General features: G+C 39.0%; 3 protein-coding genes and 3 pseudogenes across 3 annotated transcripts; 2 read left to right on the top strand and 4 right to left on the bottom strand.

Annotated features, from left to right (window-relative positions):
- Positions 1 to 11,487: 11,487 nt before the first annotated feature.
- On the bottom strand, positions 11,488 to 15,428 carry LOC104428448 (annotated as a pseudogene).
- A 1,104-nt stretch (positions 15,429 to 16,532) lies between these two features.
- LOC104446144 (wall-associated receptor kinase 5-like) lies at positions 16,533 to 21,588 on the bottom strand. Its single transcript, XM_010060048.3, is given in 4 exon segments — positions 16,533 to 16,999; positions 17,002 to 17,982; positions 20,422 to 20,595; positions 20,694 to 21,588. Coding segments are annotated over 4 exon segments (2,268 nt in total). The 3' UTR covers positions 16,533 to 16,781.
- A 15,133-nt stretch (positions 21,589 to 36,721) lies between these two features.
- On the top strand, positions 36,722 to 37,783 carry LOC104446143 (putative wall-associated receptor kinase-like 16; the record flags this gene model as incomplete). The annotated part of the gene is given in 1 exon segment (XM_039302526.1): positions 36,722 to 37,783. A coding segment is annotated over 1 exon segment (1,062 nt), but the record flags the coding sequence as incomplete, so codon positions are not given.
- On the top strand, positions 37,780 to 45,062 carry LOC104446146 (annotated as a pseudogene).
- Positions 45,063 to 48,743: 3,681 nt separating this feature from the next.
- LOC104446142 lies at positions 48,744 to 49,902 on the bottom strand (annotated as a pseudogene).
- Positions 49,903 to 50,405: 503 nt separating this feature from the next.
- On the bottom strand, positions 50,406 to 59,612 carry LOC120288503 (wall-associated receptor kinase 2-like). Its single transcript, XM_039302527.1, has 3 exons — positions 59,354 to 59,612; positions 58,705 to 59,280; positions 50,406 to 50,690 (listed from the first exon to the last, which is right to left on the bottom strand). The coding sequence occupies exons 1-3, from the start codon at positions 59,610 to 59,612 to the stop codon at positions 50,512 to 50,514; spliced, it is 1,014 nt and encodes a 337-aa protein (XP_039158461.1). The 3' UTR covers positions 50,406 to 50,511.
- Positions 59,613 to 72,089: the final 12,477 nt, after the last annotated feature.

Raw genomic sequence — 72,089 nt, forward strand, 5'->3', positions numbered from 1 at the left:
AATATCACTGAATATATCTTGGTTTCCAGCTGACGGAGCAATGAAAGAGAGAGAGTGGATGTCAATTGCATCCGATGCTTTGGACAAGGAATATCACTGAATATATCTTGGTTTCCAGCTGACGAAGCAACGAAAGTTGTTTTTCTTAAGAGTAAAAATCAAGAGCAATAGTGACAGGTATTTTACCTTAATTTTTCCTATTGTTATTTAGTTAAAATCAGGTATGGCTACTAAATGGAAAACGATAAGATCAAAGGATTCTTTTAGTTTTATTAATTGCTACAGCAAAGTATGCATTCCTTAATAAACTAAGCACACCAAATATGTAAGTGCTAACCTAATCAATTAGTGCTACCGTTAGCTGGATAACAAGGACTCCTTATTAGTTCATATGCTTTTGTTGTTTTTTTTCTTTTTGTTAGCCAAATGATTCAGATAATCACTCCCTGTAGACTAAGGAGTCCCCTTCATCAAGGACAGTAAGGGTGAAATGGATTCGAATGAATCTTTGGCAATTGTCTAACTGTGGATGAAAAAAGGAGTGGTGAGTTATATACCTTGTCACATGGATCAATTTCTTGTATCTGTTTAGAATTTCACAATCCACATGAACCAAAATTTGTAAAATAACCTAATTTTGAAAGGGATCATGTTGAATAGAAGCTTGAAATTACAGATTAAGATCACATAATAATAACAACAACAACAACAACAACAACAACAACATAGGTTCATAATGCAAATTTATGTTTCTACCCCAGTCCACATCATTGGTGGAATTTAGAAGAAGTGTCTTTAGTAAAAAGATATGCTATATGGCCCACCTTCGAGAGGCACACCAAAATTGACATATTTTTCATGAAAGTTCATACGAAATTGGTTGATATCTAACATATAGACAGCTTTTACAAAGTCTCTTGTCGATAAATTGCTACTTTATTTCTCTGATAACAGCTTCAATGATGACAGAACCATTAAGAAGAATTTCATTGCTTAATGTTCTCTTTGGAGGGGAGGAAATGTCTCGTTAAAGAGATAGTGTTTGTCCACCCTTTACCTTAATATATTCGGCAAAGAAAACTTTACCTATTTTGCTATATCCTTCAAGGAAGTTGAGAAATTAATATTAATCAAACTATGTTTTTTTTTTTTTTTTTTTTATCAAGAATCCTACTTTTACTTTTTTTCTTCGTTTTATTTCGAGTTAAGTTAGCTTCATTGCACACCAATAAATTGAATCCTTAGTACAAGCCTTTATTCACATTTCAAATCAATTTAGAAATTTCCAGGATTGATCGTAACAGCACAAAGTGAATTGCGTTCCTGATAAAAGCAAACCTCGAATTCGGAATCTCGGCGAAATCATTAAAGCTCACAGGCCTTCAGATCGTGGAGACATCAGCTGGCCACACCAGTGGCTGCTTGGCTTTTCAGGTCAAGGTCAACGTCGTGTCACATGGCGTTCGGATCGTAGTGATATGAGTTGGCTATGCAAGTCGTTGCTTTCCTTTTCAGGTCTAGGTCGTCGTCAATTGCATCTGATGCTTTGGACAAGGAACATCACTGAAGACATCTTTGTTTTAAGCTGAAGGAGCAAATAAAAAGTTGCTTTTCTTTAGAGAGTCAAAATCAAGAGCAACAGTGATCGATTTATCACTTTTAACTTTTCCTGTTGTTATCTTGTTAAAATCAGGTATGGCTACAAAACGAACTTTAAAAATAAAATAAAAAAATCAATGGATCTTTTTATTAACTGCTATGGCAAAGTATGTCTGGGTCACTAAACTATCACAGTACCTAATATATTGATGTTACCATTAGAAGGATAAGTTTCTTTTTCTAATCAAAGTATATAACAGTGAGAATAAAGCTATGTTGCCATGGGGTTATACAATTTCATTCTAGTCGTGATGCTACTTATATATTAGATCCTATCATTCCAATGTAACATTGAAGCTATAAAGTCCAAAGCATTCAAAATATTCTTTGCTCGCCCCAACAAAACAAAACAAACCTTTTTTTTTTTCCCTGTCATTGTACTCTATTTATGAATCTCGTCCGGAGAAAATAACTACCTATAGGAATCCAATATGGTAACATACATATCCTCCAATTGGATATGTGGTGTCTATCTCATTTCTTGCACATTTTATAATAACCACCAATTAAAGTCAATTTAGTAAGAGACCATCAAGTTAATGATATCTTATGGCTCTTGACAACATCCACTCTATTAAGTGGCCATTGAATTTCATCTAGTTTGATTCTTTCTTTTCACTTTAGATAAAATCACTCAACATTATAATTAATGCCTCAATACTATTATATATATATATATATATATATATATATATGTTAACATGATTAAATTTGATTTGATGTATGACAAATTCATTTTTTGGAATACATCAAAGTTTGATGCTATATGCTATGTTCGAGTTCTCAAAAAATATATAACTTTAGATTCAAGAAAAGCAAGAAATAATATGGATAACAACATGAGTTAAATAGAGGTAATCGGTTCTTGGTCCGATCCCATCCAAAAACTAGGAACAGGAACGAGAGGACCCGTTCCCAGCTTTTGGAATCCTAAAGCGGACCACCTAGTCCTAAAACCAATCCGGTCCAGATCCCGAGTGGTCCAACGAAACCGATGGAGAGAGAGAATTTATTATTTTTATTATTATTTTTATTATTATTATTATTATTATTATTATTTTTGCACAAAGTGTATGTGCTCTCCAAAATTTATCGTCCAACTGGACGAAACAGACGCTTATATATGGAGAGAGAGAAACGAGAGCGAGAGCGGATTCTGTTATGGCACTGTCTCCGCATGTATTTGATTCCCTCAATTTGCTTTTCCTTTACGTTTGCAGATGTGAGGGAAAGAGTCGGAGAGAGAGAGAGAGCTAGCTTTCTTTTTCAGTGGCATGGGCTTTCCTTTTATTGTGGGCTTTTACTCTTTCTAAGCTCACCTTATTTCTCTACAAAGTGGGTTATTATTCTTGTTGGGTTCATTTGGGCTTTGAGCTAATTGGGACTTTCAATATTGATCCGATTCCCATCCTAAAATCGGACTGCCATTCACCGGTCCCAATTTTATGGTACCGACAACCGAACTGGCACCCCCGAGAACCGAGACTAATTGGTTCTCACTCCGGTCCAGTTCCGAGGTGGAACAGAGAATTAGACCAGGAGAACCAGTTCTTAGATTATGGGACCGAGAATCGGACTAACAGGTCCTAGAACCGGGAACTAGACAGACCGATCGGTCCAGTCTCGTCCGGTTTGGTGGAATCGATAATTTGAAACATTTCAAGCAAAAAATAAATTGAAAAATGTTGCGTCTTGCTTCTTTGTATTTCGTTGGTTAGTTTGGGAATTTTCTTTAAAATTTATCTTCCGAATTGTTTAATTGGTAGGTGAGGACGGTTTATTTTGAAGGAAAAACCGCATTGAAGGGATTATTGCTTACTGGGGCGCAAGTGCAGTTACCATTTTTGGCCGATCACGGCAGCAGCGTTATAGTAAGCTTGCTGATTGGGACTACATATATCAGTGTGCTGCGAGAGCCCCTGATTCTCTCAAGTCCTGGGGAATGGGGACATCTTTTCTTATGTTGACTGGAACAAGCACAAGTCTTGGCTGCCCCAGCCTTTCTACGTGCATGATTGCTCGAGGGGTACCACTTAAGGTTTGAAACTCAAGCATGTTGTTATCTCTTTCTTTGCTTTCGATATTTATATTGTTAAGTTCATCATGCTTTCATAGTTTTATTATGCTAAGTTTAGACAGTGATGTTTGTAATCTTTTTCCAGCCTTGGTTATTCACTGAAATCAAGGACCAGACTGACCAGACCGACCAGCCATTGGTTCCAAGAATGGGAATCGGGAATCAAACCGCCCTCTCTAGGAACCACCCAGAACTAGCCGGTCCAGTTCGGTCTAGAAGGTTCCCGGTTCGGGCGGTTCCTAGTGGACACCCCTACTGAGAACTACTTAAAACCGACCGGTCTACTCTAGTTCAGACAATTCCCATTGCACACCCCTAGGGGATAAAGTACCAAGAAGAAGAAGAGTTAAGATCAATTTGTCATTACACTACATAGGCTCTTCCCTCAGCCATCAAAATAAGATTGACTTTTAGTCTGCAAATCTCATTATGATAGTCACCTTGAGACTCGAAAGGCTCAATATTAGTTTAGCTTTTTGATCACGAGATCACCTTGACTTGTAAATGGAGCGGTTACTTGCTTCGCCAAAAATCAGGGCATCACGTTAGCAAAGACTTATTCCTTTCCTTCAAATAACAATATGCCTAAAGAACGAGGAAGTTTACAAGAACATGATAGAAGATAATATGAAGGCTTTCCGGAAGTTCACCACCGTTTTATTAAAGTGACATTAGCACAATAAATTAGGAAGATTTTTGCATATAATTTCAAGGCATAAAGCTCGCCCATTGACAATCCGGCAAAATTCCTACACTCATAGTGCACAAAAGATTAGGGTTCTCGAAGGAGTCACTGTATTAATGATACGTGTCATCTGGATAAAATATACGCCTATCCAAAGTCTCAAGGGTTTTGGGAGAAATAAGTTGACGCTGGTTGATTATGCTTTTGTTCTTCTAAAGTTCATTAACAGAGATAGAGAAGCTGGGTTTTCCTGACTGCCTGTGCAGAAATGAGGCTTTGGCATGAGATATAGATAACGGATAGATGCTTTGGCACGAAGAGAGGTTAAATACTTGTAGAAAAGGATTCACGAGTTCCATTCAATTATTGGCCCGATCTTTCTTGTAGTTATCAAGCCAAATATATCCTAACTGCAAGATAGTCTTTGTAGATATATTGCCAAATCCGTGATTCTGGACACTGATTCTTCCTTTAATTTCTAATTATGTAGTAATGCTCAAAATTAACATTATGTAACTAGCATCCAAATCTGAGGTTATCTCAAGTATCTTACCCTCCTTTGAGTTGCAAGAATATGTGGACGTTGCATAAATTTACATAACAAGCTTGCCTGTTGCTACATAATTGATCAAATATGGTTGTGTAATGTATGGCAAGGTTACAATTAAACCTTTATACAAGGTTCCATTTAAACCTCTATGCATCTTTCCGTGAACCATCTTTTCAGTATCATCCTTCCTCAGCTTTTCATTCAAAAGCAGAGGAAATGACAACTGATTTTCCTTGATCCATCTTGAATATCCCTTCCCTTGCAGAAATTAACATAAATATATTTCTCAAGAGAACTATATTCCTTCATTGGATTGAGAAATTCCAATGCCCAGAAAGTAACTTATAAACCTGAGGGCGATTAATTAGGAGTTCTTCATGGTTCTTAGTGCGATAATCATTGCTGAAGCACTTCCGGCCACAGCTAGCAAAGTACCAACATACAGATACACCGTCAAAACTCAAGTTGTGTTTTCAGGTGAAAGTTTGGCCTCACTTCTCCTGAACTCGCACTTGATAGAATTGTGAGCAATCCGGCTGATCCAGGTTCAAGGAACTTTTTTGCTTCCCTGCAATGTTTCGCTCAGCTTGGGCACTATTTGCTCTTTGCATGCGACAGATCCCAGCTCCTAAAGTGGATAAGTCACAGCTAATTAGCCAATCCATACAAAATCCTCGTAATGGAATGGAATCCAGGCACAAACTTGCAGCTAGGCGATATCATTCTGACAATGGATTAATTGATCATTAGCCTAATACGACAGTCACGCATGTACAGTGTACGGAGAGTCATCGCTTACGTATGCTGTCACATTAGTGTCTATCGGTATCTGAGAGCATTACCGAACTCCTCAATTAGTACATTAAACAAGAGAGGGGAGAATTACCAAAAAAATCCTAAACATATTGCAATTGTGCCAATTTAGTTCTAAACATTTTACAATTGTGCCAATTTAGTTTATCCAACTAAAATTGGCCGGCCGGCGCTGACGTGGGCGCCGGCCGTCCGCGAACGTTGACATGGCATTTATATATATCGAATTTTTAATATTTTTTGAATTTTGTATTTCTTTTTATTCTTTTTTTCCATCATCTTCTTCGCCTCTTGGCCAGCCGGCGAGGTTAGCCTCGTCGGCCAATGGCGAGGCTTGCCCCATTGCCGAGGAAGCAAGGGCCGGGAAGGGCAAGGCCTTGCCAAATCTGGCGAGGTCAGCCTCGCTGGCCAGTGGCAAGGGTGAGGCCCCACCAAATTCGGCGAGCTCGGCCCTCGCCAGATCCGGCAGGGCCTTGCCTAGCCAAGGCGAGGGTCAACCTCGCTAGTGGCCGGTGAGGCTCCTTGCCCGCCGTCCACAATGCGGCGGCGATTGGAAGCCGCGAGCTCACTCGCACTCTAGAGGCGCAATCGCAAGGCACGGATTGAGGCGGGGAGAGAACGGTTTCGGCGGCGCCACAACTTCAAACGAGAGAGAGAGAGAGAGGGATAGCCAACCGTAAATCCTCCGATTGAGGAGGTCGCCTCGTCGGCCCCGGCAAGGTTGACCCTCGCCTTGGTGGGTGAGGTCTGCCGGATCTCGGCGAGGGCCGAGCTCGCCGGATCTGCGCGGGCCTCGCCCTCACCGGCCCTTGCCTCCTGCCGGCTTGGGCGAGCCTCGCCATTGGCCGGCAAGGCTGACCTCGCCGGCCCTCGCCTCTAGGCGGCGTCGGCCGGTTAGGAGGCGAAGAAGATGATGGGAAAAAAAAAAAAAAAAAAGAATTCAAAAATTCAAAAAATTCAAAAAATATATTAAAAATTCAAAAAAATAAAATAAAATATTTAAAAATGCCATATTAGCATTCGCCGGATGACCGGCGTCCACATCGGTGCCAGCCAGCCAATTTTGGCCGGATGGACTTAATTGACACAATTGTAAAAGATTTAGGACTAAATCGGCAAAAAAAAAAAAAAAAAGTTTAGGACTAAATTGGCACAATTGCAATAGGTTTAGGACTTTTTTGGTAATTCTCCCAACAAGAGAGATGCTCAACTAAAACCAGTGAATATTTTTATCTCCCTATCTACTCTTTATTCAGCAGAAAGGAAAAGAGAGTTCCATGGAACACCAGAAAAAAGTACATTTTCCTATTGGCTTATAATGCTACTGACTTATGGATAATGAATATTATGAATGTCAAAGGTATAATTTTGTACAATCTTCTCGTCTGCCCCTACTAACTTGTGGTATGACATGGTTTTCCATGCTATCAGTATACCCAGCGTCCATGATCTTACTACTGTCTGCATAACCAATGGATTCGGTCATCTCTTCGAGCAAATAAATCGTCTCTTCTGAATTCAAATCGATATTAACCCACAAATGATTAGCCATTGCCCTTTTTCTATCCGATTCAATTGCCACTACCTTCATGGTTGGCCTTTCATAAGCTTTTAATTTCAAGCACCTCTTTGCAAGATCGGCAACCCTTTTCACGTGCTCATTGTCTTTGTGTGCCTTCTTCCCCGTCAACAGCTCGACTAGCAAAAACTATAAACATCGCTTTTTTCCATGTGGGACTAATCGTGAAGTTCTGAAGTCGGAGACTTTCGTAGTGTAATTAACATTCAAGAGAATATTCATCGACTCGATGTCTTGATGGATTATAGGAATGGAAGCTGTAGAGTGTAAATACGATAGGACTCCTATAGTTTATGAGGCAATTCTCAGTCAGGTATCCCAGGACATCTTGGAGGATTTGTTTGGGCTATGGACATGATCGAAGAGAGTCTTATTGTTCACGAATTCATATACTAATAGAGGCACTATTATTTCCAAAAAACATCCCAAAAGCTTAAATAAATTTCAATGATTAATCTTGGAAAGCAATATGACTTCATCAGTGAATTGCTCGATTTGGCTTTTGTCCATGAGCATGGACTTCTTAATCGCAACTATAGTGCTATTAGGCAAGATCCCTTTGTAAACAGTGCCATATCCTCCTTGGCTGACTATTTTGCTCTCATCATAATAGTCGATGGCCTTCTCTAGCTCTTCTGCACTGAAGATTTTTGTGGCATCTGTGGTTCTGTAGCGTTCATGCAATTGTTGCTGCAAAAGCAAGCCACGATTTTGCTTGAAGTATTGTTCTTTGAGCCTAATGAGTTTCTTTTTCTTAAGTCCCAAATATAGAAAGCTTGCACTAAATAACAGCACTATTATGCCCATGCCAAGACCTGCGTGAAACACAAGTTTTATTAGAATACTTGACATCAATGTACAAGGAAAGAACTCACAGTAAACATCAGCCACAAGAGTCCGTAAACTTTTTGCAAACACTATACCATAATTTTCATTGTCAAGAATTGGGTAATTTAGGGACAATTTGACCCTAATTTAGCAAAAGAATATGGGTAAAAAGTTATGAACGTATAGTTTACTTTAAATCATGAAGCCAATATGCTTAAAAAGGAGAACTCAATAAATTCCCGTCAAGCAAACTGATGCTAGGGTGACTGCCTATAACAATGTTTGGAATTTTAACCTTCTATACCCTTCTCATTCTTAAAGAAAATCTATCCACTAATAGAAATCACTGATCTTCACCACAAAATTTCAATAGAATGTCATTTGTGAAATCTTGATTGATCTACACTAATGCCCAAAGCGAAAGCTGTAATGGTGATTATAACGAGTGTCGATGCAGTTTTTCAAGTCACGGCCAGTCTCTTGCCTCAATAAAAGCTGTTTTGAAGGGTCTTGTTCTGAACAAATGAATGTTGCATGATTGAGTCTAAACAATTCAATTAGAGGTGCTAGTTTCACCAATTCCAGCAAATAGATGTGGCTTTCAATGACATGGAAAATGGCAAGCAATAGCATCTTTGAATAACATTTCGCCACAACTTCTAAAGACAAAGCAGCAAGCTTGACTTTAGGACTCCGATAACAAATATTCCTACAGTGGGCTCAATGATAACGAATAGTGCAACATTTTTATTTATTTTTAATAATTAAAGTTATAAGCAAAAGAGACTGACCAAATCATTGACATGTTCCAAGTTGTCTGTGGTTATAGATTTCAATTATATAGAAACACCAATTTTGCTACATCTGTACTTTTTATGGTCATCTTGACAGATTCAATGATGCCTATTAGTAAGTCCACGTGAGAATAGTTTTCAATAACAAGTGTGGAATATCACGTAACTATGGCAAAGTCATAGGATCGCACTCACAATGTGAATACAATTCATGAAAAATGTTTTCACACTGACTCAAGATCATCGAGTCTTCCATGGCCAAAGATGTTCTAAACATTATCATGACTGAAATCTACCCGTTAAATTTTAAGATAGCTACTTGGAATTAGTAACCCCATCTGACACTTAATCTCCTCGCATAGAAATTTCAGTCAAAAGGATGGAGATAATTTTGTTGTAAACTTACTCCAAGAAAGGGAAATATACAGGAAAATCAGGCTAAATATATGAATAGTATTTTCTCGTAAAACACATTAAAATTGAAATCATCGGCAATAAAGCTATAAAGTCGAATGAACTTACCAACCAAAATGATCATCAAGTGTGATGATTTAGGATTAGTAATGCATCCCGATCCATCTCCACCCTTCTTGCCATTACCATGATAACCCTTTGGGAATGAGCTGTATAATTCCCCCACAGTGTTATGGCAAATTCCGTCACACGGTACTTCTCTAGATCATCATATTCATTAGTATCTGCAAAAATTAAAAGCACGTTAAATGTAAACTCCAAGAGGAAAAAAAAAACAATAGCATCAAAATATAATCATCAAGCACTCAGAATATATACCAACCTCCACAACCAAGGCATGGATTCCCCTCATACCCAGTAGAATAGTTACATCAGTAACCGATGTCGGCAAAATCAAAGCACTCGCTGTGCGCCTTACAAGTGAAGCTCGCCGGGTCCTTCATCGCCTCGTTGCAAGTCTCGTTCCAAACCGGCCCAGTCGAGCACCGAGGGGACCACCGTCCTCTTCCTCATGCCATTGAGATCCTCTCTACCGAAATTGAAGGAGTGCTCTTCGACTATGAATGCATAACTGCAAGGATTGAAGCTCCATACATCACTATGGTCGCTCCAGCTGAGCGCACTGGCATTGTGGAAGGATGGAGATTTGGTCTGGATCTGGCGAAATCTAAGGCGGAGACGGTGAGAGAGTAAAAGAGACGATGATGGATTAGCCGATTGTAATAACATCGAGATGCTTGACATTTCTGCGAAGGATCACGACGTGGGCGTCATCGTTTCGATCGGTCGAGACTGCTATAACTCTTTGGGGTGCGATGAGTCTTCAAGCGATTATCCGTGGCTCAGATCAGCTGAATTCCCCGTATTTAGCACGAAGAACAAAGTTCACTGTTGCCGGATGCGATTGCCGTGACCAACCGTTGGGAATTTGCCGAGAACAAGTTCACTGCGGCAGTCTCGGCGTATAGCTTAAGTGTTGCAGTCGACTGCGGTGAACATGTTCTTGGTACAGGACATGGGGAATTCAGCTGGTGCCGCTGATAATCACTTGAAGACTGATCGTACCCGGAAAAGTTCTCGACCAATCAAAATCGACAATGCAGTGCAGAGCACAGCTCTTTACGAAAGTTCGTGACTATTGCACAAACAGCTAAAATGGAGCCCCATAAATTTATAGCACTCCGTGGGTTGAGATTTTTTGCTTTTCATTGTCCACATTAATACATTTCTTGTTGTGGAGATTCGGTTGAATTTGCTTCCCGCTTATTAAATTATGAAACTTTGATGGATGCCTGCCATAAATGCCCTTATCTAGATATTCATCGATCCTATGCATTGTCCTTCCGGAGTGGTAGTTGATAGTCTGACGCGATGAGTACTATTTATGTTCAATTAAGTTTTGAATTGAGTTCTAAGTAGTTTATCCCAGAAGAAGTAAATACAGTTCAAAGCTTACTATATGAGATATACCCAACAAAAAATCCCTCTTGCCATCTTTAGCTCCTCAGTCTTCCAATCGCAAAGCGTTTATATGGAACACCGAGTCAAAGACGCGCGTATTGAGCACCAGTAAAGGAATCTTTGATAAATTCTTAGTACTTGATAACTCTCTCCGATGGAAACAATTCTATATCTTGCCATGTTTATGCTCTGCTATTTAAGGTGTGTGCTTTGGCCTGCGTTCATGCACGGTGCAGAGACGAAAGTTCGTAGCAATTGCAAAGAGGCTGTGCTTTCCAAATCCCATTCTGGCTTTTCATTATTCCTTTTGAAATGCCAAGTAAGCGTGTTTATCTCGGGCGGTGCAGGAGACGAAAGTTCAGATAAGCGCGTTCATGCAATTCTTCTTAACGTCTTTGCTGGGGCCTGTGGTCAGGCATGGTGCTTTCTTGAATTGCCATGTTTTTTTTACTGAAGAATTGCCAAGTTAAGATAATTTTTAGGGCAGCATAATAATCTTCTGTTGCTAGAAACTTCGGCCATTAGAGAGAGAGACTTAAAAAAGAATTGATATGTAATTACTTAGCAATAGCATTGATATTGAAGAGTTTTAACACACTTTAAGAAGCAATAGATCTATCATGCAAATCCGTGGATCGTTATATGCTAGAAGCCTAGATACTGGCTACTGCTCCACTAATTAGTAGAATCACTGTGTCCATCTGACCAAGGGAAACTGGAAATTGGAATTCAAATGCTGCCGCACATTCTTGATTACTTTCGGCTTTCACAATTATCATGAATATACTCCAACAGCGCTCCTTGAACTCGAGTACCATGCTTCGATCTTGAACAAGGACTCCAAGCTCCTTGTAGTTCCCTTACCTTTCAAGGACTCGAGGACATTGATAATGGCGCACGCTCAAGCATAGAGCGTCCTGCGCAGGGCGCACGATCAAATGAAAGCCCATTTCTTCAGCTTCTCGGCGGCGTGCAATGGTTTGACTCCACCTTCAATCATATTGCATCCTCTGTAGCCTTTCGTACACCGTCCTATCTCCTTGAGCTCGTCGTCATTCCTTGGTGCCTCCACAAAGCATGCATCAGCTCCTGCCTGCAAGTTTAATTACAATAAACAACGCGAGTTATGAAACCAAAAAATCATTTTCAATTATTCGTTTCAAACGAAATTCTATCAATGCTCTAGGAGGAAACACTACGCTCCATCTTGATGAGTCTTGAAAGAACCGATAAACATTGTCCAAACAGCTCGACCATCCAGCGAATGCTAAGAAACTACGAGCGGATTCACATAGTAAAATGAAAAATTGACAGAAATCATCATGCAAACATTTGAACGGTTAGGATATGTTGCTGATATTTACTTTCCTTTTCCTTCTTCAGACAGAGCATTAGACAGCAAATGTCTTCACAATTCTAGCCATCGGGTGAAGCAACTAAAAGATCTTTGACATGTGATTTTCGTGAAGAGCAATTGTATCCCTGCCTGTAGTAAACGACTGGGCTCAATCACCTCAGTTCCAACTGAAAAAGCTCTAATTTTGACTTCACAAGCCACATTTACGACCAGTCTAATAATGTATGACTTCCCCAGGATGGTTTCATCAATAAGCTTAATCGCTGATTTCCTTATGTTGCCAAGAACAGTACTGGACACAATGGTCATAATGGGAGGGGTGATAATGGGTGTCAAGAGCGCAAGGGTTAAAGGAGAGGCAAATGGAGCACAAACTAAGAAGTCATATGATATAATCTACGCTTGAGTTATGGCAGAAGCCGCCTGAGTTTCTGGATAAATGAAGTTATGAAATGAAAAAGTGGAGATCTCCCAATACATAAGATGCCAAACTATCTATGATGGTTTTATTAGTGATGGGCTTAAGGCCCGTCCGCCCATGTTGGGCCTAAAAGCCCTGCCCACAAGATTAGGCCCATGGATGAAGGGGTACATTCCTTTGTTGGAGGGAACGTATAAAAGGAGAAAGAGAGAGGGAGGAAGACCCCCGTTGGCATAACGCACGTACGTTCCTCTCCCTCTCTCCCTCCAAAAAGAAGAAAACGCTTAAGGTGACGCTGTCTTCCCTTCAAGGCCAATTGACGTCATCGGATCGAACGGGATCAGAATTTCTTCCTCGATTTTCAGCATTGGTGTCTAATCTGTGGCTAACAAGGTACGCTCGATTTCGTGGTGTGCTTTAGGATCGGTGATACATGTATTTCCCGGGCTTATCTTCCGCATTCGTTTTAAGGGTTCGATTTAGTGTCGAATCCGCTTTTCAGGGATCCGTTATTCCCAACAGTCTATTTCTCGTGATTAGCTTTGGGTTGAACATCTAGCCATCACTTGAATACTGTAATAATTTCAAGAAAGAGGTGGCATATGCACTGTAAACTTGTGTCTCAGCACAGGATGACCCTATGACTCCTTCTTAGATTAGTATTTCTGCTTCACAACAAACAGCAGCCTCACTCCACGATAGACCATGACAAGAAGCAGAGGATCAGTCAGCTGGTACCTCCATGTAAAGATTAACCCTTACAATGGCATCAGACAGGGCAGTTTTTGGCTGATGTTGCATGTGCATCAGTCCTAGCCATGAGGAAGAAGTCGGAATTCCCAATAGCATCCCTCACAGATGCTATTTTATCAGCATGCTTCTCAGCTGTTATGACCTATAAATGAGGCAGTCTCAGAGAAATCGCATTTTTACATGTTTCTATGTTCCTGAGTTTTGAAAGAGAAAATTGCAGCTCAAATTCATCAAGGGCAGACTTCTGTACCCGCTTACTGTGCATATGCCCTGAAATGACAATGATATGGATACTTATTAGCATGCTAAACATAAAGAAGGAAGAAAGGGCATGTGCCTGAGCTCCACGAGAAAGAGATATAATCTTACCACACTTCTTTGGCCATGCTTACTCCAGAAGAGGAAGTAATTTGAAATCAGTAGATGCAAAGTTGTCAGACAGAATTCAGGAACAACTAACTCGAAAAATGACAATTGACCCACATTTTGCTAAAAAGGTGTACGTGTAATAACTTCTTTCACAGAATGTTTGATTGAATAAAATTCAACATATCTGAAACTGAAAGATAGGCTCAAACTTGGCTAATTTACAATTTGGGACTTGGTAGTTCATACTAGAACTTTAGCACTCGTGTAGTGAGTAATTATAAGGTAAGGCTGAGAGCTTTGTAGAAGGAGCAGCATTATATCTCTCTCAGCCGATACCAGTACCTCTAGAAAACACCAGCAGCTCCTGCTGCTATCAAGTCTTTCAGAGTCCTCTGAACAATCAGAGCATTTCCACCTCCTGTATCTACAACAACGATAATCTTCTTTTATGGGTAAAACATTCAATAATAAGAACAGCCAAATACCAACAACATCTCTCATTCCACAAGTATGGACACAAAACAGAACTCGTAGCTTTCCTCTCACCTGCAACAGCGCAGCAGTACTAACCAGATTTTGATCTCTTTCTTCTCATTCACCACTTCATGCATTTGCAACTTAGAAATGAATGTGGGGTCTACACTTTCCAAAGTTCCAAGCTAATGATCGAACCCAGATATGACAATGAGCATAGTGTCATGCAAAATTGCAAATTGGGGGCAAATAATGGTTCGTATAAATGTTCCTGTGTTTTTAGAGGATTCAGGAGTCGATTTCCTGCTGAAATCAACCACAGAACCATGTCCGGTGATCCTGCTATATTTCTTGAACATGGAAAAGATGTCAAACCATAGGAAATGTCATTACACAGGTCGAGAGATGTCACTGCAAATTATTTCCTTTCTCTTGCTGACATTTACTTCCCTCTCATTCACAGCTGGACTCATCAGCCGCTGGCCAGCAGACAGACATCGAGTAAAGCACTTTGGCAGTTATTTGTCTTATGTTATTTCTTGGGATGTCCATGCTTCTTTAATGCTCAAGAACCATCTGGTCAAATACCAAATTGAAATTCTATTATGAAAGTATTCTACTACGCAGGTCAATTATCCGATTCCTCTTCTCTCCTGGTTCATATTTTTCGACCATCCTTTCACTCAGGCAGATCGCTTGGTTAGCGTGTGCTTAGGCTTTTTCACTGCATCGGCTTGCTCGAGAAGGAAAATGTCTGGAGAGAAAATGCAAATCATGCTCTTGAGCTGTCTCTCTTCTATTATGTTTTTACTGCATTTGTCTTGGTAGTTTGTCCTCTTCAACAGGTTCTTAACATCTACATCTAAATAAACAAAGTATCCTGGAAACATGCATTTCGCGATCAGCATTCCATGCTAAATGCAAATTAAGCGGCGCGGATCTCATTAACCCAACATCTGGGGAACCAACAAATTCTCTGAGTTCTGCCACAAATGAGCGTACAATTTCACCTGTGTCTGCAATTATGACAAGTGTAACCAAACCAAATCCAAGAGGCACGTCTACTAAACTCATCTTCGTAGCTTCACCAACAGAGTTCCACTTCCCTCCTGTCGAGATTCTGTAATCTGGCATGTCAATATGGCATATGTTGGTATGTCAATCAAAATTAGGTTGGTAATTTCGTATGAAAGTAAGTGAATTCAAAGGTCTTTCTAAGCACAGGAATCAAGGGAAAATTGTTCAGAAAGTATTAAATCTGTTACACTATTTCCAATTCAATCCTAAAAGTTTCAATTTTGTTAATTGAATCTATCCGATCAATTTTGGCTAAAAATTGCTAATATAGACACGGACCGTCTTACGTAGCATGACCGAGGCTGAAAATTAATAATAATAATTTAATGTTTTTTCAACTTTATTAATTTTTTCCTCTTTTTCTTTTCTTCTTTTTCCTTCTTTTTCTTTTTCCTCTTTCTTTTTCCTTTTTTCCCCTCCACCGGCCACCCCTTGCCATGGCCAGCAGAGGCGGATGGCCTCAGGCGAGGGATGGCTGGGTCAGGCCTGGTGAGTAGAGTAGCCAATTCAAGATGACCAGCCAGTGGATACCCAATCAGTTGCATTTGCTCTAATGTGATGATAACTATTATCTCCACATATATGCCACACCATCTTAATTACAAATAATTAGGAGGATCTCAGCACTAATTCTCGGTTTCTTTTTTCTGGTGAAAAGATCCACCTTAGGTAATTGAGTCCTGCGCCGGTGAAATATGAACTTCTATTGGACTTTATTTTCCTTCCTTACTAATCAGAAGGAAATGTGTTTGATTGGTTGATTATTAATATGGACATTAACTACGTACAATTTGACAACAAATGGACATGAATGATGTTCATAATTGTAATTCAATAAGTTAAATATGACCGTACCCCATTGAATGTATGGATGAGTGACACATGAGCAAAAGTCAAACGTGAAATTTAATTCAGTTGATGGTGTACGGAATCGAACATATCTCATACTTATAATCAATACACGAAAGTTTCATTGTATTAATGTAAGGGAAGACAATGGAATTGTCCGGGAAAAACCGATTCATCCTAGGTGGACAAACTACATCGACAAGCAAACAGAAATCTGCACTTCCATATCATTTTGGTACATTCAAAGACAATAATAGAGCTCCCAAATCTCAAGAGCACCGCCGAGAAACGGGGAAACTATATTTAGATCCCGTCACCGAGTTGGATCCAAAGCTTTCTTACGCCAAATTATCCTGCATTGACGGAAACACTTATTGAATCACTACACTGACTTTATTGTAAGGCTAGAATTTTCAAGAGTTCTCCTCCACGCATGGAAATCGTTTGATGGACTAGTTTCAACATGAAAGAACCGAATGACTAGTGCAGTCAATGGAGACCTATTGCAACCATAACATCCGTCACAACATACTTAAACTTATATAGATAACCTTATTATTGTCATCTCCCACTACTAACTAGTGGCATGACATGGTTTTTAATGCTATACGTGCACCCAGTGCTCGTGCTCGCAACACTATCCATGTACACATCAGTCTTTTCTCCCAATAAATGAATCGTCTCTTCTGGGTTCACATCGATGCCATTGACCCATGGATGGTTGGCCATTGCTCTAAGTCCCTCCAGTTCCATTGCTACTTCCTTCATGGTCGGCCTCCCTCGCCTTTTATTTCCAAGCATCTCTTGGCAAGATTGGCAACTTCCCTCACCTGTTCATTGTTTCCTTCATATGCAATAACTTCCTCAACAATTTGAAGCAATTTGTCATTTTTCAATGATGAAAGAAAATACGTTGCCAAGCTCCGCTCTTCTTCTGGTCGGTCAAAAGAAAGTGCCTTCTTCCCTGTCAATAACTCAGCTAGCACAACCCCAAAACTATAAACATCACTCTTTTCTGTCAATTGGCTAGTGTGAAAGTATTCGGGGTCTAAGTATCCCAAGGTCCCCTGAACCATAGTCGATAATTGTGTTTGATCAAGGGGGACTAATCTTGAAGCTCCAAAGTCAGAGACTTTCGCGGTGTAACTAGCATCCAAAAGGATGTTTGCCAACTTCACATCTCGATGAATAATAGGAGTGGAAGCTGCGGAGTGCAAGTACGAGAGGACTCCAGCAGTTTCCGAAGCAATTCTCAACCGAATCTCCCAAGATAGCTTTGATGATTTGTTTGGATTGTGGATGTGGTCGAAGAGGGTTCCATTGTTGATGAACTCATACACCAATAAAGGCACCTCTGTTTCCAAACAACATCCCAAAAGTTTGACCACATTACGGTGATTAATTTGAGAAAGCACAATGACTTCATTGATGAACTGTTCGATTTGGCCTTGATCCACAACTTTGGACTTCTTAATCGCAACTACCATGTTATTTGGCAACAACCCTTTATAAACGGTACCGTATCCTCCTTGGCCAACTATTTTGCTCTCATCATAATTGTCGGTAGCCTTTTCTAGCTCTTCAGCGCCGAAGATTTTTGCATCTTTTGTGGTTCTGTCATGTTCATGTAATCGTTGCTGTAAAAGCAAGCCACCATTTTGCTTGAAATATTGTTCTTTGAGCCTAATGAGCTCCCTTTTCTTGTATCCGAAATATAGAAGGCCTATACTTAATAGCAGCACTATTATGCCCACAGCAACACCTGTAAATAATACCGATTTTTTAGACTGATTAATCACATAATTTACAGCATAGCGAGTCATTGTACTTTGCAAAAGCAGCCACGCTTTGAAACTTTCTCTAGAATTATACCACGAAGTTTCCTTAAACACTTAGTAGTTTTGGGACAGTTTGAGTCTGAATTAGAACAATGAATTTGATTAAGCTAATCTACGGAAAAAAGAATAGCACAAGGACCAATGCATACTAAAAAATGTCATTAATTAACAGGTTTAATTCGACAAGGAAGAAGATATAAAGTATAAACTCGAACTAACCACAAAAATGCTTATTTTCTTTTCCCAGGGTACTACAGTATACCTGCTTAAAATTTTCTAGGTCTTATGCAACCAAATCCATGTCTTAAAGCATGCATATGTAGGACTCTTGGGTCGAAATATGCATCAGTTTAAATTACTCAATACAAGTCCTACCTCTATATCTAGCTATATCCCTTTTGATGACAAGAAAATGGCAAGGACTAGTAACTTTGAAGAAATCTTCACAAATGGATTAGTATATGGTACAGAGGCTGTGTATAACTTCCTTTTTGACTCATGTTATCACCTCGGATAAATTGTTATATTGCTGGTAATTGACTTTCTATCTAAATTATATCATGATAAATATGACTTGTGCAAAAAATGAAAAAGTTACATGGGTTGTGTACCACGCATATGAGAAAGACGAAACATCATTCAATCATTACTATCAGTCCTTAGATACTAATCAAAACATTAGAGAGAAAGGAACAAGTTTGACTTTTAGGAATTAAGACAAGGATTAGGATTCTTTAATTTTGTGGGTATGTTTACACTTATTTTACCTCTTAAAACGAGAATACAGTCCAACCTGATTAGATTAAAAGAGCATGTAAGTTCACAATCTAATCAATCATCTTCTTCACTTGCCACTTACTGCATATGGGAGGAAGACTCGGGAAAGAATGCAGTTTAAGCAAATACTTGGGGATGACAAAGAGGTAGGGCGAGGTGAGGGTGAGATGTACATCCCCCACCCCCACCTCAAAATTTAGTAAAGATGCTGCGTACCCACCGCATGCCTCAAGTGGAGCAAAGTTTTTTTTTTTTTTTTCAAGATTTCCTCACTATTGTATCCAGCCCCGCAATAATAGCAAGTTCAATAAACTCAATGAGCACAATTCATGGATGTAAGAAGATAGAAACGGCATAAAGAGGAAAGGAATAAAAGAATGTGCCGCAGGTATTAATTAGCTAATAAATGTGCCGCAGGTAGTAATAAGCTAATAACTGTGTGCTTGAATTGTGTAAATATTTAAAGCTTACGGCGTGCTAGATTTGGAGATAACTGTCAAAGTTAGTGCTTTATTTTGGCACGTTTGAGAATTTGGCTAAGAATTTGGTCAATCCCTACAGTTTGTTGGGAGTTAAGCTGTGTTTTCTATGTAAAGTTTTGACAGTTAAATGAGGAAAGTATATCCTAAATAACACTTAGGATTTATGATTTAGGATTTAAGGTTTAGGATTTCAACTATAAAATCTTTAGGAGGAAACGAAGGCTTGTCATATCCATTTCTACTGGGCTGGATGGGGAGCAGGAACACTTCAACACTAGCGCCGAAATCCATTGATCCAATTTCATAAAATGGCTAACCTTAGTTTTCTCTAAGTGTACATCTTCACCAGTTTTCGCCGACACAAGTTCTTACCAAAGGTAAGTGCATTATTTTAAGATCATGTTTTGGTGATCAATGATGACACATAGTTCTCTATCTAGTTCGAGCTTTACCATTCTCAACAATATAATTAACATTTATGATGCAGGAAGGCCGCTGACCAAATCATTGACACGTTCCAAGTCATCTATACTTATGTATAGAAATGGCGATTTTGTGACTTGTGAGATTATCCTAGTCATCATTTCGACAGATCCAATCCCCCGACCTTGCGTGTTCACGCTATAATTACACAATTAATAGCACAGAAGATGATGCGTTTCCAAGTCGTGCAGCAGAGATGTTAATATTCGCAAGGTGATCTCAATCGATGGAAAATGTACTCACATATAGCCAAAACCCAAGGTCACCAAGTCAAAAAATGAAAATTTTAAAAAAATAAAAAATGCTAGAGTACGGACATTGACATGAGTGAAATTAATATACTTCTGAATTTTAAGAAAGCTCAGTTGTGATGTAATTAGTAACGCGTGATGTAGGTAATGCGTTAGATAATTCCGCATAGAAACTTCAGTGAAATTGATATTGAAAAGTTTCATATTGAATTTTTCCAAGTGAGGGATATAGTGGAAGAAAAATCGATCGAACACGTCAATAGTTAATTTTTCTCATAAATCACAAAGAAATTTAGTTATTTATTCTCGGAATCAGCTAGGATAGTATGTTTCAAGCGGGAGGCACTTCAAGTAAGATTAAAGAACTTACCAACCGAAATCTTCATCAAGTATGATGGATTAGCAATGCATCCTTGTCCATCTTCACCGCGTTTCTTGCCATAACCATGATAACCCTTTGGGCATAAACATGTATAATTCCCCTCAATATTATTGCACTTTCCCTCACATGGGTACTTCTCTGGATCCGCACATTCATCAATATCTACATAAGTAACACTCACACACATCAAATGTATCTAATCTCATTGGATCATAATAATATGGAGGACAAGTTAAATAATGTTGATGTTATCAACGTACCATGACAACCATTCGCTAGGTAAGGATTGCCTCGGTAACCTTCTAAACAGGTGCACTTGTACCCGGAGCCGTCTTTGGCGTCGGTGCATTTGGTGTTGTCAGTGCACATGTAGCTTGCGGGGTTCTTCCTGGCGTCTTCGCAAGTTTGATCCCCTATTGCCCACTCGAGAAGTAGAGTGGACCTGTCAGATTTAATCTGCTTAAGGTCGCCAACTGAGAAGTTGTAGGATCCAATTTCGGCGACGAAGGCATAGCTACAAGGATTGAAATCCAGGACGTAGGTATGATTGTAAAAGCTCTGAAAGGAGATTTGGTAGTTTAAGGAGTCTGTAGGGATGCTCGTCTCGCAACATCCAATACCGGAACATGACCCGTTACTCACATTCGTAATGTTGCTGCACAAAGAGACACACCCAAAAGTGAATTTCTCACCGCCGTCTTGGAAGTAGGCCAACGTGTCGCAACCGACCACGGTGAACTTGTTCTTGGTGCTGGATATGGGGAATTTAGCTAGGGTGAGCCATGGATAAAAGCTTGAAGACTCATCGTATCCGGAAGAGTTAAAACAGTCTTGACCGACCCAATGTGATATTCGCATCTCATGATCCTCAACGGAAATCCCGCTTATTTGCAAGTTAGAACTTTTGTTCTCCATGTAAGGTGTAGGAGGGTCAGTGGAGTAGTCACAATCGACAATAAAGGATGGGAGATTGAAGTGGCAGTCAGAGGTGCTGTCGCTCAATCCAAAGGGGTATGGAATCAAGAGGTTTCCGCAGGAACTTTGGCATCCAGGCTTCGTGATTGAATAATCAGTTTCTGCTGCGTGACTGTGGTATGGACCCGATATGATGATCCCAAGCACCAAAACTTTTAATAGAAACTCATGGATGGCCATGGTTCTTCCTTCGACTCTCTCCATATTTTTTTTTTCTCGATGGATTAATCCGATGGGTCCATGGGTATATAAGGAGAAGTAAGATGGATTTTTTCATTTTTGTTTTTCTTTTGGGTCAAGTTAACTATAGTTATCGGCTTAGTTCAAGCTGCGGAGTTAACTTCAGCTGGACCTAGACACTTGGATGAGACATTTCAACGATAATCCCGCGTGTGACGAAGTCTTGTGCAGTGCGGTGCACGGTTACATTTTTCCAGATGCGTGATTCATTCGACATATTTTTCTTGAATCTTTTGTCGCTACTCATCATGAAGAACAAGCCATTGGGAGCCAGAGACTGGAATATTCTTGTCCAAAAATTGCTGCTCTGACTTTTCAAATATTCTCTGAAAGGATTCTCTGGATTCTGGAGTTTAAGGCAGTGCCTCTCCCTCCGTGGGAAAACGAAAGTCTGGTCTTCTCCTTTTCGAATCGATTTTTGATGGTTGGAATACTGGGGCAAAACTTAAAAGTCTTTTTTTTTACAAAGAAAGAGACTCCTTGGTAAACTTCAAAATACAACAATTCCAACTCATAATATTACACTGTAACTCTCGATCATTAAATGATAGTCTCTTCATTTTTTAATGAATATCATTTGTTGAATGACAAGAGCTAATGATAACCTTAGAAATTTTTCTTCACAATATTCGTAAATTTCTTTATAGACCTTTCAGAAATTTCTAAATGCCTTTGTTGTGGGACGAGGCATTGGTAATTGTTGAGTCTTTAACTCATTGACTTATTAACTGAGCCTCCCACTCTCCCCACCACAAGCATCTGCAAGCTTTTTATTTAATACACGTGGGTTTTGATTTCTTAAAATAGAACGAAACTTCACTTATGATCTTTTCTAAAAAACTTAAAGTAATTGTCAAATTTTGAGAATATTATGAAAAAATACATACCTTCCTGTATTAAATTGATATATTTTGAATTTTTAAAGAATTTCATATCTAATAAAAATTGACAAAACTTAAAAATCAAAAGAAAATATTTAAAATTATGGATGAAAGCCATAAAAAAAAAAAAAAAAAAAACCCTCCAAAAAGTCTATTGTGATGCATTCACTATAATTTTTTTTGACATCAAAAACCCAAATTTGTTCCAATATAACACATTTACCCTCCATCTAGGTTTCGTCAATAAGCACCATAAAAATCTGCCTACATGAACGACAAAAGGCAAACGGTGTTGATATGACACCCACGAGACTTAGGTAAAATAAAACGACATTATTTTAGTTGGAAAATTATCTAATGAAACCTTGACAGAGAGTAAATATCTCATGTCGGTACAAGTTTGGGGTTTGTTTATGTTACAAGAAAAGTTTAAGGTAAATATGTCATAGTAAACATAATCTTTTTTTTTTTATCACAAATAAAATTAAAGTAAATGTGCTACATGGGACATAAATTAGGGTTTTGGAGCTTTGTTGCTGAAATCATTCAAAACATTGCGCAGAAATTTACTTACATCTCCCAAGAGACTTTGATTTACATGTGTCATTTTCTACTAGAGTTAAAGGCGCCAAATCCCTTAAAATGGCTTACTTTGCTTGCTGGAAGTAGCTTCATACTCAATGAATTTGCCAGCTCTCAACTGTTGGCTGAACTACTAAGATGTTGGTGCGCATGGGTCTAAGACCATGCCTATTATATAATTCTAAATATTGATGTTGACTTGAATTTTCAAAAAATATTTTAACATAACATCATAATCAAGTTCTCCATTATAAATGCGGACTATGTCAAAGCCTCTCCTTTAGGGGAAAGAAAAGGTCTGCTCTTCTCGTTAATTTCCCTGTCAACGCTTCTTCGTAGATTTTAGCAATTTTACTAATTGGCACGGGTAATCAGGCGCGATGCATGGCTTTCAAAGTTTGTTGATTTAGAACCTTGTTTAGTTGAATAAATGTTGCATTGCTATAAATACAGAGAAATTACCAATATGCAAGACATCTATTTAAGCAATAACGTACGCTCTTCATTCAAATTATCCAATGGGAAATTGAATGGCGGTATTGTGTTGCCAATTGGAGAGCTTATCTTGTACTCTAACAATTATACCACACATAAATAGATAATGTTTCCTTTCGATAGATTAGTTCTAGAATATATAGAATTGATGAGTGTAATATCTTTTAACACACTGTCCTAAGGGTTTTGTGGCAGTACATCGGTTAGATATAACAAACGCAACTGTCCATCGACCGATTAACTTGGCCCAAATCGATCGACCTACCCTAGCAAGAAACTATTGATTCAAGTTGGTTCAGGTTTCGATTTGAAATCTCAAAAGAAGAAAAACTAACCAACGTATATATAGCTGAAGAAAGAAATCTGCAGTGTCCAAATCTGCACAATAGAAAACATAATCCTCAAACCAAATTACATTTTCTATTTCAGAGTAAAACCACATATATGGTCGAGATCTGATCATTGCTAAGTGAAACGACTTTGGGAGTCTGAAATTGATTTTAAGAAATTTCTGAGGGTCGACCGAAAGTTTCAGGTAAATGCCAAGTCAATGGGGTTGGTTTCCTTGGCAATTTCTTATGTAAGACAATAGGTCGCATCAGAATTTGTCATTGCCCGCCAACGCTGACTGCGTCATAGATAGATAAAGAGTACTTTCATTACATTGCCAAGACTTAAGAAGTCAAGCAAATCAGTGGTAAGCGTACGCAGTGGAGGAGAGATCACAACCTCAAAACAGGAGAATGAGAAAGAAGAAAAATCAACAAGAGCAGAGTGGTTTGAGCTGGGGATTGTATGCATGAAATGTGTTTCAAGGTGAAAGGATTTTATACTCTGAAAATTTGAATTTTCCTGTTTCTAGACTATATATATGCATTCTAAAAAGGAATAACGGGTAGCTTCAAAATAATTAATCAACTAGCTTCAAAGAGGTAAAATATTAACTTTTTTAATTGTTGTGTTACAAAATTAAGCTTTAGAAATAAGATTCCATTACATACTTTTAAATTAAAAAAGATACGTCACATGCAGATATATTTTTTTCCCTTTTCTAGGCTAGAATTTCAACCTAATATGGATTGTGGAGGGAAAAATGTCCAAATAGTCCTAGACCTATTGCATTTTTGTCAATTTAATCCTAAACTTTTCAATTTTGCCAATTTAGTCCCTAACATTTTCACTTCTTGCCAATTGAGTCCACTCGGCCAATTTTGGCCAGAAATTATTGATGTGTATGGCCGGCGCTAACATGACACTTTTTAAATAATATTTTAGTCATACTTTATATATATATATATATATATATATATATTTTTTTTTTTTTTTTTTTTTGGGTTTTGGATCTAAATGACAAGGGTTGCCACCCAACCCTCACCGACCACAGCGAGGACCAGCCACCCTCACCAGCTCTAGGCGAGGCTTGTGATGCCCTCGATAGCGAAGGCGAGGGCACGCAAGCCCTCACCCAAAAACAGCGAGGGTGCACAACGCCCTCGCTAGATCTAGCCAAGCGAGGGCTTGGCGACCCTCGCTGGCCCGAGGTGAGGGTGGCAACCTCACTGAGAGCCTTCACATGGCTAGATCTAGCAAGGGCTTGCGTGCCCTCACCTTTGCTAGCAAGGGCATCATGACCATTACCCACACTCGCAAGGGCGCAATGCCCTCGCCTAAAGCTGGTCTCGCTTGTGGTCAAGCGAGGTTGGTTGGCCCTCGCCGATGAACCCCCAAAAGAAAAACCATAAAAAGTGGAAAAATGAAAAAACCATAAAAAAAAAAAAATCAAAATATTAATAAAATATTATTTAAAAAAGTGCCACGTTAGTGCCAGCCATCCAAATTAGCAATTTATAATCAAAATTGGCCAGATAAATTGAATTGACTAGAAGTGAAAATATTTAGGACTGAATTAACAAAAGTGTAATAGATTTATAACTTTTGGATAACTTTTCGGTTGTACTTGATACACATCTGTGGAGAATTATCATCGTCAACAAATTTATTTTTCCTTTTCCTTTTTCTGGTCAATTGACTGTAGTTATTAGTTTATTTTAAGCTATTGAGTTAACATCAGCAGGTCCTGGAGACTTGCATGAGACGATTCCACCACAAATCCTCGTGTGACGAAGTCTTTGTGAGGTGCGGTGCGCGTTTGAATTTTCCAAATGTACAATTTATTTGACATATAATATTTCAATCTTTTGTCGCTGCTCATCCAGAAAAACAGGCCATTGTGGGCCAAGGACTGGCGCACAATTGTCACAGAAGGGCTGCTCTTACTTTCCAACTAATCCGTGGGAAACAAAAAGTCTCGGTCTTTTCCTTTCCCAGTCGATTCTTTATACTTTGGTACATTGGGGGTGTTACTTCTGCGCATGGCAAAATTTTCTTTTGGGGCGTTGATTAATACAAAAATTGATAGTTGATAGTTAAAGGAGAAGACCTAACCTCTCTCTTTCACGAAGAAAGAGACTTCTCGATTAACTCTATATTTGAACAATTCCAGAACTTTATATTGCACCTTAACTTTTAGTCGTTGGGCAGCAATTATCGATGAAAAAGGCACACTAGTTCATAAATTTTATCAGTTAACTTAAGTAAGGTATAATTATCTTTAGCAATGTTTCTCTACAAATCCTTAGATTTCTTTGGAGAGATTAATTGAAAATCCCGGCCACCGACGTAATTGGACGATGCATTGATAGATGATGTGCATCACAACTCAATAACTTATTAATTAGGGCTTTGACGCTCTCTATCATAAGCATCTAAAAACTTTTCAAATGGGCTCTTTGCCAACTAATAGTACAAGTCCCCTTGTCAAATTTCCAATAGAAAATTGGCCGAAGGAAATGAATCAACACTGACAAATTGACACAAGATACCTACATGGGCAGGTCGAATCACATTGATAATCTAAATCTATCGGTAAGAAAATGGATATTATTTGGAGTGTTTCCTTGGGCAATAGTAAAATTGTATCAATTGGCAACAGAGCCTAAATTTGACTGGTCGCTATTGTCTTGAATTGAATGTCAGTGCACTCATAGCCCGTGTACATGACCACCGTAATGTCAAAACAACTTATTTGAGAAGGCAAGTGCAACATCTCCAACAAGAATTGGAGCAATCTCGATTGTTAAGGCCTGACGATCCCTACCGTGACCAAGAAGAGGAGATTAACACCTTCCATGATGTGACATCTCAGATTTTCATTTTTGTTTTCTATTGAATAGATATGGCATTTCATCGACGCACCTATAGGGTTGTTCTTAGAGCTAATCACTCTCGAGATAACTAGACTATTCAGGGAAGTCATTAATGAATTTTAAGGCAATAGGCTTGAGAATTCGACCAGAAATCGACTTCTCGACCGTGCTCATCTTTAGAGGCCATTACGGCACAGTATAAAATTGATTTGAGATTAGAGACAGGTCAATTCGACTGAGATGTGTGGCTAATCGTGGGTGACACTACTAAATTAGACAATTTTTGTTGACCGGCACTAGACTGATTTTTCTATCGTTTTGGTACTCTATGTCCGTATTTGGATCCTCGAGATTTTCACGACAATTGAGAGTCGCCAATGTGTCGAGTGGGTTCATTGTGGCTCAAGAAAATCAATCACGGTCATTTGCACTAAAATTTTTTGAAAACTACCTAGTAGCCTAGGTCACGCTAAAAACGCGCCTGAGTGAAATTAACTGCAAATTTGAATCCGATTTTAGAAATTGAAGGTTCTGTCATATCACAATAAATTCTAGAAGCGTCGACTCAGTCTCAGAAGATTTTTCTGTAAACCGAGACTTTTTAGGAATAAGTTGGCATAGGACCATTTTTGTTCAGAAAAAGATAGGGATCGTTTTTTATCACAAATTTGAGGATCAAGTGAATTGTATGGGTGAGAAAAAAAATGCCAAGATGACCGATGTTGGGTTGCTTGAATTTATTGAGGTCAATTGGGATTGAATCAAGTGAGATTAAGTGTCCGTTGAAGCCAAAGCCCATGAAATTCGTATGCCCCTCATTCCATATGGTTTTGGACCATTTCAAGGTTGCAAGGGAGAGCATTGGTGGCTCATTGAGGGCCAAGGAAGCCATACTTGGCTAGGGATAGGTCAAGGGAACATTTGATGGAAAAAAAGGGGCATGTGGCCCCCCTCTTGCCTCCATCTCTCTCTCTCCCTTAGCAGCCGGAGACCAACTCCATTTCCTCCTTCTATCCTTGTTGTTCGGCGTCCAGCAGAAGCCAGAGAAGTCGTCAGAAGCAGCTAGTAGCCACCAGAGCCGCACGATGCCACCGCCTCTGCCGTTCACCCTCCTCGTGTGCACGCACGCTGTCGTGCCTTGCCGCGCCTCATTGTCGTCCAGCAACCTTGTCTGCGCGTCCAGGGTCGTTGTCCAACCATGCTAGCCACCATTGGAACTAGCCAAGGTCGCTGGAGTCCTCACCATTGGTCACCAAATACCCTAGCCGCCTCCACCGGTCTTACTTTGCCATAACCCGCTTGTTTACTCTGTTTTGCAACTCAAAAGAGAGGCTGATTTTGTGGGTTTTCTTGCGACTTCAAGGCCCGTTTTGAGGTGGTCCTAAGCCTCAGTTGCTAGGCCCACCTTAAGGAAAGTCAAGTCCCGCGACATTCCTGTCATTTTGCATCGAACCGCTCGTTAAACAAGTGAGTTTAACTCATTAATCCTCGCTTAGTATGCTAATGATGTTTAGGGGTTGATTATATTTAATTAAGTGTGATTAGGTGGATAGATTAGATTAAAGTAATTAATTTAGTGCTTTACCGATGCATGTTAGATGGTTAGTTGTAGCAATTAGCAAGTAAATAGATTCTAGTATTTATTGAATGAACCTCGGAAATTTTTCGGGCTGTTTCGGTGTCCAATTAGACATTACGGGCCTAAGTTGGATTTTTAGTATTTATTTAATAATTTTTATAATTATTTATTTATTTACTGGAAATTAGGCTGGGATAGCAGAGACAACGAATTTTATGCTACCGTGGTACGGTTTGTTTATTTATTTGAGCTTTAATTTGTGCTGAATTGATTTAATTATGATTTTAGGATTTATTCCTAAATTAGTTAATTTTGGGTAATTGATTGGAAATTAACCGAGCATCGATTTACAATGCCAAAAATATTTTGGTGGATTATATAAAATGGTGGGAATTGTGAAAGTGAAAATACTGTATTTTTGTTAAGACCGACCGTATACCCACACACGATATTTTATCGGATATGATAAAAATGGTGAAAATGTTGGATGGTTTAGATGGTATACTATATCACCCTACGGGCAATATGTTAGCTTTGGACAAGCAGTAGACCGGTATACTATATTGGCCTACGGGTGGTATATTAGCTTTGGGTGAGCAATATACCTTATTATCATATTAGGGCGAGCAAATATACAGTATACTATATTATCAGCTTTGGGCAAGCATATATACAATATACTATATTATCGGCTTCGAGCAAGCTATACTATCTATTTTCAACTTTGGCTTAGCAGTCCTAAAATAATAGGACTTTATAGATAGTATTGAATGTACCGACCAAGGAAAGGTCATGGTGACATGTAATCAACTGAGTTGATTGATCGATAGTTTGATCTGATTGGGTAAATTGATGTGATTCCTATATATTTGATACATACTAAATTGCAGGATGGAACTGAGGCCAAGGTAAGTCCTCTGACCCGTGTTGTGCTTAGGCAGCCCTTAGGGCGTATTGGCTTCCTAATCGAGTCTTAGGAGGGTAGAACTTGCTGAGACATTGTCTCACTGATTATTGTATAACTATTTTCAGGTCCCTAATTAACATCGGTGGAGGAACCGAGGCCCGAAGTTTAGAAAGTGAAGCCCGGAGAATCGGCGAGCATGTCTTACTAGTTAGTCCTATGACATTTTTCTTTTGTTGAAAGCCAATTCCTTTTTGTAGACTTCTATGTATAAACCTGGGTGTTTATAAAAGGTCTTTTGTGAAAAATTGGTCCTACTTTCCTATCCCATTGTTTTATTGTCTGGGAATTTTATATCTGCTTCCGCATGCGTATTAAAATAAAAAGGGTCAATGATGCATCTTGGGACGTCACTATTAATCAAACAAGGTGAGGGATGGGTGTGTGCCCGAGGATCGAGGCGTGACACATGATGTTCAGTTTTCACGCAGCTTGTGTGAAGTGGCTCCTTTGCATCACTGGTGTTAAAATTGTGATTCTAATGATTTCAATGTTAAAGTAGACATTTCAAACTTCCAAGGCACTATGCATTGGAAAACTTCGTTGATTGGCTTGACAAACCGAGCAACTTTTTGATTATGAGAATATGGTGGAGAATTGGATGAAGCTTGTGGCCATCAAGCTTAGAAAGCATGCTTTGATTTGATGGGAAAATCTAAAGTGTCAAAGAACTCATGAAGGAAAGTAGTGTATCGAAACATTGGATAAAATGAAGGAGCTCAAGAGGAAGCATATCTCATAAACAAAAAATTGTCCAAAAAATCATAAATCTATCGTACGATGGCCTATTTAACTCTAAACCTTTCAATTGTGCCATTTTAATCTTAAATCTTTTAACAACTTGCCGATTTAGTTTTAAACCTTTCAGTTGTGTCGATTTAATTCTAAACCTTTTTATGATTTATTAATTTAATTCTAAATATTTTGAAGACTTTTAGTTTTAAACCTTTCAGTTGTGTCGATTTAATTCTAAACCTTTTATGATTTATTAATTTAATTCTAAATATTTTGAAGACTTGCCCATTCAAATCCTTCCGACCAATTTTGATTGAAAATTGCTAATGTAGATGCTTTGACCCCACCGGCCATCCTACGTGGAGTGGCTGATTATTGGCTTGTGGCCGACAATCGGCCATGGCTGACAACCGACCACAAGCGAGGCTAGCGAGGGTGTCATGGCCCACGGTGGATCTAGAGAAGGCTCGCTCATGGCTGGGAGAAGGCTCGCTCGTGGCTAGGAGAAGGCCACCCTCGTCAGATCGAACAAGGACTCGACCTTTGCCCAACTGCAGGCTTAAGGGAAAGAAAAGGATAACGAAACGAAAGGTAAGAAAATGTAAATTTTTTTATTAAAAAAATGCAAAAATTATCTACGTCAACGTTAGCCATGCCATCTAGCCATGCCATCTAGGATGGTCACCTATTGATGAGTGTCCATGTCACCAATTTATGGTCAAAAAATTTTAAAATGACAAAATTGGTAAATTGTTAAAAGGTTAAGAACTAAATTTGCAGGTTTAAATCTAAATTGGCAAGTTTTCAAAAAGCTTAGGATTCAATTGATACAATTAAAAGATTCAGACCAAAATTGGCTATCGCACTACAGATTTAGGATTTTTTGGATAATTATCCTTCCTTGAAACTGATCAATAAGATGCTTTCCATTTTTATTTTTTTTATTCATGTAATGTATAGGAGAGTCAATAGAGCCATCACAAAAAATTCTAAATGAGTTATGATTGATGCAGCATTTGGGATCACTATCATTCAATCCAAAGGGGTATGGAATTTCAAGGTTTCCACAGAAACTTCGGCATCCAGGCTTGGTCACTGAATCATCAGCTTCTGCTATGTGATTGTGGTGTGGACCCATTATGATGATCCCAAGCACCACAACTTTCAAAAGAATGCTCATGGATGAGCATGGCTCTTCCTTCAACTCTCTTCATATATTTTTGTTGTTTCAGCGAATTAATTTGATGGATTCGCGGGTATATAAGGAGAAGCAAGATAGGGTTTTTCCTTTTTCGCTTTTTTGGGAGTAATTGTAGTTATTGCCTAAGTTCAAGTTATAGAGTTAACATCAAGTGGTCATAGCCACTTGCATGAGACGATTCAACGATAATTCCTCGTGTGACTAAGTCTTGAGCAATGCAGTGTACGTCTCTCTACGAAAGTTCATAAACATAAATCTGTCATACTTTTCCTGGATCTTCTTTGCTTCTCATCAAGAAGACAAGCTATACTCTGAGACGGAGACTAGGTAACTCTTGTCACAAAATGGTCTGCTCTTACTTTTAAAATTATCTCCGAAAGATTAATCTAAAATTCTAGAGTCTAAGAAAATGTCTCTCCCTCTGTGGGAATAAGGAAACGTCAGTTCTTCTCTTTCCCTATCGATTTTTGATACAATGTATATTGGGGATGTTGCTTCTGTGCATGGCAATTTTTTTCTTTTGGAGCATTCATATTAATGCAAAAACTAAAAGTTGATAGGGAAAGGACAAGACCATACGCTTTCCATGGTTGAGCATTTCCAAAACATAATATTGGACCGTAACTGCTGGTCGTTACACGGCAATGACCAATGAAAAAGAGCCAATTTGTTGACAAATTTCATCAGTTAATAACCTTTGAAATTTCTCCTTATAATATTCTTAGATTTCTTTTCATCAACTGTTTGAAAATGTGAACTGCTGACTAAATTTGCTGGAGTGCTCTTGTCACAAAATGAGCTGTTCTTTTTTTTTTCAAATAATTTTTGAAAGATTAATCTATGATTCTAGAATTTAAGAAAATGTCTCTCCCTCCATGGGAATAAGAAAAAGTCCGGTCTTCTCCTTTCCCTATCGATTTTTGATACAATCGTGGTGTCTAAATCTGCAAAATAGAAAACATAATCCTCAAATCAAATTACATCTTCCAGTTCAAGATAAAGCCACAGGTATGGTCCGAGATATGATCGTTGTTAAGTAAAAAGGACTTTGGGAGTCTGAAATTTATTTTCAGAAATTTAGTGAGGGTCATCTGTAAAGTTTTAGGTGAAGGCTAAGTCAACCTGGTCGGTCTCCTCAACAGTTTCTTATGTACGACAATGTCTCATCAGGATTTGTTATTACCCGCCAACCTTTACTGCATCATTGTTAGAGAACATCAATGATGCAGGCTACTTTCATTACAGCGCCAAGACTTAAGAAGTCAAAGCAAAAACAGTAGTGAGCGTATGCAGAGGGGGAATATCACAACCCCAAATCAGGAGAACGAGAAAGAAGAAAAATCAACAAGAGCAGACTGGTTTGAGTTGGTGATTGTATGCATGCAATGTGTTTCTGGGTGGATGGGTTTTATACTTTGAACAATTGTATTTTCCTGTTTTTAGACTGTTTATACGCATTCTGAAAAAAAAAAAAAAAATGGGTAGCTTCAAAATAAATAATCAACTAGCTTCAAAGAGGTAAAATATCAATTTTTTACAAAATTTATTTGATGGAAGCATGGTTATTAATTTTTAAAACTTTAGTATATATTGCCATATCCCTCAACCACACGAGGATCGGTCACTATTGCTCTTGATTTTGACTCTCCAAAGAAAAGCAACTTTTTACTTGTTTTTTCAACTTAAAACAAAGATATATTCAGTGCTATTCCTTGTCCAAAGCATCAAATGCAATTGACGATGACCTAGACATAAAAAGCGAAGCAACGACTTGCATAGCCGACTCATATCTCTATGTTCCGTATGCCATGCGACACGACGTTGACCTTGACATGAGAAGCCAACCAGCGACTTGCGAGGCCAATTGATGTCTCCCCAATTTGAAGGCCTGTGAGCTTTAATGATTTGGCAAATCCCGAATTTGAGGTTCGCTTTTATTAGGCCCGCAATTCACGCTGTGATATTACAATCGATTGTAAGAATTTTCAAGCTGATTTGAAACTTGAAAAGAGACTTGCACTAACGATTCAATTTGGTCGTGTGTAACGGGGCTAACTTAACTCGAAATGAAACAATGACAAAAGGAAAAGTAGGATTCTTGATGGAGAAGATGGTTTGATTGATTTTGGCTTCTCAACTTTCTTGGTAGATATAACAAAAGAGTTAAAGTTTTCTTCACCGAATATAATATGGCAAAAACGGTACTGTTAAAGTTTTCTTTGCCGAATATAATATGGCAAAAATGGTAGCGTCATCGTAGAACTTTACCCTACAACTCTTACCGGAGAATCAAAATAGGAATCTATCGACAAAGGGACTGTATAAAAGTTGTCTCTATGTCTATCAAATCCCAAGCAGTCTCGTTTAAAATTCCATGGAAAGGGCGTCAATTTTGGTGTGCCTCTCGAAGGCAGACTCTATAGCATGCCCTTTTAATAAAGACGCTTTTATGAGAATTTCACCGACGATGTTGACTGAGGTAAAAACATGAATTTGCATGATGAACCTATGTTTTTTATTTTATTTGAATTATTCTGTGATCTTAAATTGTAATTTCAAGCTTCCATTCAACTTGATCCCTCACAAACTTATGTTATTTTTAAGTATTAGTTCATGTGGTCTGTGAAATTCTAAAAATATACAAGAAATTGATCCATGTGAAGTGTCCTTCCTTAGGCTATAATATGATTTGAAAACATTTTTTGTGGGAAATTGAATAGAGAATAGGGTTAGTTTCGTCATTATGACATGATATACAACTCACCACTCCTTACCTAGAGAATGGTTATCATAATACGTTTATAACATCAACATTATTTGACTTTTCCTTCGTATTATTATGATCCAATGAGATTAGATACATTTGATATGTGTGTGTTACTTATGTAGATATTGATGAATATGCGGATCCAATGAAGTACCCATGTGAGGGAAAGTGCAATAATACTGAGGGGAATTATACATGTTTATCCCCAAAGGGTTATCATGGTTATGGCAAGAAGGGCAGTGAAAATGGACAAGGATGCATTGCTAATCCATCGTACTTGATGAATATTTTGGTTGGTAAGTTCTTTGATCTTACTTGGAGTGCCTCCCACTTGAAACATACTATCCTAGCTGATTTTGAGAATAAATAACTAAATTTCATTGTGATTTATGAGAAAAATTAACTATTCACATCTTCACCCGATTTTTCTTCCATTATTTCCCTCACTTAAAAAAAAAATGGAACTTTTCTATATCAATTTCACTGAAGTTTCTATGCTGAAGACAAATGAGATTATCTAACGCATTACGTAAATCACACGTTACTAATTACATCACAATTGAGCTTTCTTAAAATTCAGAAGTATATTAATTTCACTCGTGTCAATGTCTGTACTCTAGCATTTTTTATTTTCATTTTTTGACTTGGTGACTTGGGTTTTGGCTCTATTGAGATCACCTTGCGAATATTAATATCTCTGCTGCACGACTTGTAAACACATCATCTTCGGTGCTATTAATCCTATATTATAGCGTGGACACGCAAGGTCGGCCGATTGGATTTGTCAAAATGATGACTCGGATAATATCACAAGTCACGAAATTGCCATTTGTGTAGATAGGTATAGAAGACTTGGAACATGTCAATGATTTGGTCAGCGGCCTTCTTGCATCATAAATCTTAATTATATTGGCGAGAATGGTAAAACAAAGCTCGAACTAGATAGAGAACTATGTGTCATCAGTGATCACCAAAAAATGATCTTAATATAATACACTTACCTTTTAGGAATAATCACACACTAAATCATAATCTCAAATTCTCTCTTATCTCTCTCTCTCTCTGCCCACAAGCTCCATCAATAACCACCTCTGTTGCTCGTAGCCATCACCTCTGGCGAAGTCGGAACTGGGCGCGGCCGAGACAACCACAAGTCTCCCTCTGTGGGCGTAAGGGCGCGCCCATGTGGGGGGCATTTGTGTGAAAAATACACAGTTATCTCCAAATCCAGGATGCCGTTAGCTTTAAATATTTACACAATTCTCGCACACAGTTATTAGCTTATTACTACCTGTGACACATTCTTTAATTCCTTTCCTCTTTATGCCGTTTCTATCTTCTTACAGTCATGAATTGTGCTTATTGAATTTGTGAAACTTACTATTATTGAGGGGCCGGATACAATGGCAAGGAAATCAGACAAAAAGAAAAAAGAAAAATACTTTTCTCTACTTGAGGCATGCGGTGGTGGGTACGCAACATCTTTACTAAATTTAAGCTAGGGCCGGAGGATGTAAATCTCACCCTCACCTCGCCCCATCTCTTTGCCATCCCCAACTATTTGCTTAAACTGCCTCCTTTCCCGAGCCTCCTTTCCCAAACGCAGTTAAATGGCAAAATGAAGAAAATGATTGATTAGATTCTGGACTTACATGCTCTTTTAATCTAATTAGGGTGGACAGTGTTCTCATTTTAAGAGGTAAAATAAGTGTAAACGTACCCACGAATTTAAATAATCCTAATCCTTTCTTAATTCCTAAGAGTCAAACTTCTTCCTTTCTCTCTAATGTTTTGATTAGCATCTAAGGACTGATAGTAATGATTGAATGATTGTTTCGTCTTTCTCGAATGTGTGGTACACAACCTAGGTAACTTTTTCATTTTTTGCACAAGCCATTTAGATAGAAAGTCAATTACTAGCAATATGACAAAATTTATCCGAGGTGATGACACGAGTCAAAGGGGAAGTTACACGCAGCCTCTGTACCATATACTAAGCCATTTGAGAAGATGTCTTCAAAGTTACTAGTCCTTGCCATTTTCATGTCATCAAAAGGGATATAGCTAGAAATTGAGGTAGGACTTGTATTGAGTTATTTAAACTCATGCATAGTTCGACCGAAAAGTCTATATATGCATGCTTTGAGACATGGATTTGGTTGCATAAGACCTAGAAAATTGTAAGCAAGTATACTGTAGTACCCTGGGCAAAGAAAATAAGCATTCTTGTGGTTAGTTCGAGTTTATACTTTATATCTTTTTCTTGTCGATTAAACCCGTTAATTGACGACAATTTTAATATGCATTGGCCCTCGTGCTATTCTTTTTCCGTAGATTAGCTTAACCAAATCCGTTGTTCTAATTCAGACTCAAATTGTCCCAAAACTACTAAGTTTTTAAGGAAACCTCGCCGTATAATTCTAGAGAAAGTTTCAAAGCGTGGCTGCTTTTACAAGTTACAATGACTCAATGTGCTGTTAATTGTGTGATTAATCAGTGTAAAAAAAGTGGTGTTATATACAGGTGTTGCTGCGGGCATAATAGTGCTGCTATTTGGTATAGGCTTTCTGTATTTCGGATACAGGAAAAGGAAGTTCATTAGGCTCAAAGAACAATACTTCAAGAAAAATGGTGGCTTGCTTTTGCAGCAACAATTCCATGAACATGATAGAACCACAAAAAATGCAAAAATCTTCAGCGCTGAAGAGCTAGAGAAAGCTACCAACAATTATGATGAGAGTAGAATAGTTGGCCGAGGAGGATATGGTACCGTTTACAAAGGGTTGTTGCCAAAGAATGTGGTAGTTGCGATTAAGAAGTCCAAGCTTGTGGATCAAAGCCAAATTGAACAGTTCATCGATGAAGTCATCGAGCTTTCTCAAATTAATCACCGTAATGTGGTCAAGCTTTTGGGATGTTGTTTGGAAACAGAGGTGCCTTTATTGGTGTACGACTTCATCAACAATGGAACCCTCTTTGATCACATCCACAATCCAAACAAATCAACAAAGCTGTCTTGGGAGATTCGATTGAGAATTGCTTCAGAAACTGCTGGAGTCCTCTCGTACTTGCACTCTGCAGCTTCCACTCCCATTATACATTGAGATGTCAAATCGGCAAACATCCTTTTGGATGATAGTTACACCACGAAAGTCTCCGACTTTGGAGCTTCAAGATTAGTCCCACTTGATCAAATGCAATTGTCGACTATGGTTCAAGGACCATTGGGATACTTAGACCCTGAATACTTGCTCACAAGCCAATTGACAGAGAAGAGTGATGTTTACAGTTTTGGGGTAGTGCTAGTTGAGTTATTGACAGGGAAGAGGGCACTTTCTTTTGACCAATCCGAAGAAGAGAGGAGCTTGGCAATGTACTTTCTTTCATCATTGAAGAAGGGCAAATTGTTTCACATTGTTGAGGAAATTATTGCAAATGGAGAAAATAATGAGCAGGTGACAGAAGTTGCCAATCTTGCAAAGAGATGCTTGAGAATAAAAAGCAAGGAGAGACCAACCATGAAGGAAGTAGCAATGGAACTGGAAGGACTTAGAGCAATAGCTAACCATCCATGGGTGAATGATATTGATGTGAATCCAGAAGAGACAATTTGTTTATTGGGAGAGAAGACCAATGTGTACATGAATAGTATTGCCAGCACAAGCACTGGGTACACGGATAGCATGAAAAGCCATGTCATGCCACTAGTTAGTAGTGGGAGATGACCATAATAAGCTTATCTATATATGTTTGGGTATGTTGTGAGGGATGTCATGGTTGCAATAGGTCTCCATTGACTGCGCTAGTGATTGGGTTCTTTCAAGTTGAAACTAGTTCGCCGAATGGTTTCCATGCATGGAAGAAAACTCTTGAGAAGTCTAGCCTTATAATAAAGTCAGAGTAATGATTCAGTAAGTGTTTCTGTGAATACAGGATAAGTTAGCTTTAGAAAGCTTTGGATTCAACTCGGTGAAAGGATGTAATATAGTTTCCTCCTCCTACCTTTTCTTGGTGGTTGCTTGTGAGATTTGGGAGCTCTATTGTCTTTTGAGTGTACCGAAGTTAATATGATATGGAAGTGCAGATTTCTGTTTGCTCGACGATGTACTTTGTCCACCTTGGATGAATCGTTTTTTTCCCGGGTAATTCCATGGTCTTGCCTGACATTCACACAATGAATCTTTCGTGCATCGATTATTCATATGAGAAATGTTCATTTCCATACACCATCATCCGAATCGAATTTCACGTTTGACTTTTGCTCGTGTATTACTCGTCCATACATCGAATGGGGGTACGGTCATGTTTGCCTTATTGAGATGCAATTATGAACATCATTCATATCCATTTGTAGTCAAGTTTTTACAAAGTTAATGTCCATATTAATAATCAACCAATCGAACACATTTCCTTCGATTAGTGAGGAGGGAAATAAAGTCCAATAGAAGTTCGAATTTCACAGGTGCTGGACTCACTTAACTAAGGCGCATCTTTTTACAGGAAAAAAAAAACCGAGAATTTGTGCTTTGAGATCCTCCTAATTCTTTGTAATTAAGGTGGCGTAGCATATATGTGGATATAATAGTTATTATCGCGCTAGAGCAAGTGCAACGATGGGTTGATCAACGGCTACTCTACTCACCAGGCTGGCTCGGCGTCCCTTACCTGATGCCAGGTGATTCGGACCTCTGCTGGCCATCGGCAAGGCCCCTCGCGGTGGCCAATGGAGGGAAAAGAAGAAAAAGAAAGAAGCAAAAAGAGAAGAAAAGAAAAAAGAAAGAAAAAAAAAAACTTGAAAAAAAAATGTATTAAATTATTATTAAAAATTGTCATTGTTGGATGTGCCACGTAAGAAGGTTAGTGTCCATGTCAACGATTTTCTACAAAATTAGTCAAATGGACTTAATTGGAAAAATTGAAAGGTTTAAAATTGAATTTAAAAAAAAAATGCAATAAGTTTAAAACTTTTTAAACAATTTTTCCTTGATACTTGTGCTTAGAAAGATGTTTGAATTCACTGTCTTTCAATCGAAATTACCGACATATGCTATATTGACATACTAAATTACAGAATCTTGACGGAAGAGGGAAGTGGAAATCTGCCACGAAGATGAGTTTAGTAGACGTGTTTTTTTTGGATTTGGTTTGGTTACACTTGCCGTAATTGTGGGCGGTGATTAAATTGAGCATAGCCTTGAGAATTTGCCTGTTATAGTTGATTCCCCTGATGTTGGGTTGCTGAGATCCGCGCCACTTGATTTGCATTTAGCCCGGAATGCTGATCGCGAAAAGCATGTTTCCAGGATTCTTCGTTTATGTAGATGTAGATGTTAAGAACTTGTTGAAGAGGACAAGCTACGAGTGTAGACTGCACATTCATTTCTAAGTTGCAAATGCATGAAGTGGTGAATAATAAGAAAGAGATCAACAATATCTGGTGAGTACTGCTGCGCTGTTAAAGGTGAGGGGTAGAGGTGTTAAATGGGTTGTGCAGAACGTTTATGGACCCATTTATAGTTAAATGGGTCATTAATGGGTCGGCTTTTATCTTATAAAAAGACCCATAATAAGTTTTAATGGGTATACACTTAAGATATATGGGTTTTAAACGAGTCGAGAAGGACGGCTTAGTTTATGACCCATTTATCAACCCATTTTTCACTCAAAACCTCATTTTCTCTCCTCTTCTCATTAATTTTACAATTTTTTTATAAAAATCAAAATTATAATGATTTTTTTTTTTTTTTTCTTCTTCTAACTCCGGTCGCCGGCACGGCGATGGCCGGCGACCGGCCATGCGAGCCTCGAGCTCGCCGGCGGCGGGCGAGCTCGAGCTCGCCGGATCTGGCCAGGCGGAGGCCTCGCCGACGCCCGGCGAGGCTCGAGCCTCGCCGACGCCCGGCGAGGCTCGAGCCTCGCCGATCTGGCGAGACGCGAACTCGCCGGCGTCGGGCGAGGCTCGAGCCTCGCCAGATCTGGCAAGGGGCGAGCTCGAGCTCGCCCGACGCCGGCGAGCCTCGAGCTCGCCAGATCTGGCGAGCTCGGGCCTCAGCGGACGTCGGCGAGGCCTCCGCCTCGCCGAGCCTCGCCAGATCTGGCGAGGGGCGAGCTCGAGCTCGCCCGACGCCGGCGAGCCTCGAGCTCGCCAGATCTGGCGAGCTCGGGCCTCAGCGGACGTCGGCGAGGCCTCCGCCTCGCCGAGCCTCGCCAGATCTGGCGAGGGGCGAGCTCGAGCTCGCCCGACGCCGGCGAGCCTCGAGCTCGCCAGATCTGGCGAGGCGAAGGCCTCGCCGACGTCCGGCGAGGCGGAGGCCTCGCCGACGTTCGCTGAGGCCCGAGCCTCGCCGATCGGGCGAGACTCGAACTCGCCGGCGTCGGCGAGCCGGGCGAGCCAGCTCGCCTGTGGCCGGTCGCCGGCCGTCGTCGTGGCCGGCGACCAGCCAAGGAAGAGGAAGAAGAAAAAAGAAAAAAAAAAGAAAAGAGAAAAGAGAAAAGAGAAAAGAGAAAAAGAAAATTAAAAATAATTAGAATTTTAATTTTTAAATAAAAATAATTTAATTTTTAATTTTTAAAATAAAAAATAATTAAAATTCGATTTTTAAATAATTTTGTTTTTAAAATTTGTATTGTATAAAATCATGTTAGCAATACCATTTTAATATATATATATATATAAGCTTTTTTATGTTTCGTTAAAAGGGTCGGGTACGGGTTGGGTATAGGTCGGCTCGGGTCGGGTATGGATCAAAAAATTTGCACTATAATAAATAGGTCATAAACATGTTAAATGAGTCGATTTGGGTCGGACCATTTATGACCTGACCCAACCCACCCGTTTAACAGGTCTAGTGAGGGTAAGCCACGAGTTCCAGGTTGTGTGCATACTTTAGGAATGAGAGATGTTGCTGAATTTTAAAATTTTCATTTTATTACTATCTGAACGGTTCTCATTGAATCTTTTTATTGTCGGTATTTGGCTGTTAATTATGACTGTTTCACCCATAAAAAGAGATTATCATTATTTTGGATACTGGAGGTGGAAATGCTTTGAATGTTCGGAGGACTGCGAAAGACTTGATGGCAGCAGGAGCTGCCGCTGTTTTCTAGGGGGCCGAGAGAGGTATAATGCTGCTCCGTCTACAAAACCCTCAGCCTTTTCTTTTAATTACTCCCTACATGAGCGCTGAAGTTCTATTATGAACTACCTAGTCCCAAATTGTAAATTAGTCAAGTTTGAGCCTATGTTTCAGTTCAGATATGTTGAATTTTAATCAGTCGGACATTCAGTGAAAGAAGTTATTACAAGTATACACCTTGTTAGCAAATTCTGGGTCAACTGTCATTCTTTGAGTTAGTTGTTCCTGAATTCTGTCTGACAACTGTGCATCTACTGATTTCAAATTACTTCCTCTTCAGGATCAAGCATGGCCAAAGAAGTGTGGCTGATAAGTATCATTATCATTGTCATTTCAGGGCATATGCGTGGTAAGCAGGTATACAAGCCTGCCCTTGGTGAATTTCAGCTGTGATTTTCTCTTTCGAAACTCAGGAGCATAGAAACACATAAAACTGTGATTCCTCTCAAACTGCCTCATTTATTGGTCCTACCAGGTGATGAGCATGCTGATAAAATAGCATCTGCAGGGGATGCTATTGGGACTTCTGACTTCTTCCTCATGGCTAGGACCAATGCACATGCAACATCAGCCAAAAACTGCTCTGTCTGATGCCATTGTAAGGGTTAATCTTTACATGGAGGTACTAGTAGACTGATCCTCTGCTTCTTGTCATGATCTACTGGGGAGTGCGGCTTCTGTTCGTTGTGAAGCAGAAATTCTGGTCTAAGAGGGCATCGCAGGGTCATCCCGTGCTGAGACACAGGTTTACAGTGAAAATGCGGACCTCTTTCCTGACATTATTACAGTATTCAAGTGATGACTAGATGTTCAACCCAAAGTTAATAACAAGAAATAGATATTTTGGCATCTTAGTATTGATAGATCTCCACTTTTTTAATCCTATACCTCCATTTCTCCAGGAACTCATGCAACTTCTGCCATAATTCAAGTGTAGATTATATCATATGACTTCTTAGTTTGTGTTCCATTTGCCTCTCCTTTAACCCTTGCACTCTTGACGCTCATTATCACCCATGATTTCCCGTACTGCTCTCTGCATCATAAGGAATTCAGCGATGACGCTTACTGACGAAACCATCCCAGGTAAGTTATACATTTTTAGACTGGTCGTGAATGTGGCTTGTGAAGTCAAAATTAGAGCCTTTTCGGTTGGAACTGAGGTGATTGAGCTCAATTGTTTACTTCAGGCAGGGATACAATTGCTCTTCATGAATCCGCTCGAGAAGGCATTTGCTGTCTAATGCTCTGTCTGAAGAAGGAAAAAGGAAAGTAAATATCAGCAACATATCCTGACCTTTCAAATGTTTGCATGATGATTTCTGGCATTTGCTGTCTAATGCTCTGTCCGAAGAAGGAAAAAGGAAAGTAAATATCAGCAACATATCCTGACCTTTCAAATGTTTGCATGATGATTTCTGTCAAAATTTCATTTTACTATGTGAATCCGTTCATCGTTTCTTAGCATGCGCTGGATGGTCAAGTTGTTCGGACAATGTTTATTGGTGTTTCAAGACACTACAAAATGGAGCATAATGTTTCCTCCGAAAGCATTGATAGAATTTCGTTTGAAATGAATAATGGAAATAATTTTTGGGGTTTCTTAACTCCTGTTGTTTATTGTAATAAAAGTCGCCGGCAGGAGCTGATGGATGCTTTGTGGAGGCACCAAGGGATGACGATGAGCTCAAGGAGATAGGACAGGACGGTGTACGAGAGACTACAGGGTATGCAATATGATTGAAGGTAAAGTCACACCATTGACCGCTGCCGAGGAGCTGAAAGAGATGGACTTTCATTTGATCGTGCGCCCCGTGCACGGTGCTCTATGCTTGAGCGCGCACCATTGTCGATGTCCTCAAGTCCTTGAAAGACAAGGGAACTAGAAGAGAGCATCTCGACAAGATGCCCATGTCTGAGGAATTTAACCAGTTGGTCGGAGCTTGGAGTCCTGGTTCAATCTCGAACGACGGTGCTCTGAATTTAAGGAGCGCTGTCGGAGTAAATTCACAGTGACCGCGAAAGCTGAAAGTAATCGAATATGTGCGGCAACATTTGAATTCCAATTTCCAGTTTCCCCCAAGGCTTCTAACACATAACGACCCACGCATTTGCATGAGAGATGCACCGCTTAGAGTGTTAGAACTCTTTTCAATATGAATGCTTTTGCTAAGTAATTACGTATCAACTTTTTTTATTTTTTATTTTAAGTAAGTCTGTCTCTCTAATGGCCGACGATTCCAGCAACAGAAGATTATTATGCTGCCGTAAAAAATTATCTGAACTTGGCAATTCTTCAGTCAAAGAAACTTGGCAATTCAAGAAAGCACCATGCCTGACTACGCACAGTAGACGCGTTAAGAAGCATAGCATAAACACGCTTATCTGAACTTTCGTCTCTTGCACCGCCCGAGTTAAACACGCTTATTTGGCTTTTCAAAAGGAAGAGTGAAAAGTCAGAATGGAATTAGGAAAGCACAGCCGCATTGCAATTGCTACGAACTTTCGTCTCTGCACCAGGCATGACCACAGGCCGAAGCAAATACCTTAAATAGCAGAGCATAAACATGGCAAGGTACAGAATCGTTTCCATCGGAGAGAGTTATCAAGTACTAAGAACTCATCAAAGATTCCTTCACTGGTGCTCGATACGGGTGTACTTGACTCGGCGTTCCATATTAACGCTTCTCGATTGGAAGACTGAGGAGCTAAAGAGGGCAAGCTGGAGTTTTTGTTTGGGTATATTTGATGTAGTAGGCTTTGAGCTGTATTTACTTTTTCTGGGGTAAACTACTTGGAACTCAATTCAAAACTTAATTGAATATAAATAATACTCATCGCCACAGACTATCGACTACCACTCCAGAAGGACAATGCATAGAATCAATAGATATCTAGATATGGACATTTATGGCCGGCATCCATCAAAGTTTCGTAATATCATAAGCGGTAAGCAAATTCAATCGAATCTCAACAACTAGATATGTATTAATGTGGGGTAAGGAACAATGAAAATAAAAAAAAAAACTCAACCCACCAAAGTGCTATAAATTTATAGGGGCTCCATTTTAGCTGTTCGTGCAATCGTTACAAACCTTCGTAAAGACCCGTGCTCTGCGCCGCATTATTGATTTCGATCAGTTGAGAACTCTTTCTGGTGAGATAAGTCTTCAAGCGATTATCCGCAGAACTAGCTGAATTCCCATGTCTGGCACAAAGAACATGTTCCCCGCAGTCGATTGCGACACTTTGGCTCTATGCTGAGACTGCCGCTGTGAACTTGTTCTCGGCAAATAGCCAACAGTTGGTCGCAGCAATCGCAACTGGCTACAGCGAACTTGTTCTTCATGCTAAATATGGGAAATTCAGCTAATCTAAGCCACGGCCAGTCAGCTTGAAGACACTCATCACACCTGGAAGAGTCATGGCAGTCTCTACCGATCGAAACGATAATGCCACGTCGTGACCCTTGACAAAATGTCAAGCATCTCGATGTTATCACAATCGGTTATTTCGTCACTGTCTCACTCTCTCACGTCTCCGCCTTAGATTTCGCCAGATTTAGACCAAATCTCCATCCTTCCACAAGCTCTTCGACGCCGACTCGCCACCTTCCTCAACTCTTGAGTCTCTAGCTCAGACTCGTCCTTGAAATCCCGGAAATCAACCTCGGGATCATCTTTTCCACGCACCGACGGCTTCCGGTTTGGCCTACCTCTTCGAGTGCTTGCCCGACGATTTCTTCAGATCGGGCCCATATGAAATCCGCAGTCGATTCGCGAGACGTCTGGTCTGGGATGGAAATCGGGAGACAATAGCACCTCGCTGAAACGGTACGAGAAGACCAGCAGGAGTAACAACAAAAAAGCTGGCTAACGATCAGAGCTTACTTCAGTCTGGTGATCGGAGGAAATGAATTTCAGATAGTTTGCAGAGAATTGCATTTGGGGTTTATTTTTTTGTTCGAATATTTAATAAAGTCCGTTTGGTGGGATGCGTAATTTATTTGGTTGACAGAGGAGTAGAGAAAGGTTGTTACAAAATTCCAATCTCTGAAATGCTTAAGCTGGCTTCCACTACCTCTCGTCACCATCATCCCCTAGGCCCCTAGCTACTACTGTTCAAATCAAGGAGGAGTAGAATTGTGTAGTGATGGGTACAGAAAATAGAATTAGAGAGAGAGAGAGAGAGAGATAATAAAATAGGTGTGATGGACTCAGCCGAAAAAGAGCAACAACTCAAATTGATTAGAGGAGAAGAAAAGGGGCGCGCAAGGGACAATGACAAAATGGGTTTAAGTTGGGCTTGTTTAGTTCATAGTCGGATTAGTAAGTTTTGGATTTAATAAGGCTTAATAAGCTTTGGGCTTGAGGCTTCATGAGCTTAGATTTCAAAATGGACTTGAGCAAATAAGCTCATTTCATTTATAAGGCCTTTCATATTTTCTGTGACCTGGACATGCGAGGTCCAAGCTGGGTCCAAATTCGGACTAAGCCCAAGGGCCTAGCCCAGGTCTTTATTTCCGGAAAATAAAAAAAAATTCGGGAGATGGAAGAATTTGAAAGAACTCATGCGATTGAGGACCTTTGGCCCTCAACTCAACATTACCTCTAAACTCCTCTTTTCCCCAACACTCATTCGGGAGTGTTGTGACAAGACGCACACATAGAGATGGCTATTCTACCAATGTAAGTAGCTATCCTTACTTTATAGTCCCAAATAAATTGAGTGAAAGCCCATGATCAAAGGATTTTGGGGCAGGGCTGTGGTAAAATTCTTTTGCACCACACTCAGGCTGGGAGGGAATAGATATGGCTAGCCTTCTTTTCCTCTTGCTCTTTCTTTATTCCTCCTAAAAAATTTATAGCTTTATTGTTTTTACCAATATTCTTTCCTCATTTAACCGTGAAAACTTCATATAATAAACATAGCTTAACTCTGCACAAACTGTAAGGATGGATCAAATTCTGACTTGAACTTTCAAAGTTGCCCAATGTAAAGCACTAGACTTTATAGTTATATCAAATCTGGCAAACCATTAACTCAAATATTTACAAAATTCTAGCACATTGATATTATTTTGTCACGACCTTCTCGTAGCTGAACCACGAGGGTAAGGCGCTTAGCATATACTTTTGCATGTTGACATTAATTTTGCACAAACCATAAGGATGGACCAATTTTTTGACTTGAATTTCAAAGTTGCCCAATATAAAGCACTAGACTTTATAGTTATCTCAAATCTAGCAAGTGATTAGCTCAAATATTTACAAAATTCTGGCACGTTGATATTATTTTGTCATGACCTTCTCGCAGCTGAACCACGAGTAAGGCTTTTAACACATACTTTCTCAAAGTCTATTAATCACAACTTAGCACTCAATTCGACGTGTAATTAATCTTACCTTTCGGATGCCATTAATTGATTATATGTTAATTAGACACAAGTAAAATATAGAAGTGTATTTAACTTTTGCGAACTAGAGATTTAATGGATTCAAACACTTGATTACACTAAATTAATCTAACACTTTTTGGTACTTTTGTTTATTATTTTGAAAATGTTTTACATGCAGTAGTCGCCTATTTGTTATCTTTTCACTAACACGTGAGGGTTGATTATGTAGGTATGCAAGCAGGGTATGTAACACTCAATAATCAGTAATATAATTATAGAGAATTTTTAAAGAATCCGGATAGGCTTAGCAAGCAAAGCAAATTGCTATCCATCATCACAAAAATTCTGTAAACTATGATAGAGAAAATATGCAAGCAAAATGCATGGTTATGGACGGGCTAGGACTAACTAGCATTCATCTATACTAATCTTTTTTATTTTATTTAATTAATTAACATGCAAGACTTAAGAAATGATCCCTAACATTCTGTATGACACAGAGATCAATTTTACATGCACTAATTTAATAACTAAATGGCAAGCAAGAATGATACGGCTATATGATATGCATGATGAGTTTTTAATGACATACTATGGAATTAGTTCTAAATACTATCATGTTAGTATATTAAAATTCTCATAATAGGTAACTTTTATGATGCATTTAAAATCATATATTAAAATAAGACTATTGCATGGAATTAGTCAAACATTGACTTCCTTATCCCCAAGATAGACTTGATGAGTCACGAATGGCAGCAACAGTGGGCTTGGGTTGCAATGGGGGCAAGACAAGTGAGGCCTCGCGGATGGACTGAATTGGAGCGCCGGAAAAACCTGCAGGGAATGATCAAGGCCTGGCGTGGTCGTTAAATGGCTGTGCAAGACCCGAGCATCGGCAACGCCGGCATGGCTCCGGAAAATCATTTTTCTAAAAAATGGTTTGTTTTCCTTTATTTTGTGATATGTGATCGAAAATTTTTTTAGTGTTTGGATCTTATTCAGAAAATGATCTCAATCTCATGATTTTATCTTAGGGGGAAAATTTGATTTTTTAAATTTTTTTCTTTTTTTCTTTTCTTTTTCCTTCTTCCTCCCTCCACCGGTCTCCGAGCCTCGGCGAGGGCTGACTTGGCCTGCCTTGGGCAAGGTTCAGCCTTGGGAACTTGAATATATGAAGAGAAAAAATAGAGAAGAAAACAAGCGAGAATTTTTATGTGGAAAACCCGTCCCAAAATCAAGCAAAGGGAAAAATCACGGTGCTGCTCTAGGTAGTGAAAGTATGATCTAGGGTTACAAGTTTTAGCATTATCTTTTACCCTATATATAGTAGGAGTCTAGGGTATACATAATTAATATGGAAATTACATGTATGCTATTAGCAACAATAAAATCCCTATTGTTTGCTTTAACATTACAGATGGGTGACCTATTGGGAATTGCTTGCCTAAAATAAATTGTTTCTGCACTTGAATATTATTTTCCTCTATTAGACTCAATAACTCTATCAATCTCCCACTTGGAGGCTAATCTTTTAAAAATAAAAAGAGCAATATTTTTTTTATAGTCTTTATCTTTGTAGCCCAAATTGTCCTAGTGCGGCGGCCTCCCTCATCACTTACCATGGAGGCCAACTAAGACAATACGCAGCTTCAGTTTCTTAGTGGTAACAACCTTTGTTGACATATATGTTGGATTTTTTGCACCAACAATCTTTTTCAATGACAAAGTCTCATCATCTATCAACGGAAAAATTTGATATACTTTAACTCAATGTCTTTTGTCCTTGAATGAAATACTAGATTCTTTGCAAGACAAACAACACTTTGAATGTCGCAGAAAATAACCCTGTTATCCTGCTCCTTGCTTATCTCCTTCAAAAAAAAAATTCAACCAAATCATCTCCTAACCAACTTCAGATATAGCAACATCCTCTATCTCGGTGGTTGAATTATATAGAAGCCCGAGAATGTTTCTGGCACCTTCCATTTTTCAAATATCGTCCGAATGTTATGTTACACAAATATGGAGCGCAGTTACTTTATTTGGACGCAGCATCTGAACTTGGAGCACATAGAACAAGCAACTAAAGAGACAAAAAAAGAAAGAAAAAAAAAAAAATAGTACAAGGGCCAATATTGCCATGAAGTCTCATCTTCCGCTTTCAATTTCGAAGGGCACTTGGTTGCTTATGCTATCATCATTTCTTGATGCATTGCTTTTGAGGATGCCATCACATTCGCTTGATCTCTCACCAAGAAAATGCTCGGATTCTTCAAGGTCATAGCTCTGATTCACCCATGGATGCCTGTCCATCACCCTCATCAGTCCCTCCAGTTCTATTGCCGCTTCCTTCATGGTCGGCCGATCTTCCCCTTTCACCCTCAGGCAGCGGCTCGCCAGCATCGCGACTTCCTTAATCTCGTCAGGGTTCCCCTCATTCAACACCCTCAAGTCAATGATTTCGAACAACCTCTCGCCCTTTGTTGTAGAAGTAAAATACAAGGACAAGTTCCTCTCATTCTCTCGCCCGATCGAAGGACAAGGCCCTCGGTCCGTCGGCTCTCGGCCAACACGACCCCGAAGCTATAGACATCACTCTTCTCAGTCAACTGGCTCGAGTAGAAGTACTATGGGTCCAAGTACCCGAGGGTGCCTTGAACCAGCGTGGTCAGCTGCATCCGGTCGAGGGGGACTAGCCTGGAGGCTCCGAAATCAGCAACCTTTGCAGTGAAATTTTCATCCAACAATATGTTCGTGCTCTTTATGTCTCTATGCAAAATCTGAGCAGATGCATCGGAGTGCAAGTACGAGAGCGCACCTACAGTCTTCCCCGCAATGCGCAGACGAGCCCTCCAGGATAATGTGGACTCATGGCCGCACTTGTGTATGTGGTCGGCAAGGGTGCCCTTGTTCACAAACTCATAAACTAATAAGGGGACCTCCGTCTCGAAGCAACAACCGATTAGCTTAACCACATTGCGGTGATTAACTTGGGAGAGGATGATCAGCTCATTGATGAATTCTTCGACCTGACTGCGGTCCAAAATCTTGGCCTTCTTGATGGCGACAACCGTATTGTCTGGTAAGATCCCTCGATATACTGTTCCTTGGCCTCCTTGGCCTAGGATTCGGCTTTCATTGTAGTGGTCCATGGCCTTCTTGAGCTCTTCGTCGGTGAATATTCTCGCCGATTCAACGGAGCCTTCGTGCTTAGAAAGAAGTCTCTACAACATAAGGCGGCCCCCATTTTTTAGGAAGAACTTCTCTCTCTGTCTGCTGATCTTTCTTTCTCTTAGCCCCCAATATAACCAGGAAACGACCAAAAGAACCAATAGGAAGTTATGCTCACACCTAGGAAAAGACGTCACATTCGGCGTACAAACAAATCAGTCGTCCATCACCCTACATAAGGTTCACACTCCGAAGAAAAGGGGAAAAAAAGAATCGAAATATGCTTAACTCTTTCTTTTTCATTGCTCAAACAATCTTGTGTTAATTACTTCTCTGTCCTATTTTCTTTTCTCCTCCATCAACTTGAAGCTTTTGTATTAAGACGAACCTTGATAATAGCAAAATAAACCTAAATATATAGTTATGCTTAGAGTATCTTTTGATAACAGGAATAATATAATGCATCAAGTGGATAAAACGTGCTTGATTCTTTTTCAACAACGAAAGAACAAGTGGTTGATTTGTTAATATCGAGTTGAATAACTTGAGATGACAATACATGTATATAATATCAATTTAATTCATGGACACAACTAACTCAGAGAAAGATTTACATTCGAAAAATGTCGATAACTAACAGCAGAAGCTGGAACAATGACATAATAACAACATTTAAAGAATGTGAATGAATTACAAGATAAAAGAAGCTTTTATATGATGAAAAGGTTTGAGCAATGTGTACGACTTACTGACCTAGCACAATGTCAATTGAGCGAAACCTCTTTTCATGGATGATAGGAGTACAACCCTTGCCATCTTTTCTTCCATCTCCTTGGGATCCCTCTGGACATGAACAATTATACGATCCTGGCAAATTCGTACATATTCCAACACAGGGTTGTGAAGTCACGCATTCATTGATATCTGTAGGAATATATTCCAATTAGAAGAAGCAATCCGACTCCATTTCAATTGGAAGAAACCTGAAAAAGTAAATAGAATTCCATGATTTGGCAACACTTTCAATTATGAGAGGACATGTCAAGTCAATTTGCATTTCTTGAGACACGATACCTCAGCACACTTTTTAAGGGATGGGTCGTTATCTCAAGAGCTTAACCTTAACCAATTTGCATTTTTTGTTTAGAATAGAATATTTAAGAATTATCGAACAAAATTGTGCCATTACCAACTAGAATAACACATCACATAGAAAATAATTCAAAAATAACTGTCTACAAATACAGAAAAATGCTGGATGTATTAACATCGGTTCATGAAATTAATTTACAAGCTAATTTGACCGACTCATATTGAGGGTTCAGTATGGATTATATGTTTATAGACTCAATTGCTGTTGACCACTTTAGTTTGTAAAACAATCGTATGGACTAAATTTAGGAGAGAAGAATGTCTAGAATATGAGGAAGGATTATTGTGAATATCTACAGATTATTGCTAAAGGCTTCATAGGTTGTTGGGAATAACGGATCCCCGAAAACCGGATTCGACACTAAATCGAACCCCTAAAGCAATGCGGAAGACGAAGCCCGAGAAAAACACGTATCACCGATCATAAAGCACACCACGGATTCGAGCGTACCTTGTTAGCCACAAATTAGACACCAATGCCGAAGATCGAGGAAGAAATTCTGATCCGATGATGTCAATTCGCCTTGAAAGGGAAAACGGCGTGGCCTTAAGCGTATTGTTCTTTTTGGAGGGAGAGAGGGAGAGGAACGTACGTGCGTTATTCCAACCGGTGTCTTCCTCTCTCTCTCTCTTTCTCCTTTTATACGTTCCTTTATCAATGGGCCCTAATTCCGTGGGCCGGGCTTTTAGGCCCAACATGGGCGAACGGGCCTTAAGCCCATCACTAATAAAACCATCATCTCCCACTCGCACATGGTAGGCTGAATAGGATTCTCTTTACCTCTCTTCAACATTCATACCAGTGAATAATCCGTGCGACCAGCATACTTTGAGAGCTCGTTGCCATACATCTGTTAGGAATATATAGCAGCTAATGGGCATCACATCCTGAGTAGATTTAGTATGCAGTACCTTAGATCGATCAATCACATTTATTATCTCTCTTGATCTCTTTTAAATAATGATATATATATATATATATATATATATTGTATTCACAATTATGATTATCACAAAGACAATCATAATTGGTTAACCGGTAAATAAAAAACTACAATGTGATTCTCCAAAATCGATCTTCCTCTTTCCTTCAAACTCTCAATTTCAGTTTAGCTTGCTTTTCTAGAAATGTCCCATTAGATCGAATCAACTCATGACCATTGGCAACATCCTAAGATAGCAAACACTAAATAGAAATCTTAAGAATAAGTAAGAGTCATGAAGGGACTAATGAATTGAGGAACTCTTTTCCTCAAGAGTCTCACATGACATAAAAGTTGAGATCAAACTTTTGCCATTCTTATTGGTCATCTCATGCATACGTAGTATGAAATACATATTACGGTATTAACTCATTTCCCATGGAGCTTATGTCTACACCTTTCAATACTGTACAGATGATAGTTTAGACATACCCAATGTCTAACTTGAGTTCACGTATCTACTCATTCACAAAATTCATCAGAACTCACATCTGGCATCATAGATAGATAAAGTAAAATATGTGGGATATTTTACTTTCGGACATAATAAGTATTATGTCCTCATCTTAACACCCAGTTAAAGCAACATACGTATTTTAAGCTTGAGCTCTCAATTATCACCTAGATAATAAGCTTAAAAACAGTATCATCTCTATTTATCACACAGTAAATAGAGGCGATTACCCGTGTGAGTGGGATAATCTTATATCTGTCCGACATACTTCCTCAACTTAAAATAATGCACTGAGCATTAAGATGCATAAAGATCAAACAAAGATTCATAGGCATTAATGATGAAAAACACAAATTCATCAAATGTGAGTGCTTCAGGGAAATTACAATCCAGTACATCAGACTCTACGCAATTCTAGAGATTTCATATGGCTACAAAACACAGCTCTAGGTATTGGCTTTGTCATAGGATCTGCTACCATTCTATGCGTAGTATGTACTCTAAGTTCACATCTTTTCGTGCAATCATATCATTGACAAAAGTATACTTGGTATCTATATGTTTGGTCTTGCCATGATATTTTGGATCTTTGGTGTATGCTTTTGCTGCTTGGCTATTGCAGTTAACCAACAATAAATCTGCATCACTTCCAATAGCACCTAAATGATCCAAAAAATCTCTTAAGCCAAACACCTTCTTATACTGCTGCTGATAATGCCACGAACTCAACTTTTATCGTAGACAAGGCTATATACTTTTGTTTCTTACTGCTCTAACATATGGTGCCATTATTCGGTAAGAAAACAAACCCAGAGGTAGATTTCCTTTCATTTAAATCTCCTCCCCAATGAGCATCAGAATAGCCTTTGAGTTGCAGATCCTTTCCTTAATAACTCATCGTATAATCAGCAGTCCCCTTTAGTTACCTTAGTATTCATTTAACGGCTTTCCAACATGCTTAACTTGGATTAGATTGGTATCTGATCACCATTCCAACTGCAAAACATATGTCAGGTCTTGTACATATTATAGCGTACATCAAGCTCCCAACAGCACTAGCATAAGGAACATGTTTCATTTGTTCATTCTCTTGTGGAGTCCTTGGACACAGTCTATGGCTCAATCCTTCACATTTTGCAATAGGAGTGTCTATGGGTTTACAATCCCATATCCTTCAATTCAAAGTTGGAAGACAACCAACTCTTGACATTATTAACAAACTCCATATTACTTCCGGCAATTAGTATATCATCAACATATCATGATATGATCACAAATTGATCTTTGGATCTTTTGATATATATAATGATCCTTATCTATCATTGTAAAGTCATATGCCATTATGGCATTATGAAAACGTATATACCATTGTCTTGACAACTGCTTAAGGCCATATATCGACCCCCAAAGTCGACATACCTTTTCTTCTTGGTCTTTCACTATGAAAACAGCAGGTTGTTCCATATATATTTCTTCCTCTAATTCTCCATTGAGGAAAGCAGTCTTTACATCCATTTGATGTAACTCAAGATCCATACTAGCCACTATTGCCAGAATTATGCAAATCGAGGTAAATCTCACTACAGGAGAAAATGTTTCTTCATAATCAATTCCTTCCTATTGATCATACCCATTTGCCACAAGGCGAGCCTTATGCCTTTCTATCGAGCCATCAGCCTTTCGCTTTATTTTGAGAACCCACTTGTTCCCAATAGCTTTGCGTCCTTTTGGAAGACCAACCAGTTCCCAGACTTTGTTTGATTTCATTGAATCCATCTATTCTTTCATTGCATGAATCCATTTTTCCTTACTAGGGCAATTCAGAGCCTCATTAATATTTCTTGGCTCATCCTCATCTTGTGGAGCAATCATAAAAGTTTCCCCTTTAATGTCAAAACATCGACGGGGAATACTTTGGCAACTTGTTCGCTGTATGAGAGATTGTACACTTAGCACATCATTCCCCATTATGCTCCCACTTGGATTAGATAATGATGACATTGTCTCATCATGTGGTTGCAATTAAGAATGAGTTGAATTCAATTCATCACTTCTCATATTACTCCCACTTGGACGAACTCCACTAATATCATTATCTTGATCCAAGGTTTCAAATAGGAAGTAATCTTCTCCTATTTCGCCTTTCTTAGGAAATTCATCCACTAAGAATGTGACATCCCGTGATTCAAATTCAGTTATTCTCCCACTTTCCTGCTCACCTATGAACACATACCCTTTCGAGTGTTCGGAGTATCTCATTAAAATACTCTACTTTTATCTGAGACTCAATTTCCCAAACTTGTGAGAGGACATATGAGTATAGGCAGCATAACCCCATGGCTTAAGTAAACTTAAGTCCGGTTTTCTACCTGTCCATAACTCATATGGAGTGGAACTAACTGATTTAGAAGGCACCCGGTTAAGTATATAGGCAGCAGTTAACAACGCATCACTCCAAAAAGTGATATGTAAGTTAGCATGTGCTATCATAGACCTAACCATTTCCAGTAGAGTTCTGTTTCTTCTCTCTGCAACACCATTTTGTTGAGGAGTATATAGAATAGACAATTGTATTTCTATTCCTTTTCATCACATTACTTTCTGAACTCATCAGATAAATATTCTCGACCTCGATCGGATCTCAGTGCTTTTATTTTCTTGTCTAATTGATTTTCTACCAAGTTCATTAAACCTTTTGAAACAACTTATTGCTTCAGATTTATGAGAAATCAAATAGATATATCCGAATCGAGTATAATCATCTATCAAAGTGATGAAATAAATAGCCCCATGCCTTCCTCTCACATTTATTGAACCACAGACGTCAAAATGGATTAAATGCAGAGGAAATTCAGCTCTTTTATCTTTTCCAAATGGTTTCCTTGTCATTTTCCCTACTAGGCAATGCTCACATATGAGCAAATCGACTTTTTCAATGTTGCCCAACAAGCATTCTTTGGCTAGTCTATTTATACATTATTGGTCAATATGACCAAGTCTAGCATGCCACACATTTACATCATTATCATATAAAGTAGAAGACGTGAAACAAGGGAATAACAAACATTGACATTACCACAGTCAACATTTAGTACGATAAAACCATCCAGAAAGTGACCACAACCATAGTAGTTTGTATCCAAATACAAATCTACACTGCTATTACGGAAGTTCACACAAAAACCAAGCTTAACCAATATCAAAACAAACACTTAAATTTCGACGAATTTCCAGAGCATATAGAACATCATGTAGGAACAAAGTGCGTCCACCACGCATGTTCAATTGGCAGGTGCCAATCCCTTTAACTTCATCTCTGGAGTTATATCCCACATAGATCCACTTAGTTCCAGTTGGTACTCGTCGGAATTCCACGAAGGATCCTCTATCCTTCGCTACATGATCTGTCGCTTCTGAATCTACAGTCCACAAAGGATTGGATTCAGCCAATAATACAGAACTTGACACATAAGCTAAGTTCTCAAATGTACAAGAGGTGTTTTCCTTCTTTGGCTCACAACAGTTGCGAATATAGTGACCATTCTTGTCACAATTGTAACACCTCACCCTTGACATTTTCTTCACTTGAGGACGTTTTCCTCTCTTGTGTTGGTTAACTCTTGATTTCTTGCAATAAGGACTTGATCCTTTGCTTTCCCACATATTGAACGAATCAATACGTTTGCACTTAGAGCTCAAAGCCTTTTCTGAGCTAGAACCAGCATTGCAAATATCTATTTTCGGCTCACATGCCGTCAAGCGGTCCTCTACCAGTTTAAGGTGGCGCACAGCATCCTCAAGATCTTCCATAACATGGTCAAAAGCTTCTAGTGCTTCTTGTTTTTCCAGCACATATTGAATCTTCATATTCAGTATTTCACAATTGTTGCCGTTCACATCAGCAATTACGTTCTTAGTTGCTGAATCCATCAATCTGAACATATCAGACATATATGCACAAATAATTAATGCCTATCATTTATGCATCCACTTTGCACAGACCCATCATATCAATGAATAATTTCAAGTAAGGTTTCAGAATAAAAAAGGTCACTACGTTTCCAATCATCCTCCAAAAATCCTAACTTAAAACTATTATTAATATTATTGTCTTATGCAAAATAAATTCTATGAAGTTATAAAAACTTCTATGAACTACCCACAGCTAACTACCCACGATGTCGCAATAACAAAAAGCAACAGATAATTTAATATCCAATAGAATAACAATGCTTTCACATAATACAACAATCCATTACACTAAGTACTATATACAAAGCAAAATATCAACATAGAAAGAGATATTTAACACTCAAAAAACATCTCAAACTAATCTAAGAAATAAACAGGGAATGTCCCTTCTAATCTATCAATCAAAACATCTGAGAAAACTGAAGGTACATTTGCCAACCATGGAAAAAACTTTTAGAGAGCTTTCATGTCGCCACCAAGACGCATTTACTCTACGCCATGTGGTGCTCAATCTAAGGGTTGAAGTTTTGGCCAACTCAATCCTATAACCCGGGACCACGTTGACCTCCCATAGCCGATCTAACACTGCTTGCCATTCAAGTGGAAGAGTGTTTATCAAAGCCGGCACCTTCTCAAAATCCGGCATAAGATAACCATTCCAGATGATTTCTTGTATCATCTGATTGACCCTAACCACGTGTGATACTAAATCACCGTCATGCCACCGATAATCAGCTAACTCTTTCATCAGCCTTTTCAGTCTAGCTCTTCCTTCGTTCGTTCTCGGGATTGCAGGTATCCTTGCATAACGCATCATAGTTCCTGCAACAAATGCAGAACCAATAAATGGATCACTTATAATCCACAATAAACAAAATGGAAAATATATAATTTTGCATGATTTATGCAACAAATGCAAAATAAAAAATGGATTACCTCTAACCCACATAGACATTTTTAAAAAGAAACAAATCCTTTTTCTTTTTCTTTTTTTTTTTTTTCAGGTCAACGGTCAATGGTCGTCGGTCAACGATCGTCGGGTCAACGGGTCAACGGTCAGGTCGTCGAACCGGTCGTCGAACCGGTCAGACCGGTCGGACCGGTAGGGCCGATCGGGCCAAGTCGAACGAATCGACCGCACGTGCCCCACGCGTGCCAGGCGTCCGCGGTCGGGTCGGGTCGGGTCGCCGGCGAGTCGCCGGCCGGTGACCGCCCGCCCAACTGTCGTCAGCGCTAACATCAGCGATGACGTCATCCCAGCGGTTACCGACCGTTGGATGACGTCAGCACATGTCGGTCTGCCGACCGACGCGTGCCGGTTCGCCGACCAGCGCGTGGGATGCACGCGTTGGCCGATGCCAGCGCTTCGGGCGCGTCGCACCCATGCGCAGCGGCTTCTGGCCGTGCGTGTGGGCGCGTGCGGCGTCGCCCGGCGGCGCATGACATGTCGTCGGACTCGCCTCGACGACCTCTTTCACCCAGCTCCTTCAGAAATTGATTTCGACTTACGGAAACTCAAAAAAAGGACGAACAGGGCTCGGGTGTCGGGATTTCTCGCCCTGATCCATACGGCTGAAAATTTTTGCGAAAAATCAATCAAAAAACAACGAATAGGTCGGGAAAACGTGAACTAGGGTTCTGATACCAATGTTGGGAATAATGGATCCCCGAAAACCGGATTCAACACTAAATCGAACACCTAAAGCAATGCGGAAGACGAAGCCCGAGAAAAACACGTATCACCGATCGTAAAGCACACCACGGATTCGAGCGTACCTTGTTAGCCACAGATTAGACACCAATGCCAAAGATCGAGGAAGAAATTCTGATCCGATGATGTCAATTCGCCTTGAAAGGGAAAACGGCGTCGCCTTAAGCGCACTGTTCTTTTTGGAGGGAGAGAGGGAGAGGAATGTACGTGCGTTATTCCAACCGGTGTCTTCCTCTCTCTCTCTTTCTCCTTTTATACGTTCCCTTATCAACGGGCCCTAATTCCGTGGGCCGGGCTTTTAGGCCCAACATGGGCGGACGGGCCTTAAGCCCATCACTAATAAAACCATCATAGGTCATATTAAATTTCAAGCAACGAAAATTCGTGCTACCGAAAGAAAAAGAATGATCATGTTTTACGGCCTAGATTGTTATGATTTTTTAGATTATAAATTTTACGTGATTATTACGAGAATCATTTAAAAGATGTAACATTCATGAAGTCAAAATTTGGGCCTCTGACTTAAAAGTTTCTAACAATTTCTTTCTCTCAGTTTTTTATGCGATTGGATCCATTAAACATGCTCGCCCGTATTGAAATAATGATCCACGATTCTATACATGAACACTTGTTCGGATGGTCTCATGAAAAGACCAGACAAGGTACCTTGACAACCATTTTGTAGATAGGGGTTCCCTTGAAAACCCTCCAAGCAGCGGCACTGGTACCCGTTTCCATTCTCAGCATCTGTACAATTGGAGTTCTCTTGGCACATGTAGGTCGTTGTATTCTTCTTTGCATCCTCGCATGTTTGATCTGGAATTAACCAATCGACAACTATAGGGACCATATCAAATGGCGGCTCGTGCAGATTGTCCGTGGAGAAGCTAAAGAAGCCGTCTTCGGCAACGAAAGCGTATCCGCATGGATTGAATTCCCAGATGCCGGCATGATTGTTGAAGCTACTGACAGAGATGTTATATTGGTAGGCGTCTCGAGGTATGCTAGTCTCGCAGCAACCAATGCCTGAGCACGACCCATTAATCACGTCCGAGAAGCTCTCGCATGAGGACAAGCACCCCGTCACATACGTGCTTCCTTGTCGGCCGCTGAAGGTTGCGTACGTGTCGCATCCCACGGCGATAAATTTGTTCTTGGCAGAAGATATGGGGAAATCGGGAATAATGAGCGAAAGATTATTGTTGTACGAGGATCCGCCAAACGAATTATAACATTCTTTGGCTACAAACGTTTTTTACACTAATCTCGTGATGCTCAAAAGATATATTGAGTATTTGGAGATTAGAATCTTTACTGTACATATAAGGAGTGGGAGTATCAGTCGAGTTGTCGCAAAAGATGAAAAAAGCGTCTGATTCTTTGAAGTAGCAGTCGTTGCCGGCGTTGTTCATCCCAAATGGGTACGCGAAGGTGAGGTTGCCACATCTGTTCGCGCATCCGGGCTTTGTTGTTTGGACTACATCCGCCGTAACAACTGAGAATAGAGCCACCAATGAGCACAACAACAGCACAACTCTCAAGGGAAGTCTATGGAGCAGCATGGATCCACCCATATTCTTCCTGAAATGAAGTGATTGTTTGCAACAAGATGATGAGCTTCATAGCCTGATGACAACCTTTATAAGCGATGATGGAGCTTCTAGAAAGCTAAGTAGTATATGCATTATTCATAGTCCCCACTATATTGATAGTCTTCGCGGTGATTACATCATTAGTAATCAATCATACGGTTTTATCCACCATCCAATCCTAGCATATTCTTTGTCAATTGTGGGGTCGTGCGTGTTGTCAGCTGTTCGATCCAAAACTTGTAATCATCGGCCGTAAGATCCCGCTGCCAAATAACTCCATGAAAAATTAAAGTAGAAATTTCTATCACTATTGCTCTTAATTTATACTCTCCAAAAATAAGCAACTTTCTTGCTCTTTTTGCTTGCATTCAGTCCCATTCCTTGTCCAAAGCATCAGATGCAACTGACATTTTACTCTCTATGGCTCTTCACTAAGAAGCCTTGACAAGCATGTCGTGATTCACGTTGTGGCGTCGCAATCGTTCGTAGGAATTTCCAAACTGACTTGCAAATAATAAAAGTCGTGAATAGATAGATTTTTTTTTTCTTTTCAATCTAAGAATTAGTTTCGATGGGTGGTGCTCGTAAACTATTGCATGCACATCTCTAACGTATGAACTCCTTAAATATTTGTACAAATATCAACATCATATTTAAATCTTTATGTGCAGTGTAATATTTCGATTTATGCTATGTACAATTAAAAAAAATAGGTACATTGATGATAAGTAATAAAGATTTATTAGATACAGCAAGAAACTGTTGATTCAGGTCTGTTCGAATTTGAATTTAAAAATCAAAACAGCACCAAACAACCCAAATATAGAAGACGAATGAGAATGAAATTTGCAGTGTTTAAATATTATTTGCTTAGTAAAAGGACTTCAAGAGTCCAAAATTGATTTTGAGAACTTTCTTAGATTTGCCTATAACGTTTCAGGTAAATTCTAAGTCAATGGGGTCAGTTTTCTAAACCTTCAATTATGCTAATTAAATTCTAAACCTATTATACTTGTACAAATTTAATCATAAAATCTTCAATTATGCTAATTAAAACTTAAACCATTAAAATTTACCAATTTAATTTTTCTAATCAAATTTGACCGGAAATTGCTATAGTATATAATTTTTATAATTTTTCGGAAAAGGCCAAGTCAAGGCAGCCGGTTTCCTTGGCAATTTCTAATGTGCGACAATATGTCTCGTTCGGAGTTATGGCCCACCAACTTTGGGTGCATCATTGATAGAGAGTATAAATGAGATAGGATGCTTATTCCGCCAAGACTTGAAAAGTCAAGCAAGTACTAAGCGTATGCAATGGGAGATAACAACCAGAAGTGATTGGTTCCTAGATGGTTCGGTCCTACCTTGAAATCGAGAACTAGACCAAAAGGATCGATTCCTTGTTTCTAAAATCAAGAATTGGACAGGTGCTCTTGAAACTGGACTAACCAATTTGGTTCAGTTCCTTGGTGGATCATGGAACCCGTGGCATGTTCACAATTTTTTTTTTTTTATTTGTCATTAATGTTCAAGATGAATTGAAGATGTTCTTGATAACCAAGTTGTTTTTGCAATCAATGAATTACGTGTAACAATATAGGTTTCACATAATTTTTTTTTCCAATTTGTGGCAAAATTTGGTTAGAATGAGCAACTACTGCTATGTTTTGATTTGTTCTTGTCATCTTACTCACATGTGTGAATGAGATGAGAATCGTGCGACTCGTGCCTATCTGCGTGCATGAGTGAAGTTTGAAATGTGAGATAGAATAGGGTTTTTTTAACAAATTATAAGGAAATTAAAAAAAAAATGGGTCTGACTTGGGTGGGTGGTTCCATACCAGGAACTGAGAATCGGACTAAAATTCATTGGTTTCAATTTTGAAGAATTGAGACCCAGATCGATGCCCACAGGAACCACCCAAAACTAGCCGATTTGGTCCCATCCAAGTGGTTCCTTTTGCTTACCCCTAATCACAACTATAAAATAGAAGAATGTCGAAGAAGAAAAATCATTAAGAGCAAACTGCTTTGAGCTAGCGATTGGTGGAGGGGTTTATATGTTGGATATTTCAATAATATTTTGAAATATTTACAATAATAACTTCAATAATAATTATAACCGCATTGAAGACCATCATTATTTTCAACGGTCACATAACGATTTTTTAACGGTCATACAACGGCTTTTCAATCGTTTTGTAACGTTTAATTTATTTCTTAAATAAATCATTCATTATTTTACAACGACTCTTTTCACGGCTCTATTTTGTTTGAATATAAAATCTCATAAGGCAATCTTAAAAATACACACTGAATGAAATAGCGAATATTCTTTCTTTTGAAATCTTTCCTTTCATTTTCCTTGCTAGGTTATACACAATGTTGTTTCTGTTCCTTCTAATATTCCGTGCGGAATATAGAAGAATGTTTGTTGTATCTTGGGAGGATAGCCATCAGAAGCCAATCGCACCAAGTTTCGTACTCCGAGGAGCGGAATTATCCTTAAGGAAAATGCTTATGCTTGCATGCCTCAGACAAATTTATTTGTTCTCATCAGTTTTTTTTCCTACATTATATTCCTAGGTGTGAAGTTTCCGTTGCATACTAGAAAAGAAAAACGCATATTTTCAGAGCGATTAATCAACTAGTTACAAAGAGGTAAAAACTAAACATTTGCCATTGTCATGCTACGAAAAGTAAGATTTTTAGATAAGATTTCATTATATACTTTTACATTAAGACAAGATACGTTGAACGTAGGTTTCTTTTTTACCTTGGTTGTTGGCCTAGGATTTCTAATTAAAAATATGGACTGTGGTGATACGTATCTGTTGAGAATTATCATTCCAAGGAATTTACTTTTCCTTCCATCTGTTATCTGTGTTGTAATCTTTTGTTGCATTTCCATAATTTTGAGGAAAACACCATCTTGCTACCATCGTGGTAACCAAAAAAAAAAAAAAAAAAAAACGCAATTATTATTGTCAAAAGTCATTTCGAAGAAACTAGGCTAATCGAATAAGGAGCAGAATAGTGTCTCATATATGGACCTCAGTGTAAATGTGACTTACAACGGAAAAAATACCAAAAAAGTTCTAAATATATTGTATTAGTATCAATTTAGTCCTAAATCTTTTAATTAGATCAATTTAATCTTAAATATTTTCACATTGATATTAATTTAATCCATCCGGCTAATTTAAGCTGGAAATTGCCAACGTGAATGCCGGCCGTCCTCCATAGCACAACCGGCATTGATGTGAACATTTTTAATAATTTTTTAATTTTTTTAATTTTTTGAATTCTTAAAAAGAAAAATCCGTCTCCTTCTTCTTTGCTTTTTCTTTTTGCTGATGGCCATTGCTAGCCATCGGCCTAGCTTGGGTCACCTTCGCTAGCTGCAAGTGATGGTTGGCCTCACAGGGCCACCTTTGAGCGAGGACGAGCGCCAACTGTCTAGGCGAGGCCCCCTTGCCAATCTAGCGACCGACCATCGCACAGGCAAGGGCAAGGTTGGCCGGGCCTTGCCATCACCCATGCAGGGCTTGCCAAGCCTCACCCTCACCCAAGCAAGCCTCGACGAGGCTAACCCTTACTTAGGCAAGGTGCGGCAAGGCCACCCTAGCCTAGGCGATGGTCAGCCTTGTCAAATTTGGTGAGGGGGCCTTGCCGAGCCACACCTAGACAGCCAACACTCCCCCATGCCCACGCCCTTGCCCAAAGAAATTACCATCGGATAGTTGCATATATGTTGCATTGCTATATATACAAAGAAACTACCACTATGCAAGGCGCCTATTTAAGCAATAACATACGTTCTTCATTCAAATTATCCTATGGGAAATTCAATAGCAGTATTGTGTTGCTAATTGGAGAGCTTACCTTGTACTCTAACGATTATACCACACATAAATAGATAATGTTTCCTTTCAATAGATTAGTTCTAGAATATATAGAATTAATGAGTGTAATATCTTTTAACACGTTGTGAGAAGGGTTTTGTGACAGAACCTCAATTAGATATAACAAACATGACCATCCATCGATAAATTAACCTGGCCCAAATAGGTCAACCTACCCTAGCAAGAAACTATCGATTCAGGTTGGTTTGGGTTTCGATTTGAAATTTGAAAAGAACAAAAACTAACCAACCTATGTATAGCAAAAGAACAAAATCCGCCATGTCCAAATCTGCAAAACAGAAAACATAATCCTCAAATCAAATTACATTTTCTAGCTCAGAGTAAAACCACAGATATGTTCTGAGATCTGATCATTGCTAAGTAAAAGGACTTTAGGAGTCTGAAATTGATTTTCAGAAATTTCTGGGGGTTGACCGAAAGTTTCAGGTAAATGCCAAGTCAAGGGGGTCGGTGTCCTTCCAACTTTGATTGTGTCGTTGATAGATGCAAGGTGCTTTAATTTCATTGTCAAGACTTGAGAAGTCAAGCAAATCAGCGGTAAGCGTATGCAGTGGGGGAGAGATCATAACCCCAAAACAGGAGAATGAGAAAGAAGAAAAATTAACAAGAGCAGAGTGGTTTGAGCTGGGATTGTATGCATGAAATGTGTTTCAAGGTGGATGGATTTTATATTTTGGAAATTTGTCTTTTCTCATTTCTAGACGGTATATATGCATTCTGAAAAGGAATAATTGGTAGCTTCAAAATAATTAATCAACTAGCTTCAAAGAGGTAAAGTATCAACTTTTTTTAATTGTTGTGTTACAAAATTAAGGTTTCAAATAAGATTCCAGTATATTCTTTTAAATTAAGAAAAGATACATCGCATGCGGATATTTATTTTTTCTTTTTCTGGGCTAGAAGTTCCAACTAATATGGATAGTGGTTGATGCGCATTTGTGGAGAATTATCATCGTCAAGAATTTTAATTTTCCTTTTTCTTTTTCTGGTCAAGTGAGTGTAGTTATTAGCTTATTTTAAGCTGTGGAGTTAACATCAGCAGGTTCTGGAGACTTGCATGAGACGATTCCACTGCAAATCCTCATGTGACGAAGCCTTTGTGCGGTGCGCGTTTAAATTTTCCAATGCACTATTTATTTGACATATATTTCTTCAATCTTTCCTCCCCGCTCATCCAGAAAAACAGGCCATTGTGGGGCAGAGACGGGTGCACAATTGTCACAGAAGAGCTTCTCTTACTTTCCAGGTAATCCGCGGGAAACAAACAGTCTTGGTCTTCCCCTTTCCCAGTCGATTTTTTATACTTTGGTACATTGGGGATGTTACTTCTGCGCATGGCAATTTTTTCTTTTGGGACGTTGATTAATTCAAAAATTGAAAGTTGATGGCGAAAGGAGAAGACCTAACCTCTCTCTTTCACGAAGAAAGAGACTTCTTGTATAACTCTATATTTGAACAATTCCAAAACTTAATATTACAACTTAACTCTTGGTCGTCGGGCAGCAATGATAGATGAAAAAGGCCAACTAGTTCACAAATTTCATCAGTTAACTTACAATAAGGTATAATTATCTTTAGCCATGTCTCTCTACAAATCCTCAGATTTCTTTGGAGAGACTAATTGAAAATCCCAACAGCCGACATAATTGGATGTCACATTGATAGATGACATGCATCCCAATTGAATAACTTATTAATTAGGGCTTCGACACTCTCCATCATAAGCATCTACAAACTTTTCAAATGGGCTCTTTGCCAACTAATAATACAAGTCCCCTTGTCAAATTTACAAGAGAAATTTGGCCGCAGGAAATGAATCAACACTGACAATTTGACACATGATGCCTACATGGGTAGGTCGAATCACATCGATAATCTCAATCTATGAGGAAGAAAATTGACATTATTTGGAGTGTTTCCTTTGGCAATAGTAAAATTGTATCGGTTGCTAATAGAGCCTAAATCTAGCTCATCGTTATTGTCTTGTGATGAATGTCAATGTGCCCGTCGTAGCCCGTGTACATGACCACCGTAATGTCAAAACAGCCGATTTGAGAAGGCAAGTGCAACATCTCTAACAAGAATTAGAGCAATCTCGATTGTTAAGGCTTGATGATCCCAACCGTGACCAAGAAGAGGAGATTAACACCTTCCATGGTGTTCATTTTTTACGCAGCTCGTGAAGTGGCTCCTTTGCATAACTGGTATTGGAATCGTAATACTAATGATTTTGATGTTAAAGTAGACATTTCAAACTTCCGAGGCACTATGCATCGGAAGACTTCGTTAATTGGCTCGACACGACCGAGCAAGTTTTTGATTACGAGAATATGGTGGAGAATCGAAAGGTGAAGCTTATGGCTATCAAGCTCAGAAAAGCATGCTTTGATTTGGTGGGAAAATCTGAAGTGTCAAAGAACTCGTGAAGGAAAGTTGTGTATCGAAACATTAGCTCAAATGGAGGAGCTCAAGATGAAGCATATCTAAAAACGGAAGATATTGAGATCATTTTCCAAATAAGATCCAAAAACTAGAAAAAAATTCAATCATATATTACAAAACAAAGGAAAACTAATCATTTTCTAGAAAAATGATATTCCAAAAAATATTTTTTAGAAACAATATATTTTCCGTGAAATAAGCACACCCTAAATATACATGCAATCCACATTTCAATCAATCACCTCATGCCTCATGCGAAGCAAGTTTTTTATCCCATCACCATCCCTTGCAATTGCAAGTATGCGATTTTAACTATTATTTTATCCCACCAATAATAATATCAAGTCTTAAAATTAAATAAGCCCAATTAATGATTGTAAGAAGATAGAAACAATGTAAAGAAAGAATTGCCATAGGTAATGAAGAGATTATTCACATCTAAATTTGGATTACACGTTTAGTCATTTATTGCATAAAAAATTTTATGGATCAAAATCGACCCCTAAACAAGAAATTTTAATTTTTTGCATTGCATTTTAGGCATTTAGACATTATAGGGCATGTCCGCATCCAATAAATTTCATCTAATCTAGCTTCATCGTGCTTGAATTTGAGAAGCCAGGGAAATACTTTCAGTCGGTACTCGAACTAGCAAATAGCTTCAAGATATGGTCGATTATGAAAGAGGCAAGTAGATTGGGCGCATGGCATGGGTGACGAGGAAGCAAATCAAGAAGACCGATCAATCCAGCAAATTCTCGGCCAGCCAAGAGAAGAGAATTGTGGAATGTTTTCAAAGTGCAGCAAGTGAGAGAAATATAGAAATAAAAATAAGAGGAGCAAGCTGGATGAATGATTGCTGTAATGGGAAAGGAAATAGAGATTTCCTCCGTCAGCCTTACCATCGAATCTCCATCAAGCCGAGCGTCCTGCGTCAACCTTCCACGGTTGATTCCAGCAACATCAGTCTACCCCCAATCGTGCTTCAGATTGACGCCTAGCGAGCAACCTGCCGCTGTCTGAGATCTCCACTGTCCAGGCGTCCACTGCTTGAAGTCATCGTCCATAGCAACGCCTACGTTCTCCTGGCGACAATCTACATCCGGGCCTGTATATCAGCCTTCGTTGAGCCGAATCTCAGCCGCCACCGTGAGCCACACCAGCGTTGCCCATGCTCGGGTCTTGCACAGCCCTTGAAATGAACACGCCAGGCCTTGATCTTTCCGTGCAGGTTTTTTCGGCGCTCCTCCAATTCAGTCCATCCGCGAAGCCTCGCTTGTTCTTGCCGTCATTGCAACTCAAGCCCACTGTTGCTGCTGCCATCTGTGACTCATCAAGCCCACCTTGGGGATAAGATAGTCAAGGTTTGACTCATTTAATGCAATAGTTTTATTTTATAATATAATTTTAAATGCATCATAAAAGTCGCCTATTATGATAATTTTAATATACTAACATGATAGTATTTAGAACTAATTCCATAATATGTCATTAAGAACTCATCATGCATATCATATAGTTGTATCATTCTTGCATGCCATTTAGTTATTTAATTAGTGCATGTAAAATCGATCTCTGTCATATAGAATGTTAGGGTTCGTTTCTTAAGACTTACATGTTAATTAAATAAAAAATAAAAAATATTAGTACAGATGGCATGTTAGTTAGTCCTAGTCCATCTATAACCATGCATTTTGCTTGCATATTTTCTCTATCATAGTTTACAGAAAATTTGTGATGATGGATAGCAAATTGCTTTGCTTGCTTAGCATATCCAAATTCTTTAAAAATTACCTTTAATCTAGTTACTGATTATTGGGCATTACATTCCCTGCTTGTGCACTCGTATAATCAATCCTCACATGTCAGTGGCATAGGGTAACAAATAGATGACAACCGCATGCAAAACATTTTCAGAATAATGAATAAAGGTACCAAAAGAGCATTAAATTAATCTAGTAAAATCAAGTCTCCGAATCTGTTTAAATCTCTTATTCGCAAAAGTAAAATGCAGTCCTACATTTTACTTTTTGTCTAATTAACACATAATTGATCAATGGCAACTCCAAAAGGTAAGATTAATTATATGTCGAATTGAGTGCTAAGTTGCAATTAATAGATTTTGGGAAAGTTTGTGCTAGTGCCTTACCCTCGTGTTCTAGCTGTGGGAAGGTCATGGCACAATAATATTTTGAGCTAATAGTTTGCCAAATTTGAGATGACTATAAAAGTTTAGTGCTTTATATTGGGCAAGTTTGAAAATTCAAGTTAGAATTTGAGCCATCCTTACGGTTTGTGCGGAATTAAGCTATGTTTATTATATAAAGTTTTCAAGGTTAAATGAGGAAAGAATATTGGTAAAAACACTAAAGGTAGAAAATCTTTAGGAGGAATAAATAAAGAACCAGAGGAAAAGAAGGCTAGCCATATCTATTGCTCCCCCAACTGGAATGTGGGGCAAAATTTTTTTACCATATCTCACCCGAAAATCCATTGACCATGGGCTTTCACTCACTTTATTTAGGACTAGAAAGTACTTGGATTGGTAAAATAGCCATCCCTATGTGTGCATCTTGTTACAGTCCTCCCAAACGAGTGTTGGGGAAACAAGGGATTTAGAGGTAACGTTGAGTTGAGGGCCAATGGTCCTCTCAAATTCTTCCATCTCCCGAATTTTTATTATTTTCCGGAAATAAAGACTTGGGCTAGGTCCTTGGGCTTAGTCCGAAATTGGACCCAGCGTGGACCTCGCAGGCCCAGGTCACAGAAAACATGAAAGGCCTTAAAACGAAATGCGCGTATTTGCTCAAGTCCAATTCAAATTCATCAAACCTTTTCAAGCCCAAGCTCATTAAGCTTAATTAAATCCAAAACTTACTATGCGACTATGAATTAAAGAAGCCCAACTTGAACCCATTTGTCATTCTCTGTTATACCCTTTAATTCTCCTTTATCATCAACGATGTTCTTCCTTGTTAATTACACCTATTTTCTTTTATTCCATATATAATATATCTCTCTATTTTTTGTTTTTTTACTTCTATTTTCTATACCCATCCATACACAATTCTACTCCTCCTTGATTTAAAAAGTTGTAGCAGGCTAGCAGTGGCCCAGGGGGTGATGACGACGAGAGGTAGTGGAAGCCAGCTTAAGCATTTCAGAGATTGGAAGCTTGTAACACCCTTTCTCTACTCCTCTGTCAACCAAATAAATTACACATTCCACCAAACGAACTTCATTAAATGTTGGAACGAAAAAAGAAAAAGTTGTTCATTTACATAAACCCCGAATGCAATTCTCTGCAAACAATCCGAAATTCATTTCCTCTGATCACCAGACCGAAGCAAGCTCTGATCGTCAGCCAGCTTTTTTGTTGTTACTCCTGCTGATCTCTATTTCCTTTCCCATTACCGCAATCATTCATCCGGCTTGCTCCTCTTATTTTTATTTCTATATTTCTCTCACTTGCTGCACTTTGAAAACATTCCACAATTCTCTTCTCTTGGCTGGCCGAGAATTTGCTGGATTGATCGGTCTTCTTGATTTGCTTCCTCGTCACCCATGCCATGCGCACAATCTACTTGCCTCTTTCATAATCGAGCATATCTTGAAGCTATTTGCTAGTTCGAGTACCGACTGAAAGTATTTCCCTGGCTTCTCAAATTCAAGCACGATGAAGCTAGATTAGATGAAATTTATTGGATGCGGACATGCCCTATAATGCAGGTCCTGCTATTGTTAACGGCTTCCGGTTTGGCCTGCCTCTTCGAGTGCTTGCCCGACGATTTCTTCAGATTGGGCCCATTTGAAATCCGCAGTGGATTCGCAGGACCTCTGTTCGGGGATGGAAATTGAGAGACAATGGCACCTCGCTGAAACGGTACGAGAAGATCAGCAGGAGTAACAACAAAAAAGCTGGCTGACGATCAGAGCTTGCTTCGGTCTGGTGATCAGAGGAAATGAATTTCGGATTGTTTGCAGAGAATTGCATTCGGGGTTTATGTAAATGAACAACTTTTTCTTTTTTCGTTCCAACATTTAATGAAGTTCGTTTGGTGGAATGTGTAATTTATTTGGTTGACAGAGGAGTAGAGAAAGGGTGTTACAAGCTTCCAATCTTTGAAATGCTTAAGCTGGCTTCCACTACCTCTCGTCGTCATCACCCCCTGGGCCACTGCTAGCCTGCTAGTATGCTACAACTTTTTAAATCAAGGAGGAGTAGAATTGTGTATGGATGGGTATAGAAAATAGAAGTAAAAAAACAAAAAATAGAGAGATATATTATATATGGAATAAAAGAAAATAGGTGTAATTAACTCAGCCGATAGGAAGAACATCGTTGATGATAAAGGAGAATTAAAGGGGTATAACAGAGAAAGACAAATGGGTTCAAGTTGGGCTTCTTTAATTCATAGTCGCATAGTAAGTTTTGGATTTAATTAGGCTTAATGAGCTTGGGCTTGAAAAGGTTTGATGAATTTGAATTGGACTTGAGCAAATACGTGCATTTCGTTTTAAGGCCTTTTATATTTTCTGTGACCTGGACCTGCGAGGTCCAAGCTGGGTCTAAATTTGGACTAAGCCCAAGGGCCTAGCCCGAGTCTTTATTTTCGGAAAATAATAAAAATTCGGGAGATGGAAGAATTTGAAAGAACTCATGCGATTGAGGACGTTTGGCCCTCAACTCAACATTGCCTCTAAACTCCTCTTTTCCCCAACACTCATTGGGGAGTGTTGTGACAAGACGCACACATAGAGATGGCTATTCTACCAACGTAAGTAGCTATCCTTACTTTCTAGTCCCAAATAAATTGAGTGAAAGCCCATGATCAAAGGATTTTGGGGCAAGGCTGTGGTAAAATTCTTTTGCGCCACACTCAGGCTGGGAGAGGAATAGATATGGCTAGCCTTCTTTTCCTCTTGTTCTTTCTTTATTCCTCCTAAAAATTTTCTAGCTTTATTGTTTTTACCAATATTCTTTCCTCATTTAACCGTGAAAACTTCATATAATAAACATAGCTTAATTCTGCACAAACCATAAAGATGGATCAAATTCTGACTTGAATTTTCAAAGTTGCCCAATATAAAGCACTAGACTTTATAGTTATCTCAAATCTGGCAAGCTGTTAACTCAAATATTTACAAAATTCTAGCACATTTATATTATTTTGTCACGACCTTCTCGTAGAAGAACCACGAGGGTAAGGCGCTTAGCACATACTTTCGCACGTTGATATTAATTTTTCACAAACCGTAAGGATGGACCAATTTTTTACTCGAATTTTCAAAGTTGCTCGATATAAAGCACTAGACTTTATAGTTATCTCTAATCTGGCAAGCCATTAGCTCAAATATTTACAAAATTCTAGCACGTTTATATTATTTTGCCATGACCTTCTCGCAACTGAACCACAAGAGTAAGGCTTTTAGCACATACTTTCTCAAAGTCTATCAATCGCAACTTAGCACTCAATTCGACGTGTAATTAATTTTACCTTTTGGATGTCATTAATCGATTATATGTTAATTAGACACAAGTAAAATAGAGAAGTGTATTTTACTTTTGCGAACTAAAGATTTAATGGATTCAAACACTTAATTACACTCAATTAATCTAACACTTTTTGGTACTTTTGTTCATTATTTTGAAAATGTTTTACATGCAGTCGTCGTCTATTTGTTATCCTTTCACTAACATGTGAGGGTTGATTATGTAGGTATGCAAGCAGGGAATGTAACACTCAATAATCAGTAATACGATTACAAAGAATTTTTAAAGAATCCAGATAGGCTTAGCAAGCAAAGCAAATTGCTATCCATCATCACAAAAATTCTGTAAATTATGATAGAGAAAATATGCAAGCAAAATGCATGGTTATGGACGGACTAGGACTAACTAACATTCATCTATACTAATCTTTTTTTATTTTATTTATTTAATTAACATGCAAGACTTAAGAAACCAACCCTAACATTCTGTATGACAGAGATCGATTTTACATGCACTAATTTAATAACTAAATGCCAAGCAAGAATGATACAGCTGTATGATATGCATGATGAGTTTTTAATGACATATTATGGA

The sequence above is a fragment of the Eucalyptus grandis genome, chromosome 9 (genome assembly GCF_016545825.1).
Source record: "Eucalyptus grandis isolate ANBG69807.140 chromosome 9, ASM1654582v1, whole genome shotgun sequence".
NCBI classification, from domain to species: Eukaryota; Viridiplantae; Streptophyta; class Magnoliopsida; order Myrtales; family Myrtaceae; genus Eucalyptus; species Eucalyptus grandis.

Coding starts and splice junctions, on each gene's coding strand:
- LOC120288503 (XM_039302527.1), bottom strand. CDS start 59,612: ATGGGTGGATCCATGCTGCTCCATAGACTTCCCTTGAGAGTTGTGCTG. Junction 59,281..59,353: donor TCCCACTCCTTATATGTACA/GTAAAGATTCTA, acceptor AAACGTTTGTAG/CCAAAGAATGTTATAATTCG. Junction 50,691..58,704: donor TCTACAAAATGGTTGTCAAG/GTACCTTGTCTG, acceptor ATATTCCTACAG/ATATCAATGAATGCGTGACT.